General features: G+C 39.6%; 2 protein-coding genes and 1 long non-coding RNA gene across 3 annotated transcripts; 1 reads left to right on the plus strand and 2 right to left on the minus strand.

Moving 5' to 3' along the window:
- Positions 1-26784: 26784 nt before the first annotated feature.
- Positions 26785-28997, minus strand: LOC130089446 (uncharacterized). The gene has a single exon (XM_056256750.1). It carries the CDS (start codon positions 28995-28997, stop codon positions 26859-26861), a length of 2139 nt encoding a protein of 712 aa, XP_056112725.1. The 3' UTR covers positions 26785-26858.
- Positions 28998-46733: 17736 nt separating this feature from the next.
- tlr3 (toll-like receptor 3) lies at positions 46734-55283 on the plus strand. The gene is made up of 5 exons (XM_056256812.1): positions 46734-46923; positions 47615-48094; positions 48278-48472; positions 52671-54520; positions 54741-55283. The coding sequence occupies exons 2-5, from the start codon at positions 47654-47656 to the stop codon at positions 54967-54969; spliced, it is 2715 nt and encodes a 904-aa protein (XP_056112787.1). The 5' UTR covers positions 46734-46923; positions 47615-47653; the 3' UTR covers positions 54970-55283.
- On the minus strand, positions 54973-55511 carry LOC130089492 (uncharacterized). The gene is made up of 2 exons (XR_008807582.1): positions 55199-55511; positions 54973-55122 (listed from the first exon to the last, which is right to left on the minus strand). It is a non-coding gene; the product is annotated as an uncharacterized LOC130089492 (long non-coding RNA).
- Positions 55512-59269: the final 3758 nt, after the last annotated feature.

The following is a 59269-nucleotide window of genomic DNA, read 5'->3' on the forward strand; positions in this document are numbered from 1 at the left end:
CATCAACAAACAAACAATAATGTTATAACAAATTGACAAATGATTCTAGAAGGTATTCCTGCTGGCTGTACTCCAGTACTGCAGAATGATTTATTATTTATTTTCTTTATAAAGCGCAATGTGGTTTACGGTAGAATGCAGTAAATTATCTTTATTGTATCATGTGGTTAACTGTGTGACATAGGGCAGTATGGTTACATGAGGAACTCAGAAAGCAATAACACTGAAATAAAACAGAGCTACATCAGTCAAGTTTAATTCAGTTCGGTGCTGCCTCATATTATTTTAACCGATTTGATTGGAACATGATCCAGATTCCTGCTACTGTGACAGACATAGAAAAACCACACTGGTGAAAGCCACAACCACAAAGAGACTTTGCATGCAGAAATAAACCTTCATAAAACATATCACAGTCAGCCCATGTGTTATACTCATATATTCAAGGAATTATAGGAAACCACACACACAGAAAAAGATCACAAAGCAAAGTCCGCTCAAATAATGTGCCGATGTGAAATTTCCATGTAGTAGTATTAGGGGTGTAAATCGGAGCCTTAATGACGATTCGATACGATACCGATTTCTTAAGCCAACGATTCGATTATTTTCGATACTTCAGAATTACTCGCGATACGATTCGATACGATTCAATACTAGATATTTTTACATGATATATATTAAGTTTCAAATAAATGAACAAAGAAATAAATAATTTGCCTTTTATTGAGAATACAGAAAAAGTATTTGTGGCGAGCAGGACGAGGCCGAGGGACGTGAGAGAACGGCGCGAGGCCGGTGAGTGTTAATGAACGTCACCTCTGTGAGACGCACCTCAGACTCAACAATGTGTGTGAACAATAGATAAACTGTGAAACGTAAGTAACTCGTGAAGCGGTGTGAAGTAGAAGACAATAATGAGGTTAGCGCCACCCGCAGCTTAGGAGTAGGTTGTACGCATATGTCGGAGCGGATGCTGAAAATAGACAGGAGGGAAAATAAACACATTAATCGATACTCTTGCGGATGCATCGAATTGACGGCTGTATAATCGATGGATCGATACGAATCGATTAATAATTACACCCCTAAGTAGTATACTTGTTTCTGTTTGCAATAACTGTGACATGTGAATAACTATAACATGGTGTGGTAACGCTGGTAAAATGACGCTACCCTCTTGTTCACTGATCCGCTCCCCGCTGCTCTGCTCACATGCTCTGATAGTAATAGCTTTGTAAGACTATACATTATTTGGATAATTGGTCAAAAAAAGAAATATGTTAAATATGTTGCATAGAACTGAATAAAGAATAATATAGCCTATTTATATTACATATTAGTATACAGTATTTTCTGTATAATTTTAGTTTGTTACTTTCAATAACAGTATTGGATTTTTAAATTTTTTATTTAATTTAAAAGTCTACAATATTAAAACAATTATTTAAAAAAGTCATTTAAAATAAAAAATAATTAAAAAGCATTTTCAGTTTTGTTTTTCGGCCAAGTGCATCCAAAATTTTCGATTTAGGCCCAGAATTTTTATTTCCGTGCATCCCTATACCAGGGATGTACGATTTCCAGTAGAAATTCTACCTTTCTATTTTATTCTATGAAATTCTAATTTCTACTGGAAAACAATACAAAATACAGATAAAGTAAAGACTTTTTGTAATACACTTATGTAAAGGGAAGACCTTTAAAAAATATGCGACGGAGATAAGGTGACTCTTTGGTCTAAGGGGAAAAGGTCATGTCATGTCAGGGCCACTATGGTGGGCACACTCACAGACTGTCACCACTTAAGAGTATGTGTGTGTGTTGTGTGTGTGTGTGTGTGCATAAGTGTGTGTGTGAGTGCATACGCCCCTATTTAAAGCTGTACAAGAAAAGAGCAGTAGATAAACCGCTTTAACTATCAGACTTACCTATCTGTACAGTTTTCATTCTATGATATGTTTGGAACAGGCAGCTATTTCTGGATGTGAGTTACATTACATTTATTTTCACATCAAGTCAATTTTGGTGGTGAACAACCAAACACATACCACTTAAATACAAATTCAGTTCAATTCTCAGGGCAGCAACGTTATCCTTCCTTCAGAATTTCAAGCCAGATGTCCATATAAATCTGAATGCAGGCACAAGTCTCAATTTCCTCCAAACCATCCAAATTAGGAAGAATCCAGTTTGTTTTGTCTAGGAACAAGCTTCTGAAACAGTGCCAAGATATTTTGTTTGGTACATTTTTTGTGGGATATTTTCAAAGCCTCATATCTTAAAAGCGTCATGTCAGGAGTTGCAAAAAGGAGTTTGAGAGAATCTGGGTGGTTAAATACCAGCTGCTGTTGCTTGGTCTAGATTGCTCTCTTGGTTTCCCAACTGACCACATATATTCTAGTTAACTGCAACAAGGCACTTCTGTTTCCCTGGAGCTTTACCCTTATGATCTCCAAAACAAAACAAGACCATAAAGGCAAATGAAACACTGCTGGTCCAAAATTAAAATCCAAAATAATGATATAATGATATACTACAGTCTTTTCCCCTGCTGCTGTGTTAAACTGAATAAGAATAGAATAGCCATTCAAAGTTGTGATCTACATTGTGTTTATGACTGAAACGAAGTTACTATTAGGCTCGGCGCAAACCCGAATTTCTAAAAGTCAATATGAAAACAAAATGTTTATTGACTTTCTAAATGCACATCCCTGGTCTTATTGTGAACAATGTCCATTATTCTCATCAGTGCACAATGTTCCAAATGGACAAAAACTGTTAGTCTTTGTAATATTTATTTCATCAATATATAATAGTTTACTCTACTTTTGAAATTGAAACCTGAATTTTCCTTTTAGCCTGACGTCACCAAGTCCATTCTAGAATGCAAAGCCCACACTTTTCAAAATCCATTCAATGCTAAATGGATCAAATCAAGTTACGTCCTATATTTTTTTATATGAAATATCCTGTTTCACTCCGAAATGTGTTAGATTACAAAAGCAAAATGGGTGTAAAGTCCATTTTATGTTAAAGATGGTCAAATTAACATAATTCATGTCTTTGATTGGCTTGAATATTACTTCCCCATTTAGATTTTACATCTGAAATCTGTTACAGAATAGAATAGGATAGAATAGGGAAGAATAGAATAGAATAGAATAGAATAGAATAGAATAGAATAGAATAGATCTGTTCAGTGTTTTATCGTATTTTCTACTCCAAACTCTAACATGCACAACACATGGCAGGGACTCTTGAAGCCACTGAACTGTAGGGTGATGTGATTATGTAATGCAGCATCTCCTCAGAGCATGCAGGGCCTGATGACATATTCATCATGATAACCTGTTACTCCTCACAGAGCTGACAAAATATTCATGCTTAAGGTAAAAAAAAAAAAAGAAAAGAAAAAAAGTGATGATATGGGGAAAAGGCTAAATTAGGGAGCTTGGGGACAACATGTCAGACAGAGAAAGAGGAAACAAAAAATAGCCCTAAGGTTTGGACAATCTAATTTGGTGAAATGAAAAATTTGCAAAATTGTATTATGTGGTAGAGGAAAAATAATTATTATATTTTAGCAGAATTTGAAGAGGATGAAAACAGAGAGAGAGAGAGAGAGAGAGAGAGAGAGAGAGAGAGAGAGAGAGAGAGAGAGAGAGAGAGAGAGAGAGAGAGAGAGAGAGAGAGAGAGAGAGAGAGAGAGAGAGAGAGAGAGAGAGAGAGAGAGAGAGAGAGAGAGAGAGGCGATTAACCAAAAGAAACCGCAAGGACAGAGAAATTAGAAATTCTATGAGAGCCTGTGGCATGCAGTCTTATGAATGAGTTCCTTCAGTTCACGATATTAACAAAGACCAGTTCCCCACACACATATACACACCACAGCGTAAACTTCATTAGGGCTCAGTGCTAATTGGACTAATTGCTGTGGTTTGTGTGCACCATGAAAGACAATAAGTTTGGCTCATGAAAGGAACATGAACAGTATCTCTTATACATTCATGCACAGTATGGGTTTTGTGGTATGATTCAAAAATTGTTTCCTCATGGGGACAGACATTTTGAAACAGCATCAAAAATGTCATGCTTCCTCCTTACTCCCCACAACAAAGGAAATACCTGGACCACACACACACACACACACACACACACACACGTATGGACAACATGCTTTGGTTATTTATTTTAAAGTGTTTGTATTTCTATGAATCCAAACGGTCACATTTATGAAATATATCATGATTGTGCAGAGATCAACTAACTCTTACTCTGAAAAACATGCAGTGTTTCTTCTTTGGCAAAATACAAAGGTGTGAAATATTTTGTTGTCTTCTCATCTATATACTATGAACACCAACACTCCTTTAAAAAACGTACTTCAGATGGGAAAGTACTAACAGACGGCACAGGCCACATCACATGCTTACCGGTAACTTCTATCATAGTAAACGGGTAGACAGAGGAAGCTTGAACAGAATCACCTGCAATCCATCCATCATACTTAAGTCTGTGAATAACGTCACCCAGCCACTCCAGTCCAAATACCACTGATACGATGAGTCTAAATATAAAGCCCTGTCCTCTATCCTTTCTAAAAGCATGCTCAACTCAATCATCTACAAAAATATACTTCTACAGGTGTTTGGAGGCCATACACTTGGTTCAACTGATAATTTTTAACATTCAAAAGTTTTGGGTTGGTAAGATTTTTTAGTTTTTAAGTCTCTTACGCTCACCAAGGCTGCATTTATTTGATCGGTAATACAGTACATTTTCATTGTGAAATATGAATACAATGTAAAATAAATGTTTATTATATAAAAAAAATCTATTTTAATAATATATTTTAAAATGTAGGCTACTTTATTCCCATGATGGTAAAGCTGCATTTTCAGCAGCCATCACTTTCATTACATTACATTGCAGTCTTCAGTGTCACATAATCCTTCGGAAATCTTTCTAAAATGCATACTATTTTTTTTCAGAATTCTTTGATCAATCGAAAGTTCAAAAGAACAGCATTTTTATAACAATGTAAACTGTAAAAATCCTTACTCTTTGAATTAATTAATGCATTCTTGAGAATAAAAGTATTATAATGTTTTAAAAGTGTGTGTGTGTTTGCATGCCCTGTTTGGACAGGTTTCCAAGTATTCCCAGACCGCTGAAACTCAAACTCACTGTGTTCCCTTTTGAGGCCTTTGTTGTGGTGAGATCTAGTGAGCTTAAACTAATCACACACAAACAGAGGAATGAGGAAGAGAGGGAAAATACACAAAGAGCCGGTACACACATCCTCTCGCTCTTCCCATTTACTGTATCTCTAATACACAAACACAGAGAATGTCAAATAATGTGCTGGTGTGTGTTACCAAGTTGTTGTTTTTTTTTAGATCTGCTACTGTACTTAACAGATAAATCATTTAAAATTACAGAGAATTCTACCTGTTACTGGGAGAGAACGCGATATTAGTGTTGGGTGCAGGTGTGTTTGTGTGTGTGTATAATACAATCAGAGATTTCACTTTCTATGTACTTTAAGGGTGATGAGGTCAAGGTGACATTCCAGAACACCAGAGACCAACAAAAGACACACACATACAGTACATGCACACAGAAGTAAGACAAATCACAGACAGCCTCCATCCTATAGCATTTTGTGCTCCCAATAGAAAGAAATTGAAAAATATTCTTGCATAAATTGTTGTGTTAAATTGAATGTGACAATGTTAGAACGTACTGATTCATGCAGCAATTTGTTCTCATCACATTTCACGAATAAAGGCTAAAATTAAAACAAAAAATAATAATAATAATTTATGGAAACAAATGCTACATATCTAAACAATTGACAGTGCACACAAACAAGTATAGTATATATCATACAATAGAAAAATAAAGAAATAAAGAAAGAAAGAAAGAAAGAAAGAAAGAAAGAAAGAAAGAAAGAAAGAAAGAAAGAAAGAAAGAAAGAAAGAAAGAAAGAAAGAAAGAAAGAAAGAAAGAAAGAAAGAAAGAAAGAAAGAAAATATGATACAAAACTATAGATGCACTTAATACGTTCCTTTAAAATAGTCATTGTGGTGTTAAAGAGTTTGTCACAATACGTTTCCATTCACAACATTAAAAAATTTGCATAAAAAGCATTCGCACACAATTGACTGATATTTTTTATCCAATAGGAAAGACATGCACATAAACTAGATTGGAAACACATTTACCAAATAAATCCCTTGATGTGCAAAAAAAGAAAAAGAAAAAATAATTTCCCTTTAACATAGGATGTGATTGGACAACTGGACTAATCAGTGAACCAATTTTATTGCACACACGGTATCTAAAATGTTGGTTTGGTCATTCTGAAATACCTGAGCCAAAGTCTGTCATCAAAATGGTTGGGTATAATTACCTCCCATAAAACCAGGCATCATGCCTTCAAATGCAAGATAACATGAGAGTGTTTATTGCATTTCATCTGCCAGCTCTGAGGCGCAAATCATTGATGATGTACAAAAGAAGAGCTACAGTGGCTTTACCGATTGCAGCAACTTCCATTTTTATGCATTTAGCCCCAATTTCCTAGTAAGTGATGATTTTGTTCTCTTTAACACATGGGATGGAAATGTTTTATTAAGTTAAATTTGCAACTAAGGAAACATAGCTATTATTAATAACTGTATGTGAATATAACTGTAGCACCCTGAACCAATTCTGACAACTGTTTTCAGTTGCTATGAGCGTATAGCCTTCCTCTTACATACAGTGATACAGACTGAATTGCTGCATATACTCCCTGGGAGACTTACTGCAGCTTTTGCAGCAATATGACTTGCATTGTGCTGACCTACTCACCAGTCCTATCTCTGAACATTTTCCATAAAAAAGTGTACTTGCTCTTTAAATCTGACTTCAATGATTCAGTGAAAGTGTAAAGATCATTGTATTTCAATATCCAAGCCATTCAAAATCTATTGAGTTCCTCGCTGCCTACATTGGCAGCTACCTTCTAGCATCCAAGTGTTATGGAAACTCATACGTGTCCAAGTTAGAATGCTGCTCTTCATATACAGCAACTCAAATAGTGTTCCATATAGAAGACTCCACAATAAAGTTCAATTGAGCATAAGATAACAACACAATACTAGTCTCCACCAACACGGAAGTAAGTCATTTCCTGTGAATGTGTGATACATCCGATTCATTAGCCGCTATAGGTATAGTGCAGTAAACGTTAAAACTATTTGGATTAAGATTATGATAATAAATTACAATAATATGAGAACACATACCAGATGGTAACATAATATACACAACAGAAATATACGTATTATATATGCCTCATCAGCAGGATTGTCTTAGAATCTCCTTTAGAATTGGGCTAAAAGGTATCTTAAGAGGAGGCAGCATAATTAGTATGTACATCATTTGGAACAATCGATCTGTGGGAAGTGCTTACTCTGCCTCTGTAGGTGCCTCACTAGGTTTAGGAGCAGAGAACATCTCTTTCCTTGATTCTGACATAATATTTACCGGGTATATTCACAAAACCACCATAATAGCTCTACTGATGGCGCAAAACTTTACTGTGATCTGTCAGTTTTTTTTGTCATAATAGACATGAAGTCAGATACATGAAGAGACAATGCCATTTCCTTAAGATGCGTGATCAGCACAACAATCAGAGAAAGCAAGCGATGTGGGGAAAGAAATAGACAGAGACACAGATCAAGCATGATCCTACCTTCAAATAAATTCCCCTCTCGCTCTCATTCAAAAGTCAGAGAAATGTCAGCATGGCACTTTTCTGCTTGTCTTGAACCGCTTTGATTCTTTATTTTAATTAGTTTTTTTCTTCTTCTGTATTCAGGCTATCATTGTCAAGTCTTACCATCCAGAGCAGAGCACCACTCCGGGGAGACAGGAGAGTTAGACAGGGAAAGATAGGTGGGGTTAGCGAGAAACAGGGAGAGATCAGATAGGTCTATTTTGGTAGTTGGACATGCTTCTGTAGTGGCTAGAAAGTTCCCCTATGAGGTCTGCATGGCTCCACCTGTCATGTCTGAATCAGTGACCCAACATCTTCACATCCACTGTAAGCGGCTCAATAACCTCAGGGAAATTTAACAAGCCATAAAGCACCTTAAAGTGTCAAGCGATTTTGCTTCACATCTAAATTATGGTCCCAAAGAGATTCTAACGTGCAACAAGGCAGTTTGAGAAATATGCATGCCTAATCTACTGACCTAGCATTTAAGAGACACATTCATCACCACATCAAAATGCTGATTAAGAACTCAGGCTAATATGTGTGAATTTGTGTGCATAGCTGTTTTTACTGTGACTGTAAGCAGCTGTACAACGAAGTTAAAGCAACTGACAAATATATCTGTGTACAATGTAAAAAATAATAATACAAAAAAAAAAAAACTTTTAATAAAAACTGACAGCTGTTACCAAATTTTCAATGTAAAAAATGATGGTAACAATGTTTTTGTCATTACAGATATTTTGATGTCACGGTTTGCCTGTTTTAGTCGACTTAGAGTTGGATTTGCACTGTTTTGTTAATTATCGTGTTCAGTCCCTATGTTTCCTGTATATAGCCCTGTGTTTAGTTCAGTCTTTGTCAGGTCTAATCGTTTCTCTGTTTTCTGTGTTTCTTTTCATGTAATCTTACAATTTTTATTTTTTACATTACATTACCTTTTTATTGCAACCCTTTGCTGACAGGTGACTGTATTTTATATCATTCTCAAAGACTCAAAATTATTTGTATGTCATCTTTCTATTAACTGTGGTCAATACTATATGGTGCATAGTGTCATATACACACAACAAAACACTATTAAAACAAGTTCAACAGCTATACAAAAGTTGAAGTGCTCTGCTAAGGTCTGACGTTGTGGTACTAAATTTAAGGTTATGTAAAATATCTCATAGGATTCAATAATTAGATGTAATAAGTATGCATGTGAAGTGATCATATCCACTTCTGTTGCCCTTATTTGCTGTGTTTTCCATGGTCACGGCACTACTTATTTAATAAAAAGTTTAATGAAATTCAAAAACTATTTTTTAATGTCCTTATATGATCAGTCAATGTGAGGTGTAATTAGACATCTGTAAGTGGGTTGGTGTGAGTTTAGTCTGAAGTGATGCATGACAAGGCCTCTGATACAACGGGCCGGTCAGCGCTGGATGAAAAAGGTCCTGTACATGCCAGTCATGACTGTGCTATCACAACAAGCTGCAAACTGATACAATGCACAACAATGATGTAATGGTAAGTAAATGTTCCAGTAGCCTGATAAAACTACAGTTAGGAAAAATACAAATGAGAACTGTTCTAGGAGAGATTACACATAAAAGACAACAACGTATGGCTAAGAGGAAAGCTGAGGAAAGCCACTTATTTATGTTATTTAATTTACTTCATCAGTTCATCAGAGAACATTATACCATGACACAGCATAAACTTTAAAAAAAACCTAAGCTAATCAATTTACCAAAGTCAAGGAAACTTGACGCACAGGTTAAAAATAAATTGATTCCAATTATAACCAAAAAAAAAAGAATTTTAAAGCTTGATGCCATCATTTTTATCCATTAAACTAGATTTGAATCATCTAGTCCTTAAAAAAAAAAACATTTAATATAGTAAACAATATTAACGAGTAAACAATAATATACAGTCACTGCTGCTGTATTGCTATTTGCCCTGGAGCACTAGTTTTATCTGGAGATGATAAATGGAATGTACAAAACTAACCAAAAATTAGAATGCTCTGGATCACACTGTTCAAAATCATTGTAAGTGTAGAAGAAACCATAAAATCATCTTAGTTTTTATGGCCTGTTTCCCAAAAGCATCATAGCTTAAAGTAGTAGCAATTAACATAGATCTACAAGTACTCTTCAGTTGCTAAGTGCATCACCTGCATGGGACAGCAAAATTACACCTAAAATTAATGTATTATGCAGCAATGCCAGGATATTATGTTGATTTATATTCAGTTTACATGTGAATTTTAGTTTAAATTAAAATAATACAATTCAAAACAAAAATACAATGTATTAAATATATTAAATGAAATTTGATTTAAATGAATTAATTAAATCTATCTTAAATAGAAGTTATCTGCCAGATAAATAAATATGGCTCATGTAAAATGCATTCAAAAACCTTGCATGAGAAAGCTCTTAAGAGTCGATATCCATCACCATCGGGACGCAGGGCCAAGGTTTCTCTGAAAGTAGTGATCAGAGCCTTTCTCTTGCCTCCACTCAATATGCTTCTCAGTCCTACAGATATAGTGGGCCTAGAAAGTTATCTGCACTTTATCCGGCACTATTCTAGGGATCCCTACCCAGTAACATTAGACAAATGTACACAGGCACCTTGGCTTCAGGCATGCAGATCTCACCACGCAAACACTCAGCGTTGGGTTCACAGAGATGCTTTCTTTAGCCTTCACACCTTTTTGACACTGACACTAGGTGCATGTCTGTCTGTGTGTGTTACAGAAGTTCTGCTCTACACATTCCTGCAGATTACATTCTCATTGAAAATGCCGATTAAGGCACACACTGAGGTCATAGACTTTGAGAATGAGCCATAAATCCTGCATTAAATATGAATGATGAGGAATTTAAGTTAAGAGAGGGGTTTATTTGCCTCATGGGTTTCCCTCCAGAGCTGCTTTTGCCTTAATTCTGGCAACGCAGTGATTGAAAGCTTTCAGTTTCATGTGTGCTACATATTTCCGAAAGTAGCAACTAGATTAGAGTTGCAATTAAGCATCTTTATATATAAGTTAATCAAGTTAATGTATTGAAAACCTTTACATTTGATTGATCGCATAACTCTGGAGCTATTCCATTGCTGAACACACACATCTCTCAGTGTGAGGTCAATGGCGTGATCTGGTGTGACCTTTCCCGCTAGTTAATCTCCCACAAGAACAGTATTTAAATGACTGTGTAATACAGATATCGGGAGATAAAGAGAGAAAGGAAAATAAATCCTCTCACTTTACTGTCATTACATCATCCTACACACAATATCACAAGAGATTAAAGCACCTCTATTCTCTCTGTTTGACACATTAACATCCTATCCTTGGGCCATAGTCAGCTCATCAGATTTAACTAAACATCACCATTTAAACAAGAAACTTAATCTAACTTCTTCAGTGAGTTCGTCAGTATACATACACAATTTGTACTACTATAAAAGGAAACAGGATTCTAGAAATATAATAAAAGATTACATATTTTTTTAAAGTAAATATTTGCATTTAAATATAAATTAAAGTACAACATACTTAATTATTCTTATTCTTATATAAAATTATATTATTACATATATATACGGTGTATATAAAGTATATAATTAATTGTATATTCAAATATAAATAAATCTCTTTTCTAACACAAGCTGTGAACAGACTTTGCATTGCACAAAATTATGATTGAATCAGATAATTGTGGACACAGTGCTGAAATTCCTATGAAATAAAATAATCCCATCACCGGATAATAAAATGCAAAGCCACACACTTGACCATCATCCGTACACAGATCGGTCATTACCTCCACCGCTTACTGGACCTCACTAATGAGCTGGTAATGACAAGCCTCTTAATTGTTATGTTAATCAATTAAGCCAAAGGATCTTGGCGTAGGATTTTGGGATACAAGCGCTCTTTGTTGTTGTGGAAGGTCATGCTAGATTGAGTTACGGGTAATCAGTTTCACTTTTTGCACAAACTCAATTCACACACCAAAGCATTGGAATTAGGACAAAACTGACACAATTCTATCACTTCTGACTACACTTGTTGGGTCAACTATTACAACACATCAGAATTGCAGAGCAAAATATCTAAAAAGGAGGCTGGAATACAGCACCATCCAAATGTGCAGATGTGCTACTGTAACCAACACCATGTACTGCAAACTGAGAAGCAGCAGAGAATAAAAAATGGTGATGAGAAAGTGTTACAACATCTGATAGCTACATTATGTTTTGAGGTCATCAACCTTAAACAGTTCAGCTTAGCAAATAGGCTATAGTTTTTACATTAAAGGGTCCATGCTGTGCCTCTTATACCGGTCTCAATTTAATATTCTATACTGGTCTGAAATCTCCAGGTAGAATGATGTGCAGCTGAATTATGTATCTGAAATGCTCTGCCTCCATCCCTAATATCTGCCTTTGAAAACTGACTCTCGTGCCTCTGGAATGCCATGCCTCAAAAATCTGTATCTGTTTAACCTACTGTTTTTAATGTGTCGTTAGTCTCTAAAATGTTGTTTCTGTACTTTGTTTTTTTAATTCTGCGTCTAAAATGTTGTTTCTTAAATCTACCTCTAAATCTGCCTCTGTGATATCAAACTGCTCATTCTATGCGCTCCTGATTCTGTCAGTGTGTGTCCGTGAAACAAGCGTTTCTTACCCTGAGTAATAAACACGCATATGGAGTCATCCACCGCAGTTACACACTAACATGTGCATGTAAGTCCATCAAAGTCAGAGACGAAAGAGAGAGAGAGAGAGAGAGAGTGAACCCAGACTGAAAGCACACACCTGCTCCGCTCGGTTCTTGTCCGCTGTGCCGACTCTAGAACGCGTGAACGCGCATGGACTATGCCACTGCACGGCACCACCCTTTCCTCTTGGGTCAGTGGCTCTCGTGCGGAGCTGGAGAGCTATTGGAATAGCATTGCGGTAAAACTGTCTCTTTACACATGACGAAACACTTCTCCGTGTTGGCGGAGGAGGAGGAGATGGAAACGCAATATCACATTCGTTTTGCTTACTCTAAAGGACGCGACGCTTGCGCGCGAGAGCGCGTATGAGCACGTCACGAACGCAAGGGGCTAGTCCTTAATAGAGACTTTATCCAGACATCATCCAATCGTCGCTTGTTTCTCAGGGAAGAGGAGTATTTTATAGCACAGTCCGCGCGCTCATGTGTGAGATGGAGAGCAGCGCTGCGCATTGGTCCCTCACAGGTTCTCAGTAGTCATGGCAACCAGAACACTTCAATCAGCGCGCGGGCTCAGGGGAGCACAAACTGTGATGTGAGATGCTGAGGTCACCTCAAGGGCAAAAGCACCGCATTGAACTGTTGTATCAGTCTCTAAAGTTTGATGACAAGTTTGTACAGAGTAGAACTGAAAGCATCTCCGACTATTATTGCTGCCGTTTGACCTGCCACCATTATAGTCCTCAGGAATGTGAAGTTGATATTAACCCATTTAATCCCAACGGTCACAATAGTGACCGTAAAAACAAAAAGTCATTTCTAAGGCTATAAAAATGTTACTGAATAATCTATCAATGCATTTCCAGCAGATATTGAAATAATAAAGGGTCTCAATGAAATACAGGTCCTTCTAAAAAAAAATAGCATATTGTGATAAAGTTAATTATTTTCCATAATGTAATGATAAAAATTAAACTTTCATATATTTTAGATTCATTGCACACCAACTGAAATATTTCAGGTCTTTTATTGTTTTAATACTGATGATTTTGGCATACAGCTCATGAAAACACAAAATTCCTGTCTAAAAAAATTAGCATATCATGAAAAGGGTCTCTAAACGAGCTATTAACCATAATTATCTGAATCAACTAATTAACTCTAAACACCTGCAAAAGATTCCTGAGGCTTTTAAAAACTCCCAGCCTGTTTCATTACTCAAAACCGCAATCATGGGTAAGACTGCCGACCTGACTGCTGTCCAGAAGGCCATCATTGACACCCTCAAGCAAGAGGGTAAAACAGAAAGAAATTTCTGAACAAATAGGCTGTTCCCAAAGTGCTGTATCAAGGCACCTCAGTGGGAAGTCTCTGGGAAGGAAAAAGTGTGGCAAAAAACGCTGCACAACGAGAAGAGGTGACCGGACCCTGAGGAAGATTGTGGAGGAGGACCGATTCCAGACCTTGGGGGACCTGCGGAAGCAGTGGACTGAGTCTGGAGTAGAAACATCCAGAGCCACCGTGCACAGGCGTGTGCAGGAAATGGGCTACAGGTGCCGCATTCCCCAGGTCAATCCACCCGGGCTACAGAGAGGCAGCACTGGACTGTTGCTCAGTTTTGCATGTCATTCGGAAATCAAGGTGCCAGAGTCTGGAGGAAGACTGGGGAGAAGGAAATGCCAAAATGCCTGAAGTCCAGTGTCAAGTACCCACAGTCAGTTATGGTCTGGGGTGCCATGTCAGCTGCTGGTGTTGGTGCACTGTGTTTTATCAAGGGCAGGGTCAATGCAGCTAGCTATCAGGAGATTTTGGAGCACTTCATGCTTCCATCTGCTGAAAAGCTTTATGGAGATGAAGATTTCATTTTTCAGCACGACCTGGCACCTGCTCACAGTGCCAAAACCACTGGTAAATGGATTACTGACCATGGTATTACTGTGCTCAATTGGCCTGCCAACTCTCCTGACCTGAACCCCATAGAGAATCTGTGGGATATTGTGAAGAGAAAGTTGAGAGACGCAAGACCCAACACTCTGGATGAGCTTAAGGCCGCTATCGAAGCATCCTGGGCCTCCATAACACCTCAGCAGTGCCACAGGCTGATTGCCTCCATGCCACGCCACATTGAAGCAGTCATTTCTGCAAAAGGATTCCCGACCAAGTATTGACTATTGAGTGCATAACTGAACATTATTATTTGAAGGTTGACTTTTTTTTTGTATTAAAAACACTTCTTTTATTGGTCGGATGAAATATGCTAATTTTTTTAGACAGGAATTTTGGGTTTTCATGAGCTGTATGCCAACATCATTAGTATTAAAACAATAAAATACCTGAAATATTTCAGTTGGTGTGCAATGAATCTAAAATATATGAAAGTCTAATTTTTATCATTACATTATGGAAAATAATGAACTTTATCACAATATGCTAATTTTTTGAGAAGGACCTGTATGTGCAGTGTCGCATGTTTACTGTAAATTGTCACATGACCAGAGCTGTTTATTTCCTGTTTGTACCAAGAGAAGAGGATTGCAGCAAGAAAGCTCCCAAAGAAAAGATTAGTAAAGTATGTTAACATAAAGATAGGACATAGATTTTTGGTACACATCATGTTTAAGGTGTCTAGTATTGATATATGCATTTGCAATTACTCAACTTTGTTTAATGTGTTCATAGAACTCACAAACATGTCAACGGCAACAGTGGGATAACACATTGGATCTATATGCTACTACACAAAGGCTAACTGTTCTACCTTACTTTCTGCTGCTACCTAACTTTCGACCTAATTTTACATACAGACACATACACAGAAACACACACTCACACATAACACACACACACCACGCACGCCACACACTCCACGCACGCCACACACACCCCACACCACACACACCCCACACACTCACATCACACACCCCACACGCACACCCAACACCACGCACACCACACGCCACCCCGCACGCACGCACACCGCACACGCACACCGCAACACACCCCACACCCCACATGCACACCCCACACGCACGCAGACCACACACCCCACTCACATCACACACCCCACACCCCACATGCACACCCACACGCACGCACACCACACACCCCACTCACATCACACACCCCACATGCACACCCACACGCACGCACACCACACACCCCACACGCACACAAAACACCACACACGCCCCACTCACATCACACACCACATACCCCACATGCACACCCACACGCACGCACGCACACCACACACCACACACCCCACATGCACGCACACCACACACCCCACACGCACACAAAACACCACACTCTCCCCACTCACATCACACACCCCACATGCACACCCACACGCACGCACGCACACCACACACCTCACACCACACACCCCACATGCACACCCACACTCACGCACACCCCACACGCACGCACATCACACACCCCACACCACACACCCCATACGCACACAAAACACCACACGCCCCACTCACATCACACACCACACACCCCACACACCGCAACACACCTCACACGCACGCACACCCCACAAGCCCCACACACTCACATCACACACCCCACACGCACCCCACATGCACACCCAACACCACACACTCCACGCATTCCACACACACACACCCAACACCACGCATTCCACACACACACCCAACACCACGCACCCCACACACACACCCAACACCACACACCCCACCACGCACACCCCACACGCAGGCCACACACCCCGCACACACTCACATCACACACCACACACCCCACACGCACACCACACACCCCACATGCACACCCAACACCACACACCTCACCACGCACACCACACACCCCACACGCACACCCACACCCCACACGCACACAAAACACCACACGCCCCACTCACATCACACACCACACACCCCACACCCCGCACACCGCAACACACGCACACCCCACAAGCTCAAACACTCACATCACACACCCCACACTCACCCCACATGCACACCCAACACCACACACTCCACGCATTCCACACCCAACACCACGCATTCCACACACACACCCAACACCACGCACCCCACACACACACCCAACACCACACACCCAACCACGCACACCCCACACGCAGGCCACACACCCCGCACACACTCACATCACACACCACACACCCCACACGCACACCACACACCCCACATGCACACCCAACACCACACACCTCACCACGCACACCCCACACGCACGCACACCACACACCCCACACACCCCGCACGCACACCACACACCCCACACGCACACCACACACCCCACACCCACGCTAGGGCTGGGCGGTATGACGGTATATATCGTTACCGCGGTAGAAAATGTCAACCGTAACAGATTTTTTTATTCCGTGTATACCGCGAAATGCAAATAAGTGGGCGTGGTTAACTCGTGTGCAACGTGCGTGAGACTGAGAAACAGCGAATTGTAAAAAGAAACACGGAGAAAGCAGATCAAGAGGATCCACAAAGGAATTACATTTTCAATCTAAAGGGTTGTTGTTGATATTTTCGGGGGAAAGGAGCAGCAGTTAACTAGAGCAGTGCAGCACCCAGGCGACAGATTAGAGGAGTGCACGCTCGCAACGGGGAAAGCTGGACAACAACAGTTCATCAATATCGAATAGAAATAACCTTAAATAATGTATAGTTATCTGCATCTTTCCGTCTCTTAGTTTCTAAACACGCAAACAGTTTGCCGCCCGTGGTAATGAACAACCTGCTTGTTAAAGTGGATGTATAATCCTGTAGCCTATCTGAGGCAAAATGACTAAATATGCATCGCGAGTTATAGCTATATTTCTAACTCCAAACAATTGGCCACCGAACCAGCTGATAAAATCTTCCTTTGACTCGAGAAGTGAATCGTGATTACAACTTGACACTCAAATTACCCGATAGCATTTTACTGATGCAGAAGACGCGCGCGTGCACACGCACTGAGGGGGCGCGGTGTTCACCGGGCTATGGTCAAATAATGACGAAGTTACAAGGTGTGTATAATTTAAACTAGGCTACTTTGTCAACACTAACAGTAGCTGCTGTTCGGTTTCAAACTGCTGCTCTCCTTCTAGTCACTTCTGAACTTCTTTTGATTAAAGCGCAGGGTGACGGGTTGCCAGATATCAGAAAAAGAGCAAAACAAGTCCCTTAAAAACGCAGTGTAGCCTATAGAGATCGCTAAGACATGTGACCAAGTGGGCGGCAACGTCATCAGAACCCAAAGAATTATGGGTATGTTTGGCCAGTTTACATGGGCTGGCACATAGCAGGCTTGCTTTCTGGCATTAAAAAAAAAAAACAGTAGTGTGAAAAACATTATAATCCTACAAAATGCAGCGGGCTAAAGATAATATTGTCGGACCATACCGCCTAAAGCTAAATGATAATGCAAAGACGAGATACGAGGAGAAAATAAAGGAAATCAAAGGACTGGATCCGTATGAGCATAGTGACTGGTCAGGAGCAAGCGTGCCGCACAAGCCCTCAAAAGTGAAGCCAAAACGTCTCGATCGCCCCCCGGTGACCGGTCCTAGTATAGCTCATAAGCCCCGCCTCCCCATGTTATTCAACGGGACGTGAGACCAACAAAAATAATTAAATTACACTTCACATATCTTTTTTCTAAAGATAGTTTCTGTCATTTACTGTTGTTTCTATCACGTTGATGTAATTTCAAGTGTTTGTTTTTAAAATAAGTTAGTTTTTAGTTAGTTATTTGATGCTATAAAAACGGTGCTGTGACATCATGATTGACAGCTGTGATTGACAGGTTCTCTGTGCGAAGTAGTAACTGAAGCACCAACGGACTTTTTTTCATAATGTTGACTATGTGGTTAGTAGTTGTATTTACCTTATTTTAACGAGGTACTGCAATCAGCAGACATCATTGGAGAGGAACAGAGCAGACAAGGCCACTTAAAGACCCACTCCGATGAAAATAATGTTTTTCTAGGTGTTAACATGTTCTTGTGGCATTTTTCTGATGTTAGAGGACATATCTTGAGAAAAATCAGCTCAAAGTTGTATTTCTGAGTATTTCTACATTCAAATGGCTGTGAATCAGTAGCAGACGCTAAAATGCCGGCTAAAATAGACTGGAGTTGTGACGTAGTAACTCCACTGGGCGTCTCCACACGCGACGTCTTGGAGTGAAATAATGATCGGTGATCGGTGATAACTTTGATTAACTTCGGATAATAATAATTAACGTGAATATAATACTGTTGCCCCACCGGTATTGGGGATGTAAGCTAGCGGGAGAGACAGAGCTCTCAGCAACGGGCAGGGGGAGGGTCGTCTCCGTGCCAACGGCTCCGCCCACAACGCAGAGGCGAATTGCTAATGAGCTACTGCCGCTCTGCTGAAGCGAAGTCCCAGAAAACGGCACAGGTTTTGTGATTTTGGCTAAAAATGGCATAATCATAATTTAAAGACCACTGGGAATGTTTAAAAATAGCTCAAAATATGATCGGAGTGGGACTTTAAGCAGGGGCGTGTGCTTGCGATTGATTCAACGAGCGCGAGGGCGGGGCCTTGATTTCGCGGCTTTACTTCCTGCTCGCGACTGCGTATGACTGGTCCCGAAAACGCTACTGCGCAGACTCAAGTTCCAATATGTCAGCGCCATATCGGGACTCTGGCGGCTTCAGTTCTCTCCAATGGAAAAGAGCGAAGGGGCGTCGTCCATCTTTTTTTACAGTCTATGGTCAGGAGACGTCAACCTGCTGCCCAACTTCCAGCACCCATATATATATAACTACATGATATTAAATGTTAGTGCATACACACACGAAGTTTTCAGTAACTTCAAGTCGCTGCAGCAGGCCCAAGTCTTTTTTACAGATGGATGGGTCCAGGACCTGGAGATTGTAAAAGTGGGGCAGAAAACTGTCGTCCGTTCAAAGGTATCCTAATGTTTTATGCACCACACTCATCGCACTCTCTCGTCTATCTGCATGCAGCATGCAGTCAGAATTCATGTTAAGATTGCAATTTAGGAGTGTGCGTGTGTTCCCGCTAGAGAGAGAGAGGTGCGGGCGTGAGGGCGGTCGAACTGTGTGTGTGTGTGTTTGTGAGAGAGAGAGAGAGAGAGAGAGAGAGAGAGAGAGAGAGAGAGAGAGAGAGAGAGAGAGAGAGAGAGAGAGAGAGAGAGAGAGAGAGAGAGAGAGAGAGAGAGAGGGAGGGAGGGAGGGAGGGGTCGCGGGCGGTCGAACAGTGGAAACATAAAAGCAAACTTCGTCATTTTGTTCATACAGGACATAATTCAAACAGAACTGCAAAGTGTTTACTTATATGTGTGTACACTAGCAATAAAACACAACATTGTGCTTTTGTCACACTCTAAACTCTTGTCAAACTGTAACAACGGTCAACCAAACACACACACACACACACACACTGTTTTAAAACATATTTATCCAAGCCCATTTCAAAACAGTCTGTGGGTTCCATCTTTTGGAGATTACTCGTGTCGCATTGGTTTTAATTTCTTGTCCAAAGAGCAAAGTTACATATTTTACATTGATTAAAATAGAAATCAAATTGTTTTTAATGGTAGTCTTATTTAATACAGAAATCAATTAAATTTAGGGTTAATTAAAATGAATGAAAACAAATATTTTTGTCTTATTATTTTAATTAATAACTAATTATGTAAAACTATTCTCAGTGCACTACAAATAAACTGGTTCTATGCATTTATTATTAAAACTTTTTTACAAAAAATAATTTATAAAAATGCCTTCTGCCTTCTTGTTTTGCTTTTCACTCCATTGTACCGAACCGTGATGTCTGAACCGAGGTATGAACCGAACCATGACTTCAGTGTACTGTTCCACCCCTACGTAAATGTGATGAATAGTTTACACCGTGAGAACGGCTATTACAGTTTACAACGCAGCAGGTAGACGGCATCTTTTACACAGCTTTTACTCCATGCAATCAAGTCTGGCGCCTTGCCTTCTCTTTGTGCCGCGGATTCCCAAAATGCTTTGCGTTCACCACTGGTAATACGTCACTGGTGAGTCACATTAGCAATCTCTATAAGCAGACATGGCAAAATGTACTGTTGATGAGTGTTTTGTTTATATTTAGCTATCTAAATAGTTTACCAAAGAAATAATTGACCAAATAAGAGAAACAGAAAACAATGTGAAGTACTTTTCATTTCTAAAGTATTTGGGTTTATTTATTATACAAAGCCCTTTTTGTTGATTTTTCGAGAATAACTACATATATAAATAAACTATATCGTGAAATATATTGTTACCGTGAAATAAAATTAGTCATACCGTGAAATAGAATTTTGGTCATACCGCCCACCCCTAACGCACGCACACCCCACACACACGCACACCACACACACGCATACCACACACGCACACCACACACCCCACATCCCACACAGACCCCACACACACACACACCGCACACCCCCCACACACACGCACACCACACATCCCAACCACACACACACGCACACCCCACACGCACACACATACCACACACCCCACATCCCACACAGACCCCCACACACACACACACCGCACACCCCCCCCCCCACACACGCACACCACACATCCCAACCACACACACACGCACACACATACCACACACCCCACATCCCACACAGACCCCACACAGACCCCACACACACCGCACACACCCCCCCCCCACCCCCACCCCCACCCCCCCACACACACACGCACACCACACATCCCAACCACACACACACGCACACCCCACACGCACACACATACCACACACCCCACACAGACACATACACACGCACACACAAACACACTCGCACACACACACACACACACACTGCACAGGTCAAATAGACCTATATTCAGTCTGTCCAATGGTTGATACAACACAGTATCCCACCGGTCACAATTATGACCGATCATAAAACTTACTTTTTCACACACTTTTCCATTAAAATTTCAAAAAATTATGATTGATTGTTTCATAGGGATACTAATGACACATAATTTGGATATTTTTGTGTCTGGGAAAAATTTGGGATTAAATGGGTTAACAAAGAATTCCAATGAACCAGATTCCACAGGGTGAATACAGGTTCTGGCATAATTTCTGGCAGTGTGTGATACCACATTTGAACAGCAGTGCAGGCCAGGGAAACACTTTACAGTGACAAAGCCTTCTCGGGGAAATTGTACAAAGGTAATACAATAGCAAAATATGATGTTGCATATAATAGTTTTTAAATTAATATGTTCTTCTTTGATGCTTTGACACTGACAACAACTGGCAAACTGGTATTGATTGATACATTGGGACTGTATTTAAGTCATTTTAAGAGGGGCAATAAATTATATTTGTATTTCACCATCAAATATTAGAAATACATGTTAACAATATAACAATAATGTTTATTAATAGTTATTATTATAATTATAATTATTAAGAAAGACAGTAAAGGGAAGAAGGCCAGGACAGCAGCCAGGAAAAATAAATGGAATCTAATTTTGTAAATCTATTATTATTATGATGCTTTTTATTGATTACATATATAATCAAATATTGCTGTATTTATAAATGTGTCCCAGTTTGCCAGCCAATGCATGTCAAATTGCTATTTGGGGTCTGTGCGTGTTAAAGAAGAAGTTTTTGTATTTAATATCTTATTTTTTTAATAGTATTGTGTGAGGGAATTTTGGACCAAATTTGGACCTTTTTTTTTTTTTAAACAATGCCAATTAAACATTAATAGAAAGTGTCACACTTTAACTCTCTTTATTCTTTATGTCTAATAAAGTGGAAAGCAATGCCTTTAAATAAAAAAATAAATAAAATAAGAACATCACTAATATGATGTTGACAAAACTTTACCAAGGGTCATTCTGCATTTGCATCTGCATCTCTATCTCTATCTCTCTCTCTCTATCTCTCTCTCTCTCTCTCTCTCTCTCTCTCTCTCTCTCTCTCTCTCTCTCTCTCTCTCTCTCTCTCTCTCTCTCTCTCTCTCTCTCTCTCTCTCTCTCTCTCTCTCTCACACACACACACACACAGTAATATATTATTCAGTGGCAGCATGGTGGGTTCCCCCACAGTTTGACCCACATATTAAAACACCAAGTCATACAGCAGCACTCACAAATACAAACCTACCAACCCAAACAAACCTCTCAAATGCATAACCAGACAAATAGCCTTCACAAACTGACAAAGCATTTACTTATAGCTAGACTACATATTTGCCCTCAGAACACCTGTGCGTTACAAGGACTGAAAGAAATGGGGATACATGCATTCAGAGCAGCTGTTAAAGGAGAACTCCGGTCAATTTTAACATTGAGCTCATTTTTTTGTACATTTGGAGTGCTGTCAGTACAAACAAAAAGGACAAAAATCGGTGTGGCCTACACCGTGTTATCCTCTTTTTAAAATTCGCACCCTGTTGACTTCAATGGGGCAAGTTCTAAACCTGCTTTTAGCCTCTTAACAACCTTAATGTGTAACAAGTGCACAACCATGCGAGTGGTGTTATTAAGAGTGACCACGGTCAATCTGACTGCAGTAGATGTGCAAGATATTAATAAAAATGATGTTAATTTAGCCAGCTCACATACCTGTATTTACTTCCTGTTTTCGTTCGAAGTCCACAGTAGTCAATTGTCGAGTTCGCGCGTGCGATCATTGGTAACTAATATAACTAATGATCGCGCGCGCGAACTCGACAATCGACTACTGTGGACTTCGAACGAAAACAGGAAGTAAATACAGGTATGTGAGCTGGCTGAATTAACATCATTTTTATTAATATCTTGCACATCTACTGCAGTCAGATTGACCGTGGTCACTCTTAATAACACCACTCACATGGCTGTGCACTTGCAATGTCACATTAAGGTTGTTAAGAGGCTAAAAGCAGGTTTAGAACTTGCCCCATTGAAGTCAAAAGGGTGCGAATTTTAAAAAGAGGATAACACGGTGTAGGCCACACCGATTTTTGTCGTTTTTGTCTGTACTGACAGCACTCCAAATGTACAAAAAAATGAGCTCAATGTTAAAATTGACCGGAGTTCTCCTTTAAGTGGAATTGAATGTTTAGTTTATCTTACAGAATTTAGAACAGTATGGTTTCATCTTTTGCAGTATATAACTATAATGTCACAGCCACAGAGAGGAGTCTGAAAGGTAATATTATACAATGCATCACATTGTCTTTTTTCTCATTATGGTCAGATTTGCTCATTACCTATTTGCCATGCAAAATAGTGCATTTAACTTTTTACATGTGATAAAGCATAAGAAATAACATGTTTATTGTTTTGGATTTTATTAAAATGTTATCTTATTGGAAGATGTTACAATGTTGGAAATTGAAATATCATATTTTATATACACTTTAAATAATATAATATAATATAATAAACTGCACCTGCGCTGTTTTGGCAGTCATTGGGACTTGGCAAATCTTGGGGCTTTATGGCAGAATCCCATGCTGTCATTAATTTTTTTAATGTTGTTTTTTTTTTTCTTTTTTTTTCACAGAATAGATTTAGCCATGGTCTGGTGAGATTCTGAAAGACAGTAGATGGAGGACAGCTTTGTCAGGTTTTCATGTTATCGTAATATCTTAACTTTACATGCATTTTATGGCAAATAGCATGGGACTTGTCACTTACGGTGAGATTTCAGCTCTGTCACAAATGCCCCACTGCTGCTGTGGAGACTGAGTCACAAATGCCCCACTGCTGCTGTGGAGACTGAGTCTCAAATACTCCACATCAGTAACACCTCTGACTTCTACAGATCAAAGACATCCAAATATAATCTCTTCACTCACAGCTGACATTTGCGATATAATATGACTGTACATGTGTGTATCTAGGGGAGTGACCATGACTATGTGTTTAGTCTCAGCAGATAGCCAAAAAAAAAAAAAAAGTATAATTATATATTTATATTATATGATACACACACACACACACACACACACACACACACACACACACACACACACACACACACACACACACACACACACACACACACATTTTAGAGGCCCAGTGACAAGCTGTTATACCACTAAAGATATCTGAGTGTGTATATTCCTTAAAGGGGATGTCTAATGCTATTTCATGCATTCTGACTTATTTACACTGAAGAGTTGGATTCTCGTGGCCAAAGTTTAAAAAAATGAGTTGGACGTATGACGGAGTATTTCTGTGCCAAATACACTCCTTCAGGATTCATATAAGTTTCGGAAAGTTTTTGCGAGTATGGCCCTGTATGACGCCATAAAAGGCGGAATTCCTTGTATGGGCACTTCCCCTGGAAGAGCGCATGCACACATCAACCAGAGCAAGAGCAAGAGCAATGCCCATCATTGTGCTTCGTTCGGGTTACGGAAGCCATTGGCAGCGCTGTCATTTTGTTTTTAGACCACGAAATCAACAATGTCACCAAAGAAGAGTGTTTTTGGTTGTGAAGGAAAGATAACCTTGTTCAGCTTTCCAAAGAACCCAGCGTTAGGGGAACAGTGGATGCAGTTAGTTTTTACGGGGCTGCAACAGAGTTGTGCAAGTGTGTTTCACGAGTTCACATTTACATCAATTAAACAGAGTAAAGATTATGCGTATTTGGCGTGCTGTCCAGGGGGAGGGCTCCGAGCTCGGAAATTTTTGCCCGAACCCAGAGTGCTCCCCCTTGTTGTAAGAGTATTTAGGAGAAGAAGTGAGGAGATGGGGTGGTGGAGGGATGCTGTTAGACTGTCAAAGAACTGAGTTAAGTTTGCTGAATATATACCTCTTACCTCATTGATTGGGAGTGTGCTCCACTCGTGTCTAATTAGGCTTGATTACCTGAATGTGCTCCACATGTGTTTAATTATCTGAACATGCTCCTCCCGAACTTTGTTAGGAAACATCATTTCACGAGTTCACATTTACATCAATTAAACAGAGTAAAGATTATGCGTATTTGGCGTGCTGTCCAGGGGGAGGGCTCCGAGCTCGGAAATTTTTGCCCGAACCCAGAGTGCTCCCCCAAAAGCAAAAGAGCAAAGGACAGCCGCCAGACTAAAGACCCCCCAAAACGCAGAGAATTTGGCGGGCTGGCGTTTTGAGAATAAGCCTGGTTGCTTGACCAGGAGGGCCTGCTGGCTCACGAACGGGGAGCAGTCGTAATTTGGAACAACAGTTGGGAGGGCTCGCACCGTTTCTCGACGGGAGCAGCTCACAGCGTCTGACAGGCGAGCTCTACCGGCCGATGAACAGCGTGATTTATGCCGCCTGACCAGGAGGGCCCGTGTTGCCTCTGGCGGGAGCAGCTCACTGCGCTGGGCGGACGGGCCCTACTGGTTGACAAGATTTGGGAATGCCCAACCAGGAGGGCCCATGTAGCTTCCGACGGGAGCAGCTCACAGCGTCGGGCTGATGGGCCCTACCGGCTGACGGTGGAGTGGCGCGTTTTTTGGAAGCCCGGACTGGAGATTTCCTGCTGTCCGCTGGGAAATCGATACCTGTTGGATGGGAAAGAGAAAACATAGATGCATGCAAAGTCCGCTGGGAGACCAATGCTCGCTGGACAGAAAAAGAGAAAACATAGATGCATGCAAAGTCCGCTGGGAGACCAATGCTCGCTGGACAGAAAAAGAGGAAACATAGATGCTTGCAATGTCCGCTGGGAGACCAATGCTCGCTGGACAGAATTATGCAATGTCCGCTGGGAGACCAATGCTCGCTGGACAGAATTATGCAATGTCCGCTGGGAGACCAATGCTCGCTGGACAGAATTATGCAATGTCCGCTGGGAGACCAATGCTCGCTGGACAGAATTATGCAATGTCCGCTGGGAGACCAATGCTCGCTGGACAGAAAAGAGGAAACATAGATGCTTGCAATGTCCGCTGGGAGACCAATGCTCGCTGGACAGAATTATGCAATGTCCGCTGGGAGACCAATGCTCGCTGGACAGAATTATGCAATGTCCGCTGGGAGACCAATGCTCGCTGGACAGAATTATGCAATGTCCGCTGGGAGACCAATGCTCGCTGGACAGAATTATGCAATGTCCGCTGGGAGACCAATGCTCGCTGGACAGAATTATGCAATGTCCGCTGGGAGACCAATGCTCGCTGGACAGAAAAGAGGAAACATAGATGCTTGCAATGTCCGCTGGGAGACCAATGCTCGCTGGACAGGAAAAGGAGAAAACATAGATGCTTTGCAATGTCCGCTGGGAGACCAATGCTCGCTGGACAGAATTATGCAATGTCCGCTGGGAGAGTTTTTGCTTTGTCAGTTGGGAATTTAGATCACTGGAAGAAGGAAGAACACCCAGGTGGACGACCCGGAGGGTTTTATTCGATGAGGGTTTGGTGGGCTTTTTTAATGTGGAACCGGTTGGTCCTGATGTAGCTTTGGAAAGCGTCTGAGGACCATCTTCCGAGACCTTGTATCTGCTGCTGGGAGAGGCCTTTTTGGGCAGCTGAAGTTGCTGCTCCGATGCGGAAAGAGTGACTGGAGAAATGTTTTGCTTGGATGCCTGACTGTTGAAGAACGGATTTGAGATGTTTCTGGAACCAAAAGCGTGTCACAGGTTTGTTGGAGTCATCTATAAATAGGGGATCAAGGTGGGATTTAGCCTGGGAGCTTCTCCAATGAAGATATGCCTGAATGGATTGGTATGGTTGGATTGGCGATGAGAGTTTGAAGATGTAGATGAAATGGCCTTTTTTGGATTGGTCTGTCTTGCTTTGCTTAATCAAGTATGAGATGGTTTCACTATCCAGTACTGATAAGTCTGAGATGGTGGGGTGGACTCTTGGGTCGAATTTGGAAGTGATGGCGAGTTCCGAGCATCTAAGAAAGCCGAAAAATGCTAGAATAAACATAGCATCGAGTGTACGGGCTGTCTCGAGAGGCTGGTAGACTGTGCGGAGGGCATGAATACATTTTGTGAGAATATCTAGTGTTATGGGTTGTCTGGTGTCGGGATGGGTGGGATGAGATCGTTGAATTCCTTTGACCAGAAGGGAGGTTTGTGAATTATTTATCTCTGGGGAGGGAGCGCCGTACATCAATTTGTGGAAAAACTGGATGCCGCTCAGGTAACCTTTGATGGTTCCAACTTGGAGGCCCTTAATGCTGTTAAGGTAGGAGATGAATGAGGTGATTGAAAGGAGAGAAAAATCAGGGAATGGCAAGGTGTATGAGAAGTGGAATGCTTTAAAACACCTCCAAGCTGTCACATAAGATTGGAGGGTCCTGGGAGAAACTGCTTGGAGGATGGTGTCCAGTGATGTGTCGAGGAGTTGTTTTAGAGGGTGGGTTACGGGAATATTAGTTCTGAATAGTGAGGTACTGGAGTTGGGAATTGGTCTGCCTCTGGAGCCAGCATCCTGAATTTCTGACAGGATCTGTGCTCGGATGTTGTGGGACACTGGGGGCGGCTCCGCGGCAACGGCGTTCGATGGGACAGGCATCTGAGTTGCTGTGAAGAGAGAGTGGAGAGATTTTGCCTGGAGAAGAGAGCTGAAAGGAGCCGAGGCCGGGGCTGCAATTGTCGGCGGAGGCAGCCTCACGCTTGAATTGGCCTCTGGGGCTTGGGGAAGAGGATTAAAAGTATGAGAAGGAAAGGAAGGTTGAAACTGAGAAAAGTGGGCTTGTGCTGCAAGCGGAGGCAGCCTCACGCTAGCTTGAGCTACTGGAGCTGCTGGCCACTGAAAAGAAGAGGGATTAGTAGCTGTTGTAAAGGTAGGTTGAAATGATTGGGCCTCCAATGCTAGCGGAGGCAGCCTCGCGCTAGCATCTGGGACAGGTGCTGGAGGCCACTGAAAAGAAAAAGGATTATTAGAAACAGCAGGAGCCATGTTCTGATATGCTGAGGGAAGGTCGGCGGGCCTGGTTTCAACCAAAGCTGCAGCCTGCTGGCGAGGTCTGACAGCAGAAGGAACTGGGGCGCGGCCCAAGCTTGCTGAAGGCCTTCTGCTGCGGTTTGATGCTGAAAGAGAACTGGATTTGGTACGCTGCGATGGTGGTGTTGTCGGGCGAGGTGAATCCTGAGCTTTGCTTTGCCTGCTGGTCCTTTTCGGGGCCGGCATGGACTTCGGAGAGAGGTTAGTTGATTGCAAGGATACATACAAGGCGTATAGTTCCGCTTTGTTCATCCTTCGCGAGAACTGAACATCTGAATTGATCAGCGCTTGCCTCAATCCTAAAACTGTCCACTTTCCAATTGGTGGAATTGTTGGGACGGCCGAGCGATAGGAAGAAGCAGGGGAGGGATTGTGATGTCTCGCTGGTGGAGGCGAGGGCTGGCCTCTGCGTCTAGGCGAGCGTGTAGCTGTTCGGGCAGGCAGGCGGCCGCGTGGAGAAGCCTGAGGATCAGTTGAAATGTTGGGTAGAGAAGGAGTTGTCCTTGGGTCAGCTGATTGTGGCTGAGGATCCGGTGAGAAGTTAGATTCCTCATCGGATGGGAAGAGCTGGAGTTGAGACATGGTAGCAAGAAGGTCGAACCAATATGCTGTTAGACTGTCAAAGAACTGAGTTAAGTTTGCTGAATATATACCTCTTACCTCATTGATTGGGAGTGTGCTCCACTCGTGTCTAATTAGGCTTGATTACCTGAATGTGCTCCACATGTGTTTAATTATCTGAACATGCTCCTCCCGAACTTTGTTAGGAAACATCATTTGTTTGTTCCCGGCATTTCAGTGACAAATGTTTTATAAACAAGGCCCAGTTTGATGCTGGATTTGGCGCGCCTCCAGGAGCTCGGCTGATCGGTACAGCATATATGTCTTTTATAAATCTGGTAAAACTAAAGACTCTTTGGAGATATGAAGGATGCAATAGGCCTACAACTCTATAGCTACTCAAGATTAACATGAGATTGGCAGAAACTGTGTGTGTTATGTCCCCTTTAATAATTCTTAAACAAGGATTCATGTGCAGGGTTTAATAGTCCAAACAAACAAAACACAAACAAAGAACTAAGCGCCAAGGAACACAGAGAGCAAGGGAACACAAGGAAGAACAATAGAACTCAGACCATCTCCATGAAACAGAAAACATCGACTGACAAAGAACAAGCAAAACGCAAGGGTTATAAATACACAAAGGAGTAACAAGCTAACAAGACACACCTGGGAACAATCAAGACTAATCAAAAGAGAAAAATACAACTAACTAGAAACATGGCACTAGAAACTGGAAATACAACAAAACTCCTGACAAAACATAGGAAACATACCATATAATGGAGCATATAGCAGAGGCGGAGCAGTGGGAGGGATGGAGGGCCAGACCCTTGAAGTGGAAGAGGGACTGGAGACAGGTAGCCAGTGTGGAGCAGAAGGATCAGGCAGCCAGGGTGGAGCAGGAGATCACCACGGCAGAGCTGACAGAGCAGAAGGCCACCAAGGTGGAGTAGGCAAGGAGACCACCACGGCTGAACAGGAAGACCTGTAGGCCACCAAGGTGCAACTGAAACAGAGAGCACAGAGTTTATTGACTACCTCACTGGTCGTAATTGGGAGCTCAGGGAGTTCAAAGACGGCGTCCTTGGCCATTACAGTGCAGGCAGAGAGTTCACAGATGGCCTCCCTAGCCATAACAGGGCAGGCAGAGAGTTCAGAAACAGCCTCCTTGGCCGTGACAGAGCAGGCAGAGAGTTCAGCGAAGGAACTCCGCCTCAGGAGGAGCAGTTATGTCGCCGCCGCCTTGGGAGGAGATGGTGGTTGCAAGCACAGGAGGTGCAGCTGATGGTCTAATGACCTCTAAGACCACCGGACTCTTGAATGCCAGACTTAGAAGAACTTGGACCATTGGACTCAGAAGCGCTGAGACCACCAAACTTGGAACTACCAGCAACATTTTCACAGCTGCACGGGCTGACATCATCGGAGGGTCCGCCACCTTGGATGCCAGTACCCAACACTTAGAGACAGCCTTCATTGATTCTGCCTTCGTTGAGCTGAGGACTCTATCACAGGGGCCAAGATGGCTGAGGGCTCTGGCATAGTGGTCATGACATGAGGAGACTCTGGGTGGTAGTGGGTTTGTGCTCTAGGTCCATGTCCTGTCAGCTACAGAGCCAGATCCATGTACTGCGCAAGGATCCAGCTGGAATCTTCCTCTGGCATCAGTCGGCTGATGTCATAGTCCAACCCACTCCAAAAACAGTCCATTATTGTCACCTCATACCAAGAAACAAAGATACCTGAGAAACTCCTCATCAAAGGAAACCATTTTGATAGATGGCACAAAATTTCTCCTCCAAGTGGCTGCTTACTGCTGCTATATTCGGTCTGCTGTTCTGTTACACGGTAACAGGGAAGAGGAGAGTCGATGATCTAAATGCAGCAGTTTACTTTAGAAAGCACATAAATAGATCCAAACAGGAGTAATCCAAAGTAATTGATAATACCAAAATCTAAACAAGAAACATACATCAAAACAAGGCAGATGTAAATCCAAGCAAAAATACTAATCCGAACCATGCAGAAGAAGACAAACGCAACAGTTTTACTAGAGGGATACGAAAACAATGACTGAAACACAGGGGTATATATACACAAGATAACAAGGGGCTAACAAGAGACAGGTAATAATCACTATGGGAACAAACAAGGGTTACTATGGAAACAAATAAGGGAGCTGGGAAACGAGGCAAATAAAGGAACCCATGCTGCATTCACGCCATGTTGTAATTACCATATTCTCGAAATGACAACATGTGACGTTCTATTCGGAGCTGTTTACATCCTCAGACTGGGAATTATGCATTTATATGGTAACACTATCAATGCCTAAATTAATTGGCAATGGTCAGGTGGTACAATTCCCATCTTACAAGCTGTAATTACGAGCTCTACGAGGACATGATCTCTTTTTACAAGTTGAGATTTCACTAATTAAAGTAATTACAACATGGTGTGAACACAACATAAACACAAGAAGTGAAACACAAAACAAGGGAAACACGACAGGAATTGTAACAACGCTAGTTAATTAAGTTCATTAAATAACATGAACTAACAATAAGCAATACATTTGGTACTGTATTTATTAATCTTTGTTAACATTAATAATGTCACGTTTTAAGTTAGTTTTTGTCATGTTTATTGTTTATATTTCTGTTTGATTCAGTCTCCTTGTCATGTTCTAGTTTGCCATTCCTTCTAGTTTGTTAATTAGTTTAGTTCCGTTCCCTGCCTGTTTGTCCATCATCAGCTCCTTTCCATGTGTTCATGGTTGTGTTTCTTCAGAGTTATTCTCCTGTTTAGTGTTTTGAATCTTGGATTAAAGATTTATTTTGAATATCTCCTTCGTCATGCGCTTCATTGCAGCCACCGACCGTGACAGAATGCAAGACCATTTCAGATGGACTTAGCAGCACTGCCAATACAAATGGTCACAGTGTCTCCAGGTCCAAGGATTGCAGCATTGCTAAGACAAATGGTCACAATGCTTCCAGTGTGTGAGATTCCTGAGTCCGTTCCAGTGAGATAAGTTCCGAGTCCGTTCCAGTGAGAGAAATTCCCAAGTCCGTTCCAGTGAGGGAAATCCCAGAGCTCAAACAAGAGAGCACTGCACTGTCCATAATGGCTCTGCAATGTATGTGTGTCTGGGACACACAAAGATCTACACCAGCCCCTGAGCACAGTCCAGAGTCCGCTCCAGTCCCTGAGTCCAGTCCAGAGTCTGTTTCAGTCCCTGAGTCTACTCCAGAGTCCGCTCCAGCACTTCCGGCACCTCCCTGGGTCCCAGTGAAGCTGTCCCCTCCAGGGATCCCTGAACTGCTGGCACCTCCCATGCTCCTTGAGCTACCGGAACCTCCCTGGTTCCCTGAGATACCGGTGCCTCCCTGGCTCCCTGAACTACCGGCACCTCCCTGTATTGCTGGTACCTCCCTGGAGTACTGTGCTGTCACATTGTGAGTTTGTTTTTGTCATGTTTATTATTTATATTTCCGCTTGATTCAGTCTCCTTGTCATGTTCCAGTTTGTCATTGCTTCTAATTTGTTAATTAGTTAATTTCTACTCCATTCCCTGCCTGTTTGTTTCAATGGTTCTGATTGATTTGAGTATTCTTTTCAGGTGTGTCTCGTTAATTTACTAATCAGTTCCTTTGTTTGAATAGCTCCTTAGTCGTGTGCTTCATTAAAGCCACCGACCATGACAAATAAAGGCTTTATAAATATTTTTCATTGATAGTTAATGTTAACTAATGTGGTAAACCTAATTGTAAAGTGTTACCACAGGCAGTAACCTTGTTTAAGACGGTTGGTAAAGCAAATGTTTTAATTTTCAATTTTAAGTTGCTTGTCTTTGCTTCTATTTTTCATTGTTGGAAATTTGCTTTGGATAAAAGCATCTGCTATATGAATACACAATGTAAATATATTGAAAGAACCTCACAATCTTTAGCCCTCGAACAATGCACATTACCATACTGAAAAAAAACTGCTTATATCTGCATACATTTCTAAATACCTAGTCATAGGTGGTTAATGTTAGCCTACAGTAGCTCTCTGACTGACATAGACATGCTGTTCACCAGTAAATCTTTAAACAGCCTGGTCCTTTTGTGAAGATTAAATATCATAAATGTTTTGTTGGTTAAGATTCAAGGGTTTGGACAGGGAAACTAGCATATAGCTTCCAAAATCTGGTGACTTTTTACAGTAAGGATTTAATTTTGTATTAATTTATCTGCTGAATGACAAAAGCTAAACTTTATCTAAAAAAACAAATTGTGCCTCTTTATTGGTAGCTGGGTTGCCTAGTTTACCTCATTTAGATTGTGTCACAGTATACACTGAAAACAACCCAGTTTACACTGTGAAAACACATGCATGAGTACACACATACACAGAGCATGGCACATGTCACAGCCCACCACTTACAGCATGACGTGATGCACTAGTCTCTAATTATCTTGCATGTGAGCTCCAAAAATACCACGGAATGTGGCTTGCATGCTTTCTGTTCACACAGACACACATACAGCCACACTTTGTTGCGTCTGCATACGTGATGAAATACACAGGAAAAAAATAACACCCTTATCTCCTGCTACTGTTCACTTTGCATTCCATGCACTTGATAGTGTCGTTTTATCTCTGTCTGCTTGGCTGTAGCCACATAGCATTCCGGACAGAAACATTCCAGCATGAGGTCATTTTTTAAGAGTTATGAATAGATTCAAGAGCACTTGGGCTCACCTTTGATCTTAGGATGGTGGAATCTTTACTGCATCTGCACTTTTGTATGTTCTGGCCAATATGGCAGCCATTTCGGAGATATACTCACACTAAGCGGTTTCACCCAAAAGCAAAAGTTTTCAGCTAACAATGCTATTCAGATTCATCGGCAAGAGTGTCCAATGACAGGGGGTTTATAGAAATATTCAGCTCGTCATGTGAAAATGGTACCCCTCATGCGGTACTGCTCCATGTAAAAAATAACCGCTTTTATAAGACTTATTTGACTGGAGTCTCATGTAAATGAACATATGCAAATGTGTACATATAAAACTGCAGCTTATTCACTAAGCTATCTGCAATTCAAAGATGGTAGCTGTGGTCGAGAATCACAGATATTGACACTGTTTATTAAAAAATCCCATTGGTCGAGTACTACCTCTGTCCTCAGCTGATCAATTTGGTATCTTCATTCTTATTCTCTGCATTTCTTTATGTCCTCCCCTTTGTCTATCAAGTTGAACTTTATTGACTCTGCATTCAAGCAGAATTAAACTGTGCAGTATTGATCTTGCTCTAGCTGCACAGGAGTGGATTTTCGCTCTTTCCCTGTCCCTTCTTTGTTTCTCAGGAAAAAAAAGAAGAAGGTTAAATTCAAAACTGCAGCATGTCAATTTTTGGGCATGTATGCACTGTTCCTTATACAAGTCTGCTTCTGTCTTAGAGTAAAAAATAATAATTGTAAAATAATATTTGAAATAAAATCCCATTGCCACACTGAGGTATCTGTGACATAGAAGATGAAATTCTTTCAAAGTTACAACTGTGAGATAAAAAGATCAAATTAAATTTTGAGATAAAGTCAATTATGGGAAATAGGAGAAATAAAAGTTCTCCTATTTCAAAAGCAATACAGTTGCAATTGTGAATTTAAAGGTCACAATTACCTTTTCATTTTTTTTATTCTTAATTTTATTCATTTATACTACCCTCTCAAACTCACACTTGCCACTGTACAGACCTCAAGGCGTCTGACCACACACATACACACAGGCTAATTATTTATTAATTTAAAAGAGACACTCTTTATGACGGGATGCAATGGGAGCGAGAACACCAAAGGATACAGATTGAGAGGGAAGAATAAGAGAGGAGAGAGCAGAAGTGAGAAGAGTGGAACAGAGGTGGATTCTGTCATGTTTAACATGATTCTTTATGCTTTATGGATGTTTAACATGAATGATTCACACTTTCACACATGAATGCACACATGCACAAAGTTTACCTAGACACAACCACAACACATCCCTGAATTGTCAGCCGAGATTGTATCAACTAGACTCTCGTCAAAGGCCTCATTGACACGACAGCCATCAGCACTGATCCTCAACAAACCCGTCTCCATCCCCGGTGTGATGACTCTGATCTTAAACCAGATGGAATTGGATAATATTCTGATTGTTCCAAACCAATCTGACTTCTGATCTATAATGCTGCCTGAATCATAATCATACACTGTTCGTTCATTGGCCGGAGAACTGGCCCCTCGACTCACTGAGCTTGGGTTCTTCCAACGTTTTTTTCTCCATTCTGCCAGCTGATGGAGTTTTGGTTCCTTGCCACTTTCGCCTTTTTACAGCAGCAGCACACCTTTGTTGCCATTGGCTTGGCTTGCTCAGTTGGGGACATTAAATTTAACATTTAATTTAATATTCAACAATATTATTGATCTGCCTGCATTGACACTATTATACAAGAACTGAACTGAGCTGGACTAAATTAATAACTTCTTGGTAATGCTTCCTTTTACAGTCCTGTTACCCATGTACTTATGTACTTATTATAGTAATTATAATTACTGGGTAATAACTAGGTACTAACCTTGAACCTACCCCTAACCCATGCACTTACCTTATATTAGCCAGTACTTTCTAGGTAAGTACACTGTAAGTACACGTAAGTACTGTACTGTAAAAGGAAGCGTTACCAACTTTTTTTTTAAAACAAAAATGAAACATCACTGAACTTACTTAAGCTGGACTGGGATGCTATTTTCTTCTGGAAACAAACTTTTTTTTATTTTCCTGTTATCTCTGTAAAGCTGCTTTGAAACAATCTGTATTGTAAAAAGCCCTATATAAATAAATGTGACTTGACTTGACTATAGCTTTCTATATGAGGGCATATATACAGTACTTCTATTGTTTTAATATAAAGTAATTTATAATTCCTATAGGCTAACCCAAACCTATTGTCCATCATTCAGAGCTGAATTGAGAATGACATGTCTGAATTTGAATTAAGGTATGGCAAACAGGATGTAGAATTGCAATTCGATTGAAATGTTAAGAAGTAGAAATTCCAACATAACTAATTTTAAACTAGAAAAAAATGTTTAATGTTGGTTTGACAGCCATATTTGAAAGGTTTTTTTAGATAGTTAAATAGATAGATCTGAGCATGTTTTTTATTCCAAACAAGTCTCTGATTTTTTCCTAAACTTGCCTGATTGTCCCCAAAATGTTATAACTAAGCATGTATAAAGACGTTCAAACGTTTGATGCGTTTTTTTGTTTGTTTTTGCCGTCATAGACACTTTTGTTTGTCCATTTGTTGGTAACTCAAAGTATATATTCACGTATCTTGTGTCTGTGATGAATGTAAAAATAAATGTCTGGAATAAATGGTCCGCTGTGCCAGGGTGTGGTTCACACACACTTACCATGCTTCACTCAAAAGGCATCAAAGCCACCTCTGCAGAATAATTGAGAATAATAATAGAGCCGGCTCTCAGCGGCACTTAGCAATCACCATCTCTCCCACACTTATGACGGCTAGCACCTACACACTCAGACAGAGCGAGACGGGCACACACTCAGTCTGGTCATTTGCACACTGTTTAGAGCTGCAGGTTATTTCAGTGAACTGCACTTAGATTAATTCACTATAGAAAGAAGCATTTGTTCCTGTTTGCCGCTCTCGCATTAGCAGTACAGATGCTGTGGATTGGCACTGGCACACTGACTGGCATAAGGAGATGAAGCCGACAATTGGACTGCTTTGCCACAATATGAAAATACACCCACACACATACACGCAAACAAAACACAGTATTTCTGTTGTAGTAAAGCATTGTGTGAGTGTCTGTCAGATTTGCATGTCTGTTAGAACATCTTATCATTCTTGAATTTCAGATGGAGACGAAAGGCTTACTGTGATTTTGCCAAGTAGGATGTGTTCCCACATCAACATCCTTCTTAGTCCTGGAATAACATTCCTGCCAACCTATTAGTTGTATAGCTGAGCTCCAGAAAATCAGTAGCCGGAGGCTTTGACAGATACAGATTTGAAAAACAAAAAGGAATAAAGAACCCTTAAAATCTAACACAAATAACCATTTCAGCATATAAAGGGTTTTTCGGGACGATACGGTACTAAATAGAACTGTTATACGTGTAAAGAACCTTTTAGAGTGTAGATAAAAATATTTTTTGAGATAAAGTTTAAAATAAGAATGTAAGTCATAGCTATGAAGTTGCATTCATAAGGAAAAAAAAGTAAAAATTGCGAGACATAATGTCACATTGTGAGATATAAAATTGCAATTCTGAGATAAAGTCAAATTAATGAGAAAAAGATATATAAACCCGATCTCATGGGAAAACGTAACTATTTAACAAGGTGATGATTTCGTATATATTTTAGGTACAAATATTAGAAAAAAAGGTAAACCCCTAAATATACCTGTGACTGGGGCGTAAGCAGATCGTATGAAACAAATGAGATCGTATGAATTCATACAAATCAGCAAACAATTTGCCAAAACGTAAAATAGTTATGAATTACCATGAGATTGTGTTGGATATAGTCACACTGAGAGATATAAAGTTGCATTCTGAGATATAAACTAAAGTCACACTGCGAGATATAAAGTCAGATTTCAAGCTATAGTCAATTATGTGAGATATAAAGTCACAATTACAAGAAATAAAATAGCAATTAGCTATTAGCAATTTTTTTTTACTCTGAAATTAGCTTACATGACCAGGGCTAATGTTATTATTTTAAAAATAAAATAATTTTCATGCCATTCTATTATTGTGGTAAAATTATTCCCACGAATGGCCTGTAACAACATCAACCAGATGGCCTCTTCCTATCTTAGTGCATGGTGCTTCCAGAATTACCTGCAATGTGGACCAGACTGTATGGCATTTAAGTCAAAAGTTCTGGCTATGTAATATGGCATTTGTATAACAGGAAGGTTGGTCACCAAGAGGGAGATACAGTACAAGGTCAGAGACATTACTCATGTACACTGACTTTTCCACTGGTTAGTAATTCGTTTATGACTCAATCAATTCTGGCAACCCACTTGAGTAACAAAAGAGACATTATACTACAGAATGTATTAACAAATGTAAAAACGTAAAACCTCCCATTCTCTATAAATCTTCTTTCGGCATGATATATGATTTTCTTCACACAACGCTGATGAACAGGATTAGGGGTTTTCTGAGCTGCTGTTCTTGATGGAATCTGGTTTCTTTTCTTTCCCTTCTTTGGTAGCAACTGTATGTTCTGTAAAATGACTAAAATAATTATCCCATCATATTCACACTATCATCATCATCATAGCCAAAAAGGGACTGAGGACGGATATGTTTTTTCACAGATGCAGCAGTCAGGCAGGACAAAAATGCTATGAATGAATCGAAGAATGCATTCCCACACATTCCACAGCGAACACATTTCCTGGGAGGGTCAACTGTGAAACTTCCTTTAACTAAGAGCATGTTTCATTGCATATGTTGTGTTTGACCTTCTCAAAATGAGAGAGGAGAAAATAATACTAAAAGAAAAAGGAAAAAATACAACAACTTTATTACATGCGTATTCTCTGTATTCTCTGTATTGTCTGAAGATATTAACTCTCATGTTCCATTTCTGAGAGACTCCAAGGACAGTTAAAAACAACAACAACAAATACAAATTCATTAATTTGGCATATTGGGTAAAAAAAATCACGGCTTTTCATGACAATGTAAACTTGTATAACATTCTATAACATTAATAATTATATTAACAATAATTATAATAACACCCATTGTTAATAATTTGATGAGAACTGATTAAACATTTAAACATGTTATCTATTAAAAATAAAAATACAAATGTATAATTATTAAAGACAACAACATTTTATAATAATAATAATATTAATAATGATAATAATAATAATAATTATTAATAATAATAATAATAATAATTGTTGTTTTGTTGTTATTATTATTGTTGTTGTTATTGTTATTATTATTTAATTTGAAAATTGCTTACACACAATATCCTTACTTGTCACACAATTTCTGAAACCTGACACTCAAACACCAGAACCACACACCAAATCTGCTTAACCATACACTAATTCTCTGCCTTTGACTCACTTTTCAATTTCATAAAACACTTTTTGCAAACCACAACACACAATTCTCTATGTAACACACAAAAATGTCAAGTATCTTGATTTCCTTTTTCAAACACAACCAATCAAAATACCACACTAATTCATCAGAGCCTTGCACTAACTCCTCACATGTGCAAACACTCATTGCTTTGCTTACAGTTTTTTTCAGTCGCTAACAAGCGTTTGTCCAACCAGTAGTCACATTTTCAAAACTCTAAACACAATTAGCACAGCATCGGTCTATTGTGGCCATACCATTCACACATTTCATGTCGTTTTCACACAATATGCAGTCAGTGAACACATTTCCACAATGCTTACATTTTCTTAACAGACAAGTTATACCTCCCAACAAAATTATGGATTGTTTTTGTAGTATTTGCGAATGTTAACACACACCATCCCACAATAGCAAAAACAATATTCCAAACCTTAGATACAGTATAAAAACCTCTGCTCCTGCAATGATATCAATAATTGACACACAGCTGATTTATGTTGGGTAAATTGGGCCAACCCAAAATTACCCAATTTTTTTCTATTACATTGACACTTATACAGTAAAATTAGGACTTTGAGGAGTGATGTTTTTGAAAACAGAAACAGAAAAAGACAAACACTGTAATGTCTGGACGAGGAAGAGTAAGAGCAAGGGGCCCAGGGAGAATAGCAGGAGCAGTGAGAGGTGCAGTGAGAGGAGCAGTGAGAGGTGCAGTGAGAGATGCAGTGAGAGGTGCAGTGAGAGGAGCAGTGAGAGGTGCAGTGAGAGATGCAGTGAGAGGTGCAGTGAGAGATGCAGTGAGAGGTGCAGTGAGAGGTGCAGTGAGAGGTGCAGTGAGAGGTGCAGTGAGAGATGCAGTGAGAGGTGCAGTGAGAGGTGCAGTGAGAGATGCAGTGAGAGATGCAGTGAGAGATGCAGTGAGAGGTGCAGTGAGAGGTGCAGTGAGAGGTGCAGTGAGAGATGCAGTGAGAGGTGCAGTGAGAGATGCAGTGAGAGATGCAGTGAGAGATGCAGTGAGAGGTGCAGTGAGAGGTGCAGTGAGAGGTGCAGTGAGAGATGCAGTGAGAGGTGCAGTGAGAGATGCAGTGAGAGGTGCAGTGAGAGGTGCAGTGAGAGATGCAGTGAGAGATGCAGTGAGAGATGCAGTGAGAGGTGCAGTGAGAGGTGCAGTGAGAGATGCAGTGAGAGGTGCAGTGAGAGATGCAGTGAGAGGTGCAGTGAGAGATGCAGTGAGAGGTGCAGTGAGAGATGCAGTGAGAGATGCAGTGAGAGATGCAGTGAGAGATGCAGTGAGAGGTGCAGTGAGAGATGCAGTGAGAGGTGCAGTGAGAGATGCAGTGAGAGATGCAGTGAGAGGTGCAGTGAGAGGTGCAGTGAGAGGTGCAGTGAGAGGTGCAGTGAGAGATGCAGTGAGAGGTGCAGTGAGAGATGCAGTGAGAGATGCAGTGAGAGGTGCAGTGAGAGGTGCAGTGAGAGGTGCAGTGAGAGATGCAGTGAGAGATGCAGTGAGAAGTGCAGTGAGAGGTGCAGTGAGAGGTGCAGTGAGAGGTGCAGTGAGAGGTGCAGTGAGAGGTGCAGTGAGAGGTGCAGTGAGAGGTGCAGTGAGAGGTGCAGTGAGAGATGCAGTGAGAGGTGCAGTGAGAGGTGCAGTGAGAGGTGCAGTGAGAGGTGCAGTGAGAGGTGCAGTGAGAGGTGCAGTGAGAGGTGCAGTGAGAGATGCAGTGAGAGGTGCAGTGAGAGTGAGAGATGCAGTGAGAGGTGCAGTGAGAGGTGCAGTGAGAGGTCCAGTGAGAGATGCAGTGAGAGATGCAGTGAGAGGTGCAGTGAGAGGTGCAGTGAGAGATGCAGTGAGAGGTGCAGTGAGAGGTGCAGTGAGAGGTGCAGTGAGAGGTGCAGTGAGAGATGCAGTGAGAGGTGCAGTGAGAGATGCAGTGAGAGGTGCAGTGAGAGGTGCAGTGAGAGGTGCAGAAGTGCAATATTTGATGAAAACATGTGGCCTAACCCTGAAGTTTGCAGAGATTACATACAGTAATTTTGTGCTTTTTTGTAAGCAATACTGTAAAACTTTTTCTGTTCTATCATACCGTGTTTCTACTGTACCTCCTGTTGTAAACAGTAAAGGGAAAAAAACTGATTTGCTTTTTACTAGAATGCTTTTGAATGTGAACATTACTGTACATGTGGACATACAGTTCCCAACCAAGAAATTTAGTGTAAAAACGGTGGATTGCATGTTTTGCATGCAAATACCTGTAAAACTGAAACATCAAAGTCTATGCAGTTTTTGTAATGTCAACAATAGCCAGTATTTTGAAACCTGGTGTACTTCGATTGACTGCATGTACCTTGTGAAGTGAAAACAAGTGTTATTCTTTAACATAATAATTTCATTTTGATTCAGATTTCCAGCGTTTTGGTCAAGTTAGTGTGTGCAGAGAAAGATGTGTTCTATTTTGAAATGAAGAGTTAGTATATATTTAACAAAATGTGTTTTTGAGAAGAAAATTAACCATTTGGCCAATTGTGTTTTGTAGGTGTGAGTCTGTGTTAAGAGTTTCGAAAAAGTATCTGAAGTATGGGTAAGCGCTTGTTAGCGATTGAAAAAAACTGTAACACCAACCAATCATGGCTTTAGAATAGGCCTATAAATAGGCCAAAGGTCAAGTTATAGGTTTTTCGGACTGTGTAATACTGTATTCACAACCGCAAATGCTTACAGTAAAAAAATAAATAGTTGGTTACAATCTTGCTTTCGTGTTTACCGTGAATTTTTCAACATGTCTCTGCCAATTACTTTCAATCGTGTATAGAAATGTAGCTCATGAAAGAAGAGCTTTGCGTTTTGAATAACTGTGTATATGATATATCCAAAAATATAATATTATGGCAAAGGTGTTTGCAATAAGACAAATGCATTTTGTGTGTGCAATTCTTGGATTTGTGTGTAAAGTTTTGAAAAAAAAAGATTTTCTGTGTGCTTACACACAGAAAATGTGTGTAAGCAGTTGAAAAAAACTGTATTATTTGTACACATATCATGGGGGCTCGGGGACCCTTACACAAATAAGGTCAAGTCAACCTTAACATAAAAGAAGATGTAAAATGTGATGCAAGGATGAAGCAGGGTCTTTCTGTATAGGTCAGAGCATCTCAGGAAAAGCCTTCAATGAAATCCGACTGGTGCTTCCTTTATAGTTTAATGTTACTCTTGCTGTTTTGTGTTGTATTTGAGGCTGTGTTTCTGCTCTGCTCTGTTCTATGCTGAGCTATGCTGCTGATCTGGGTGTAGTATTGATGCCCCGCTGCCCCAGGGGGCACATTATATGTGTGTGTGTGTGTGTGCGTGTGTGTGTGTGTGTGTGTGTGTGTGTGTGTGTGTGTGTGTGTGTGGCTGAGTCAGCGATTGGCTTGCACTGCAGCCCCTGATGTGAAAAAAGCACCATGAGCTATTGTTTTCACACATACACACGTCATCACAACGCACTAACTCTACCAATTATCCACATAAAGCTATGATGGTTTTATGGCCCATACTGTAATGTCTTCCTGACCTTCCATAGAAAAGACATTTTATTGGGTGATTGATGCTGTGCTGAGACGTTTTCAGTTATTAGATATTGACAGTAGATCTGCCTTGTCTATGCCCAGTATCTATTTCAGCACCATTGCTAAACCAGTAGGACTTAAATGAAATTGCCCACCACTAACCTACAGCAATTTCTTTTTCAGCATGACATTCACACAACTTTACCCACAAACACATACAAGATGACCTCTATACACTATTTGTCAGCAAATGAGATTGTTACCGCAGTGTAATTCTAAGAAAAGTGTACACACACACACACACTTCTCACCTTTTCATTTTAAGATAGATAGACACAAGATCACAGTAATATTCACACAAACTCATTAAGCTCTTACCTTGTCCAGAGTTTCAGTATGATCCAAATCCAGAAAGTGTTTATATTTTATGTGAGTGCATGTGAAGCTCAGATTGAGCGTTTACTTTGAACACGCTGTTATGCATTCACTAGCTCTCTCTCTCTCTCTCTCTCTCTCTCTCTCTCTCTCTCTCTCTCTCTCTCTCTCTCTCTCTCTCTCTCTCTCTCTCTCTCTCTCTCTCTCTCTCTCTCTCTCTCTCTCTCTCTCTGTCTTTCTGAAACATACTCTGATTCAGCAGCAACCCCTGTGGTTATTCCATCTACATGAGTGGACTTTGACACGTGCACTTAGACAAGAAATGTCCTACTGTATCCAAGTATGTGTTTCTTCATAAGTAGATTCCAGTCTGTGAATGTGACAGTACTCTTTTCCCATAACAGCTCTCTCTGTCTCCCTCTCCATTGCTGACTCCAGTGCACGGCTGATTTCTGCAAGGTTTGCTCTCGCTCTCTCAGTTTCCTTTCTCTCTCACTTAATTGTCCATCAATTTTCTCTAAACCTCCCTTATCTGCCTCTCTCCCTGTAGGAGTATTTTTTCACCTATTAAAGGCCACTGTGCAGATCTCTATGCCGATAAATGGCAACAGATCAAATCTGAGAGACTTACGACTGCTGACAGCATAAAGTCCTCATTTCAGCTCAACTTGATTGCATAACCTTTTGATTTTTTTACTCGTTTTCCAAGGTGGAGTGAAGCAATAGAGATGAAGGGATGCTGGTGTATTTACATTGGTACTTTACAATGCCTTGAAATGATATACCAGTCAAAAGTTTGGAATAACTTTTTTAATGTTTTTGAAAGATCTGAATTTTTTATCAAATAAATGGAGACTGCTCAGCAAGGCTGTTTTTATAAGATAAAAAATACAGTAATAAAGTAAAAAATGAAGTAATACTGTGAAATATTATTACATTTTTGATGCTCAATTATCAATAATGGTTCTTTTTATTAAATCATACAATTAAAAACCTAACTACCCAAACTTTTAAACAGTTGTGTATCACAGTTTCCACAAAATATTGAGCATTTTTAAATGTATTCAAATAGAAAATGGTTATTTTAAATTGTAATAATAATTTACAAAATTAAGATAAAAAACATGTAGCCTTGACAAGCATAAGATACATCTTTCAAAAACATTTTAAAATAATCTTAATTATTTTAAACGTTTGACTGGTCAGTGTACAGTGTATAGATGTGGCATGTAGGCCTAGTTCTATTTTGACTTTACTTCCCACAGACAGAGTATACTAGACTGGTGTAGAGTATACATTAAATTGGCCTATATGTAGACTTATTATAAAGACTGATGTAAATGCATGCTAATTTACAGTATATAAGAATACAGGTTGAGTGCCAAGTATACAGATGTACTATATAATGAATATATAATGTATGTATAATGTGTGTGTATATATATATATATATATATATATATATATATATATATATATATATATATATATATATACATTATGGATATATTGATGTAGAATATACAGATATAGTATGTAGACTGAGGTACAGAACTGGCATCACTTTGAGGTCAATCAAAGGTCATATCTTTCTGTTCTGATCTCTGAAAGAATGCTTGGGAATAACCAACTGAAAGAGATTGTTGAGAGGAGAGATAAAAGAAGGAGACAAAAGAATTCTGTCTAGAGAGATGAAGAGAAACAAAGGGTATTATGTTATCAATTCAATTATGCATGAGTTGAACAGGTATAAAGGCAGGTTTTATTTAGGCCATGGGGAAAAGACTTGAGCAAATACAAATTATATAGGCTACTTTTAAAATGTATACATGTAAAAATAAAATTGATATAAGTTTTAATTAATGCTAAAATAAAATATATTTCCAAACGGTTCAAAAGCGACCAGAAGTATTATTATTTTAAACCAAAATGTTGTTGCAAATTGTATTATAAGCATAGAGAAATTGTAACTTTTTTCCCCCCTTTAATGACAGATTCACTCGAACTCTCTGCAAAGCCTATGCAAAAACCTGACGGATCATGTTTTGAGAATGATCCAAAAAGTTTTGATGGATGCAATAAAATCGGTATATACAAAAATGGCTTTGGTCGTAAACATCTTCAAACGCAAAGTCCACACCTTCATTCCTGCACTTGATGCTCTCATGTGGAAACAAGATGATAAGCTCTGATCTGCAGTCACTGGTAACCGAACTAGCTTTCACTTCATCTATTTATATGCAAATGTACATGCCATAAATTATTCAAAATTTTGAATGATTCGGACAGTAGGCCTACCTGCCGCTAATTCTTTCAGAATCATCGAGTGTACTTTAAAGTCTGTGTGGTTGCCTGGACTGATGCCTGCAGTAACTATCTGTGAGAATAGCTGCATGTTACTATTAACTGTGTCAGCGAAACATGGACAGGTTTACCAGCATCACACACACATAATATTGATCACTTGTGTGGACAGAATAATTGCTGACTATGAAACCTGTCCAGCATTGTTCAGTCACTATCGCATGGAGAGATATATCGAGTGTGGGTGAAAGAGAAAGAAAGGGCTATTGATGTGGCTGAAATTAAAAAGCGAATAGTCAGTCTATTTGATATAATTTTCCAATAGAAATATGGTAACCTGCTGTTTTATCAATGAGTCATCAGATTCCAGGTGCCCTTTCACTTCCTGCTGCAGTTGCTAGGTAACTGCACACATCTGGATCTAAATTCTTAAGAACCACATGCACACCTATTCCTCAAGCCACCTGCTGAACTCTGACACCAATTGCCATCTTATGAAACCAAAGACCAGTTCTAATGATTTAAAAATAAACACATTTGAATGAAAATTAATATTGTTTGATTGTGAACACATTTTCCCGCAGAATTCAGCCAGAGCAGAGATCCTTCAATGTGAGTAGCAAGACATTTCACATGTTTAACTATAGCCTATACATCTATGTAGCTAGTTAGAAATGCCAGATTCATATTTATTTTTCTATTCAAATTCAAACATAGCCCACATGGAATGCTGATTTATTAAACATTGTTAATACAAAGTGTTTTATTAAATCTTGACCAACGTCATCACATTTTGAAATATCTGGCGCCCCCATTCGGACATTCTGATGAATGACTGCTAAAGCGATGTTGCATTTAAAATTATATATGAATACAAAAAACAAAGAAACAATCCGTTTTTATTTATTTTTTTAATTAATAAATATTGTAATTCAACTAAAAATCCTTACTGCAATTCTTTATCAAGTTTTCACAAAATCTCGAGAGTCTGCAGGGAATGTTCTGAGGGGAAAATCCCTAAGATAACTCACTTCCTTTTTTTCTTTTCAGGAAGCCAATAAAAATATTTTGAGGGGGGGAAACTATATCAGAAATAGCAGAAGTGATATTAAATTTATCGCACATAGGCCTATGACAATGAGGAAGTTTTTTATTTTTTTTATTTCTTTCGCTGACAGATGAATATTTTATTTGTCTTAAAGCAATTTGCAACATATTCGATTCTGCATTTTAAATAATGAGGGGAACATGTTATTTGGCATAGGCATATGATTCATCTCTTGACCTCGCTGTCGAATCTGAGTGACGACATTTGATTTCTAGGACACGTCTCCGTGAAAGGATCCGCCTCTCTTTGTTTCACTTGTTAAGAAACAGGAATTGTTCCCTGTTGAAGGTTATTTTCCCCATGCAAAGATTCTATTTTACAAGTTATACAAGAGGACTGACTTGAGTTGCTTCACTCTTGAACCACAACCATGCAGATATTTGAGCTGAACGTTTGAAATTAGATCGTCACAATTCAAGTAAGTCCATGAACACACATGCTAAATTCAATTGCAGTACTTTGTTACACAAAATAATACGTTTACGTGCAGCCTCGTGTTAGCAGTTTTGGAAAGAGTCGTCTAAACAATTATTTTGTTATAACTTTCCTGAGATGTAGAATGTTTCTTTAATAGAGGTCAGAGTGGAGACCAGGGCTAGTTGCAAGATTTTGCTCTCTCATCTCATCTTTCAATACCTTTTGTGAAATATATATATATATATATATATATATATATATATATATATATATATATATATATATATATATATATATATATATATATATTAAATACATAGTATTTCATAAGTATAACGCATGTATGTACTGTATTGAAACAGTATTATATGCAATGTATGAATTACTTTCAGCTGCAAAATACTAATGAAACAGCAAAAATGGAAAAGGCACCATAAAATATAACATTTATAGTAAGTAATAAACTGTGTATATAATTACCAATGTGACAACCTGACCCAGCCAGACAAGAAAGAAATACACTTATCCTGAGGTTTTAACTTTCGGTTAAAATCTTGTGCCAACTTCCTCATGTTACAACTAGTCCTGGTCTCTTTTAGATCATTTAGTAAGTTACCAAGTTCTATTGTCTTTAGGTAAGCTTATACTTTGTGTATAAAATATTGTTGTCAACAATATTATGTTTATTACAGTTTGACTTAGGGGGAAAAAGCCTATACGGAAGGAAAATAATGGAACTGGTGAAACTCATATTGTTGACCCTGTTCTGCACTTGTTTCCATGCCCACTGTGCAGGCTCTGCATATCCACACAAACCAACATGTAGGATTGAAAATGCCAAAGCAGACTGTAGTCATATGAATCTGGATGTAGTTCCAACCAACTTGCCCAAAAATATCACCACATTAGATGTGTCTCACAATAGATTAAAAAATCTGTCTTCCTTGCTTTTGTACTCAAATCTGGTGAATGTAGATGCCAGCTACAACTCTTTAACTGCCATAGAAAAGGATCTATGTCTTTCTCTGCCACACCTGCAAATTCTTAATGTGCAACACAATGAAGTATATTTGATGAGCGAGAAAGACCTGAAAAACTGTTTTCATTTAACACAACTTGACCTGTCTGACAATCGGCTGAAGCTACAAGGGGAACCCTTCTCTGTTCTAAAGGTATGTTTATGAATACACATTTTCCCACACAGGGAAATATATGAAATACAATCAAAAGTTTGAGGTGTTTACTCAAACCAATTACTGATTTCATGCTATGGCCTCTAACCAGAAGTAACATTTTCCAGTCTCTTATGGTCTTATATAGATAATACATTTCAATAACATTTCCTCCCTATGTAGAGTTTGACATGGTTGGATGTATCTCGAAACAAACTGAAATCTGCTAAACTGGGCATACAACCTCAGCTGCCAAACCTGGTGACCCTTGTTCTTTCTGGAAATGAATTTTCTGTACTGCAAAAGAATGACTTCTCATTCCTCAGTAATTCCTCTGGATTTCGGGTTCTGATACTCTCGTCTCGGTCTCTTAAAAAGGTAAGAGGAACAGAATGTGACACATGATAGGTTACTTTCACTGCACATTAGAATCTATATATAAAAAACCTTTCAGTATTTCAGACTCCACCATACGTGTTTGCCACAGTGTGTGTTTACTCGCATCTACCCTTATCTTTCTTGGAAAGCTGTTAGGATCATATTATTGGTGCTCAGACAACTGGACTTTGCTGTAATGTTTTCATGATGAAATAATATTGAAAAACTTTTGAGTCTGATTATTGACATGACCTAAAAATCTCATGCTAACTTATGAAGTGTAGTATTACCAAGTGCTTGTGTAACATGGGGAAATTAAAAAAAACAAATGCAATTTGAGCTAACCTTCAAAATAAAAGGCAGATAATTTGTGTTTATATGCATTTTTTAAAAGTTAAATTTTAGCTAAACTAAAAACAATTATTTGTCTTTTTAAAAGTCATGAAAATGCTCCATTCCATTTTGATTTCGCCCTGCAGCTCAGGTTGGAAACCTGTAAATGTTTTTATCCTGCTACCGTTACAATTTTGCGGGGACCAATCACAAACTGAGTTTGTGGAGTTTGGCACGCTCCATTGAGGAGTAATTATGATCGGTTCAGAAATCGTCGGGCCAATCAAATTGCCAGGGCGGGCTTTATACGATGATGGACAGATGATCTGCAGGGACGTAATCATCACGTTATCAAAGAGCGCTTGGGTTGAACTGGTTTCCCTCACAGATGACTGCCACTGGAGAACTGAGATGTAGAGATTCCGCTATCGCGTCTGTTGTAAAAGAAATCGACAGCGCATTCATTTTAAAAGACGAACATAGAACTGCAATCGAGGCATTTGTCGATCGGAAAGATGTGTTTGCCGTCCTTCCTACGGGATTCGGCAAAAGTTTATTTTATCAGCTGGCTCCGATGGTAACTAAGAAGATGGGACGCAATGAAAACCCTCTGGTCGTTGTAGTTTCTCCTTTGGTCGCACTCATAGAGGGCCAAGTAAAAGAAGCAACACTCGTTATTTTACTTCTTCCAGCGTGCGTGCATTTGAGTTCTGTAGTTGACAACTGTGCTATGCAAAGTAGTTGACTTACTGCGTTGCTCTCATTGGTTGTAGGTCTATCCAATTGAGTGCAGAGTTTTTTTTTTCCTGGTTCGGTTAAGACACGCCTCATAATCAAAGCCCTATGAAGCAGTATCAGACTCACATTCTGACTAGAATATGAGTATGATGAAGTCAGGCTAATGTTTTTGCACAACCTGTAAAAATAGCACAATGACATTTGCTGCTTCTGCAAACCGCTGATCAGTGCTACAAACCAACACGTTTGTTGACTCGTTTCCTGCCTGGAGTTTTCGCTGCAAAGTACGTCACCCGGATCGTTGGTCTGATTGGTTGAAGGACTTTGCAATTGCGTGCAGAGTAATTTGAACTATGCCCGTTGATCACGCCTCTTGTGCAGTAGAAAATACATAGCAGACTCCCTAGACCAATGTTCAATCTTAAAAGATTGAGCTTGGTCTGGTGATAGCCAGACTACCATTCCAATGTAAATTGCCCGCTTTTTACCAAGTTGATCTAATAAACCTAGAAAATGTGATTGTAACAGCTCCGTAACTCATGTATATACACTTATCAGACTAAAGTTTCTCCTAAAGACAGAGATGACATGAGTCCACAGTTAATCCTTCAAATATTAGATTATGCATTATCACGGATACTCGGACAGACAGATGAGACTGCTGCTTGACTATGCAAAAACCTGTAACTGTAACTAAAACTGTGCATGTAAACAAACTAGGGCTGCACGATTAATCGAAATGAAACCGCATGCGATTTGGCATAGGCTGCGATTATTTCTGTACAGCTTGTCAGTGCAGCACGGCTCCGTGATCAGTAGTAAATGCTGCTCTATCTGAAAGCCAGAAGGTGCTCTCGTGCAGACACTCCAAATATGTATGGAACGCCAAATGGGTCACATTTTGCGGCGTTTGCGCAGCAAAATCACCGTCATTATCAACGTTTTTCGACCCAGCCAACAATGCCTTTTCTGACGCTACAGGCCATCCATAATACGCCGTAATTTATGGGCCTTCGGTCTGATAAAGACGCCGTAAAAAGCGGCGTTTTGTATTATAATCAGCCCCTCCCTTTTCTTCACAGTTTAGCCCATCTAATGAAGTATGTGGAAAGACCTATGTAGTAGAGTGTCGTTCTGAATGGAGATCTACCTTATGGGTCCTGTTTATCTAACGTTGTTTTTGGAGTTTTATCATGTCATATTTTTTATTTCCTCATTGGGCACGTGTATCCCCCTTTTCCCTTTATCATATGTGCATATGTAGTATGATTTTAGCCTCTGTTTATGTTTGTGTCTGTGAAATACATTGGATTTCCCAGCGAATTTATCACCCTCAGTAGGGCAGTGGACTGCGTGCACAGGTAGCAGTTTCGTTTTGCTCTTAGTGACGGGTTCGACTTCAAGGTCCGATTGTATTCTGTTCTCTTCGTTCCGTTTCTTTTTTATGGTGGCGCATTGCTCCCACATACAGTACATATCATTTTTTCCACTCAATTATGTGGTAATAACGAGATGTTATGTCGTTTTAACGACATCTTTTCTCATAATAACGAAATTTTATGTCGTAAAAACTAAATATTTCACAAAAGTTCATTATTTGCATGTGCTTTAAAGCCTTGCCAATTAAACATTTCATTCGCATGCTGATGGACTGTCCTAACATGTGCTTTTCTGAGCGTGTACACCCGAAGCTCACAGGAACTAACAGCCTGTCAGTGCCTACTGGACTAAGTTATCTTTAGAGTCTCATTGCGTTAATACTGTCAAATACACACAAGGTTTACATAAACAGAGTTGGTTATGTCTAAAGTGAAAGCAAACATTTGAGAGAAAATCTGGTGCATGTGTTATATGCGCGGTCTTAAAGTGACAGCCTAATGGTAAACATGCTGCCGCTTGTCCTTAAAGGGATAGTTCACCAAAAAATGAAAATTCTGTCATTGTTTACTCACTCTAATGTTGTTCCAAACCTGTATTAATTTCTTTCTTGTGCTGAACACAAAAGAAGATATTTTGAAGAATGTGGGTAACCAAACAGTTGCTGGTCCCCATTGACTTCCATGGGAGAAAAAACTATACACTGGGGACCAGCAACTGTTTGGTTACCCACATTCTTCAAAATAATTTTTATTTTCAACAGAAGATAGGAACTTTTTTTCGGGTTTAAAACAACTTGAGAGAGTAAATTATGACAATTTTCATTTTTGGGGGGAACCATCCCTTTAATGTTAATAAAACAACAAAACACAAAGAGAAAATCAGTCACTGACTGAGAACTTTAATAGTAGGTTTAATAAGAATCGATGTATAATTTATACAGTGAAGTCTAGTGTTTTAATTTCATATTTGTTCATTTAATTACTTTCTTCAATGCTACTGCTAAATACACCTACTGTATCTGAAAAAATAAAGCACTGTTTATTTAATTTGTATATTAAGTTGTGTAATGTGGATCTTTGTTCTATTTTTTTTAATAACAAAGAAAATAATGACAAATATTTGTATCTTCTTTGGCCTAAATGTCTGCCATTCTTTTTTATTTTATATTTTGTTACCTAAGGCTTTGTTTTTAAATAGGGACATTAGTTTGGCTGTAATGCTCAGTCACTTGCAAAATAGTAAAACCAACTTGAAAAAGAATCGTGATAAAAAATCGTGAATTGTAATTTTCCTGAAAAAATCGTGATATGATATTTTTGCCATATTGCCCACCCCTACATCAAACTATCGCTGTAGCTGAATAAACAGAAAATTGAAACGCTTTGATTGATTTATTAAATGTTGTCTTTTGTTGGACAAGAGGTCCATAAATGCTTCTCATGTTTGGAATGACGTGTGCTACTTTTTCAAATGCACGTTATAAGTGACTCAAACTTTCAGTGCTTTCAGATGGAGCAGCATTTACTACTGATCACAGAGCCGTCCGTCACTGACAAGCTGCGCATTACAAATAATCACAAATAAGCCAAATCGGTTTAAGCGTGATTTCATGTTAATTGCGAATAATTGTGCAGCCCTATTTTTTTCAATGTCATGCTAAAAAGTGTAGTTTCTTGAACCTGGTTTGGCTCTACCATTCTCACTCCAACAAACTTTGTCTTCTTTTTCAATTGTTTTGTTAACTCAGGTCGAGAATGGCTGTTTCCAGGCTATTGCTAGAATATCTGACTTGGTTCTGGATCAGAGCAGGCTCAGCTCTCAGTTTATCACCAATCTTTGCGAAGAACTTGCTGGCACAGCCTTGCAAAACCTTTCCCTTAAGAACACTCTCCAGGTAACACTCACAAACATGACTTTTCAAGGTCTAGACAAGACTAACATCACAGTGCTTGACCTCAGCTACAACACAATGTCAAAGATTGCTGATGGTGCCTTTCAGTGGTTTCCCCGACTGGAATCTTTATCCCTGGAGCATAACTCCCTTAGACGCCTAACTAAGGACACCTTCAGTGGACTGGGAAATCTAAGGCAGCTTAACCTGCAGAAAGCACTGATTAAGAGTCGTGCATCATCCTTACCAATTATTGAAGACTTCTCATTCCACCATTTAGTCCAGTTGGAGCATCTGTGTATGGGAAATACTGCATTCCGAGAGATAACGGAGCACATCTTCTCTGGACTTCTGCACCTGAAGACACTGGATTTAAGTTGGAGCATCACAGGGTTGAAGACAGTCACAAACAAAACCTTTGCTTCTCTGCAAGAATCTCCACTTCTTGAGACTCTTAATCTTACAGCCATGGGTATAAACAAGTTGGGGCCTGGTGCCTTCTCAATTTTGGGCAACCTTACTACACTCCTACTTGGCCGAAACTTCATTAATCAGCAGTTGAAAGGGGATGAGTTAGAGGGCCTAACTAGCATTAAAGAGATTGACATGTCTATAAACCAGCAAAGTATTTCCCTTACCAATGCATCATTCATCCACGTCCCTACGTTGAGGACTCTAAAGCTAGGTCGTGCCCTAAAAGGGACCCTAGATATGGAACAATCTCCATTTACGCCACTAGTCAACCTCACAGTTCTAGATCTCAGTAATAACAATATTGCAAACATAAATGCTGGCATGCTGACAGGGCTGTATCATCTGAAAGTGCTGAAAATGCAGCACAACAACTTGGCTAGGTTGTGGAAAACAGCCAACCCTGGTGGTCCAGTGTTTTTCCTCAAGGATGCCACAAAGCTGACTCTTCTGGATCTGGATTACAATGGCCTCGATGAGATTCCACTTGATGCTTTGCGTGGCTTCTCTGAGTTACACGAGCTAAGTCTCCGTGGTAATCTCTTGGATCAGCTGCATTCCTCTGTTTTTGATGACCTACAGTCTTTAAAGTATTTGCATCTTCAAAAGAACCTTATAACATCCGTCCAACGTGCCACATTTGGCGTGCCGCTGTCCAACCTGACAGAACTTTCCATGGACCGCAACCCCTTTGACTGCACCTGTGAGAGCATCCTGTGGTTCTCTGAGTGGCTAAACTCCACCAATGCAAGTGTTCCTGGATTTCCTCAAAGTTACATCTGCAACACCCCAAATGCCTACTTTAACCGCTCTGTCATGAACTTTGACCCATTGTCCTGCAAGGATATGACACCTTTTAAGGCACTGTACATTTTAAGTAGTACAGCAGTGTTAATGTTGTTATTTACAGCTTTCCTGGTGCACTTCCAAGGATGGAGAATCCAGTTCTTTTGGAGCATAATGGTAAACCGTATGCTGGGGTCGCTGAACAATGAAAGTGTTGCTGAAGGTAGATATGAGTATGATGCTTATATCATTCACACTGCTAAGGACAGACCATGGGTGGAACGAAGCCTGCTCCCCCTAGAGGACGAAAATGTTATTTTTTTCCTTGAAGACAGAGATGCAATACCTGGCTTTTCTCAACTTGACACCATTATTGATAACATGGGAAAATCCAGGAAAATCATTTTTGTTATCACAGAAATGCTTTTAAAGGATCCATGGTGTAGGCAGTAAGTACAATTTCTCTATCTATAGATAGAAAAAGGCATACCTACAATAATATTTGGTCACCATTAATTAAATACAAACCACTGACCAGTTTCGGTTCTTTAAGGTAAAGATTCAGATCCTGAAAAAAACACGCTTCCTTTTCAGCAAGTTATTGAAATGCACAGGTATTTCAGCTAATAAGTTCAGAAGTATTTACACTTTCTCCTCCTTTCTCTGCAGATTCAAAGCACATCATGCACTTCACCAGGTAATGGAGGAGAATCGTGACTCATTGATTCTGATTTTCTTGCAAGATGTAACTGATTACAATCTGAACCGTTCTCTGCATCTTCGTCGTGGCATGTTGAAACCTTGCTGTGTTCTCAACTGGCCTTTACACAGGGAACGTATCCCAGCTTTCCATCAGAAACTTCGTTCAGCATTAGCCTCCACCAACAACCTTAACTAGAAATTATTTTTCCATAATGTTTATTTTGTGCCAGGTCCTCAATAGTTGTACTAACAGTCCTTACTTGAATTCTCTGTTTCATCACTTTCATATTTCTTAACACATTTAAAGTTGAAAATAATTTGCAGGTCAGATAATATTGAGTGAATGTTCCTTCCAAAGCCAGCAGACCATGCCACCTAGCAGAAATTACATCAAATGGCTTTGCAAGGAAGCTACTAAATGTGACCTGTCAAATTGTTGCCTCAGGTACTGATTATTTGATTGTTTCAACCTGAGAAGGAGTAATTAGTAAAAAACTGATGATAAATGTTGCACTTTGTTTGTATTTAAAATCAGTGTTAATGCTAAACAATGTAAATACCAATGATGTCACTAAGAAAGCAACTTATGTTTGAGTATTTTTGAACGCTAACTAAATGCTTTTTGTTTTTGGTACAATGCAGCCACCCATGTGGTCATTTCTTTACTCCACAGAATATTTCTTGGTAGATTTTTATTTTTGTCTGTTTCTCTATAAGCACATTAAAATGCCATTTGACATTTCATATATTATACCATCTGTCTGAATACTCGATTCTGATTTGGCTGGAAGGTGTGCAATAACCGTTTAATGCACAGGTAAGTAAGACACTTGTTATCAATGCTCCCCCGTGACTTTTAGCTATAAAATAGCTTTGCTACTGAATCGCAACATTATATTTCTCAGAAATGAGGGGGTTACATCGCTTTTTTGAAGTAATTAAAAACTATTAGCTTCGTTGTTAATGGAGAGAGGCGCTGAACAGATGCTGATACGAATCTCTCTCTCTCTCTCTCTCTCTCTATAAATAATTCAAATAAATTATATAATTAATTCAAATAAATGTAATCTTACGCACTACTTTATCGATCTGATTCAAAGCAGGCGGAATGCTAGATCTAACGAGTAACTGTCGATAACCATTTACCCTTCCGGTCAAATTTGCGCTGAAAACATTAATAACAGCTTTAAGTGGTCATATGCTGGCAAATGACCATCCATGGTATAAGCAGGGTAATCCACAGCTAGCTGTGCATGAAATTGTTTTAATGCACTTCGTGTCGGCAATTTTAATGCACGACGTGGAGGCAAACCGCCCAACGCAAAATGCATTAAAATAATTTCATTCACAGCTAGACATGCACTGTGTCTGATCAGCGCTCCATTAATAACTTAACCCTTGTGTTATGTTGCGGGTCAATTTGACCCGTTTCGATTTTCAAGTTGTTGGAAATACTGGTTAACCTTTGTTTTTTTTCTTGATATTTTGTGACTTTTTCTCATTTATCATGATGAACATGCATGCAAAGTTTCAACATGCTGATGTGTTTTGACATATATACAAACAAAATTACTGTTACGTTCGTGATGTTCGCGGGTCAATTTGACCCTCATAGGCAGCCATTCAAAAGCAACTGTACAGACACAAAATAAAAAAACATTTATTTTCTGTATGTCAGGGCACTTCAACTCCAGTTCTAACGTGCAAGTGCATCTAAAAGTGATCTAACCCTAACCAAACACACTTGAAAAAGCTAAAATTACAGTGTTCAGAATTATTTGCAAATTACAGATGAAAATCTTTGTCAGACACAGATAGTAAAATAAGCTCTCATTTCAATATTCAAAATATCTAAAATACCTAGCTTTTAACCAAAACTTTTATGTAGGATTTTCAAAGGCAGATTCACAGAGCCAAAAAATAAATAAAAAACATTTATTTGATGTATGTTTTTGTTATGTTTGGTTTCTCACTTCCCAGTGAGTGAATAATGAAACTAGGAAAAAAGGGCTTAGGAAACTAGGGAAAGTTAACTTAGGAAAATGAAAAATTTTCATTATACAGCAATTTTTTTTGTTCAGTTACGATGTTCAAAGCATAAAATCTAAAAAAAAAAAAAAAGGAAAAAAAAATATATGCAAAAAAATCAGTATACTGTTTATTTTCCAATTTTGTCAAAACAAAACTGTTTTAAAAAATGTTTTAAAAACATTTTCATAAATCATATTTTCAGATATAATGTTTTTGTAATGTTTGACAAATGCTGATATTAAAAGTTTACAGTTTGTATCTAAATCTTTGTTGTTTTTCATAGTGTGATTTTTGAGGAATTGTATTGAATCCAATTAGGGTCAATTTGACCCGGTCCATAAGGGGTGTACACAGCAATCGAACAGAACACAAGGGTTAAAAAAGCAATGTAACCCCCTCGCGTTGCTGAAAAATATTGTACTGTAGCGATGTATTGAAGCTATTTTATTACCTAAAGCAGTGGCGTGCACAGACCTCCTCAGGGGCAGGGGCGGAGGGACCAAAAAGGGCACTAATTTTTTTAAATATTTAATTTAACAGTACCTGCATTTTTATTCTCTCTATTCAGCCAACTTGTGAGAGTGTCAGGTACTGTCAGAATCTGAAAGAGGACCCAGGCGCAGAATAGCTGTGAAGGGGAGTTTTATTAACAAGACTGTAGACAGGGCACAACAAGGAGAGTGAGGTGTGAAACAGTTCGAAGAGTAGGGCTGACGACACGATGACAGGCAAGGAGGGTGACCACTGAAATCAGTCCTGGGTGAAAACGGGCTTGTAGAGTGCAGAAGTAGAGGCAACACCAGATGGAATGATGGTGAGGAAGACCAGGCAGGAACACAATGAACCAGAGGCTTGATCTCTTCGCTGTAGCACCAGTCTAGCTGCAATGCAGTGAATGTCAGTGGTCAGGAATTCTCAGGATGCAGGGAAGGGACAAACAAGACTCACAATGAACAAGACAAGACACAAGATAACAGGGCAAGACAATATAATAATTAATAGGAAATATGAAAATAAAGACTGAAACAGAACTATGACTAGTGAAGCAAAACAAAAGAAAACTAGGAATAAAGTTACTGAAACTTGCAATCCAAAAATAAAACAAAAGAATAAACTCACAGAGAACTACAATGATAATTTAAAGTAGAATGATAATCTAGAGTAGAAATAAAATCAAAAGAGGGAAAACAAAAGACTAAAACTAACTAGAACAAGACTGGAAGGGAAAAAGGCAAAATGATACACTAGAGCTAGAAAGATCAATAATATCACAACAAGATCTAGGTTTAACCATACACACAAGGCAAACAGGAATAAACCACAAAGCACACAAAACAAACCAGCAAAGACAAGAGGGAAAGGCACTATATAAAGGGACCAGAGCACATGAGGATCAGGTGAGCACAATTAGTGAAATGTGGACTAAACAAGGGGGCGTGGCAACGGGAAACAAGGAGGCGGGACAAGAGGAGCACATGGCCAACACAAACAAAGACAAAGCCATGTGCTCAAGCACAAGACAAACAAGGAAACACTAAACAGTGACAAAACAGACAAGACTGTCATGGCAGGACCCTGACAGAGAGGGATGCTTCCTTTGGCTGCATCATAGAGTTCCTTTATTTTTTTATTCTTTCTTTCCTTGGCATTCTAAGAAAATATGTTTTTACAATTATTAGAATGCATAACACATCAAATGAAAATAGGGAACTTATGATAATATTACTAAATATTATTTACTTTACCAAACAAAACAGTGAGAATCAAGAAGGTAAAATTAATAATTTTATGGAAAACTAATTTTTAGTTTTGTTGATGTTGTAAACTTAATGTATGTATTATATGTATGAAAGACAGTGTTAGCTATCATGAATCAGTAACACTTTACAGTAAGGTTTCATTAGTTAAATTAGTTAGCATTAGCTAATAATGAACTGCTCTTCTACAGCATTTATTAATCTTAGTTAATATTAATTTCAGCATTTACTAAAACATAAAAAATCAAAAGTTGTATTTGTTATCATTAGTTAATGCACTGACTGTGACATAACATGAATAAACAATTAACAGTTGTATTATTAACTAAGAGACAGTAACAAATGTGTTGCTCATGGTTAGTTCATGCCAGTTCATACATGAGTAGGGTTGGGTACCGAAACTCGGTGCCAATAGGGAACCGGTTCCGACGTAAACGGTAGTAACCAGACCGAATAAGAACGAAAATTTCGGTGCCTGATTTCGGTGCCTAACTTCATTAGGCACACACGCGCACACACACACACAAGGTCTCTCGCTCGCTCTCTCTCCGCCGTGCGTGTGCTACACAGTTTGGAGCGCAGTTTCTTCTGTCTCGCATGCGCGCTCTTTCTCACAAGGTTTGGCTGCATTTCAGGTGTAAAATTACGTGTCAGAACGCCCTCTGGGTGTGCCGATAGTCTGAATCCCATATAGAATCAAGCCAATTC

This window comes from Rhinichthys klamathensis, unplaced genomic scaffold (genome assembly GCF_029890125.1).
Source record: "Rhinichthys klamathensis goyatoka isolate OS25496 unplaced genomic scaffold, OSU_Roscu_1.1 h1tg000133l_1, whole genome shotgun sequence".
NCBI lineage: Eukaryota > Metazoa > Chordata > Actinopteri > Cypriniformes > Leuciscidae > Rhinichthys > Rhinichthys klamathensis.

Coding starts and splice junctions, on each gene's coding strand:
- LOC130089446 (XM_056256750.1), bottom strand. CDS start 28,997: ATGTCTCAACTCCAGCTCTTCCCATCCGATGAGGAATCTAACTTCTCA.
- tlr3 (XM_056256812.1), top strand. CDS start 47,654: ATGGAACTGGTGAAACTCATATTGTTGACCCTGTTCTGCACTTGTTTC. Junction 48,095..48,277: donor AACCCTTCTCTGTTCTAAAG/GTATGTTTATGA, acceptor CTCCCTATGTAG/AGTTTGACATGGTTGGATGT. Junction 54,521..54,740: donor AAGGATCCATGGTGTAGGCA/GTAAGTACAATT, acceptor CTTTCTCTGCAG/ATTCAAAGCACATCATGCAC.